A 72089-nucleotide genomic window follows, 5' to 3' on the forward strand; every position below is an offset into this window, starting at 1 on the left:
CTCACTTTTATTAGTTGAAAAAAAAATTCAATTTTAATATATTTCTCGTTATTATATATTTTTCTCTAATCATATATCCACTGTTTTTTTTTTTTCTTTGTTTCGGCCAGAAATTCTTTCAAAATCACAATTTTTGTAGGAGTAAATCATATAATATTGTGAAAAGATTATATCTATTAGTCAAATTTTAACAAAATTTCAAATTAAATACTAACAAATTCACATATCCAAAAATATTTAATAATAAAAAATTAATTAAAAATAATTAAAATTTATTTTATTTTATATTTATTTAAGTGAATTTTATAGTGTAAAAAAAAAATCTTCTATATTTATATATATTTGTTGTCAATAAAAAAAGCTACTAAGTGTCCAGAGAAAGAGAAAAAACTTAAAGACAATATCTACCATTGTTTTGATAAATTGCAGAATTCTTTCCGTTTTTTTGCTCCTTGATGCACGTAAAGGAATTTAGTAATTAAATGTAGTAAATATTTATTTAATTAGTGATTATGAAAATGATGTTGAACTTTTATTTGATTTTTTTTGTTTTTGTAAATTTTATTTATTTTGGGTCAAACTACATTTATAAATAAAAATTAAAAAAAGAGACCTAAATTTTTTAAATTACAAGACTTATAGAAAAAAGTCATTAACTTTTTATATGTATTAAGTATGGTGCAGTAGAAAAAAAATCTTCGTCTAAGATGTTCACAAAAAATACATAAAAAATTTCATGGTAATTAGACATGTTTTTTGGAATAATAATTAACAAATTTATATTAAAATACTAATTAAATTAAATAATTATTTAAAATAATTAAATAACTGTCAAAATTTATTAGAAATACCAAAAGTTTAATAATTTGGTTAAAAATCTGAGAAAGTAATATATATTTAAAAAAAAATGATTACGGTTTAAAAGGTTAAAAAATTTTCATAAATAATAATTATAGTAAACAATATAAAATTTGCAATATACGTAAATACAATTTTTAACTAATATGTGTGATTTGAATACCAATTTAAATTTAAATTTAAATTTATCTATTTTATAATATTAAACAGTATTTTATACCGTATTTTTATTTTTAAGTTGATAGATGAATAATTAATTGTTTTTAGTTTATCATGTACTAATTTTTAATTGTGAGATAAATTTGATTATTTTACATATTAAGTATTAAATCTGATCAGATTTTAATACAAACAATATCAAATTTCAAAGTCACAATACACTTTTTTCTTTCTTAGTAGTGAACCTTACACCATTTATCTATTAATAATATATTAAAAGAGAGCTAAATATAGCTTTTTAGGAGGCTAAGAATGAATATGAAAGTTATCTTTAACTCTCTTTTAATAAATTATTAATAGATAGATAGTGCAAGTTATTTTCTCCTGATTGAGTTTACTATTCTTTGACGGAGTAAGACAAAAGAAAGTGTATTGTGGCATTGAGATTTGTATTGTCCGTATTAAGGTTTAATATTTGATGTGTGAAATAATCAAATTCATCTCACAATTAAAAATTCAGTCATACTACACATCTATGTAATTTTGTATCCAAGTTCATCAAAGTTGGCCCAATACCAAAAAATTCAATACCATTAAATGAAACGTGAAAGACACGCGCCCAACACACATGAAATCGCTCTTGCCCAATACTCACTACAAGAAAATGGAACATTTGTAACAAAAATTTTGTATCAAATTAAAAATTGTTACAAAAAACCCTTTTTTTGTATTAATAGTTGCTGATTGTTACAAAAAAAGTATGTTTTGTAACAACATTACAAGTTGTTACAAAACATCCAGATATTTTGTAACAATATATTTTATTTTGTTACAAATGATGGTAGTTTTTGTAACGCGCCGGTGTTTTGTTACAAAATATTGAAATGTTTTGTAACAAAACATAAAGTAGTTGCAAAAATTTGTAGTATTTTGTAACAAAATAGTTTTTTTGTTTCAAAAAATCAAATGTTTTGTAACAAAATATTTTTTGTCTAAAAAACTTAAATTAATTTGTAACAAAAAATTAATTTGTCACGAAATTTAATATTGTTTGTAACAAGTTTTATTTTGTGTCACAAAATATGTGTATAATTTATACATTTTTTTTTCAAAATGTTAAAAACTTTAAGAATCAAAAAAATTGTCTTTATATTTTTTTAAAATAATTTTATTTTGTTTCAGAAATAAAAATTTTTTTTATATAATTCTTTTAAAATATATTGCATAGATTATTTTTTACATATTCATTAATTTTTAAATGATGTAAATATTAATTTATATTCCTTTAGAAAATTAGTATATAATTTATAATAATCAGAATTTTAAGATAACTTAAAACTAATTTGTAAAATTTAAATTTTTTTATTAATTTATAAATATAAATAACAAAGAGTTAAAATTATTCCAAGAAAATGTAAAAAACTAAATGCAATGTTAAAAAAACCAAGGGCTAATAGCTAGTGAATGTAAAATGGTAAAAAAACCCTAAGGTTTCCCCATTTCCCCACCTCACTTGAAGCCTCACACTCAGTAACTCTCAACCCATGGCGCCGTCAACAAACCCTATCTGCGAGGAAAAAAGGAGCTGCTTGCGGGAGAAAGAGTCACCGGCGTAGCCCCTCGGAGACGTCTCTGGCTGCGTCGTGGTCCTCAAGTCGCTGGTCGAATCTGGTTCGTGGGTGCCACTCCTCACCTCCGTCTCTGTCGGCGTGGCCGTCTTGGCTCCGCTGCCTTCCGCCTTCTCTGCCTCTGCGTCTAGCCTCTTCTGTTTCTGCTACCACCGTATCTGTGGTCGTCTTGGTGGGTGAGTCCTCTGCTGGATGTGCGCTGTTCCTGCCGAAGCTTTGCTCGTGCCGAAGCTCTGATCGTGCGGTCACATCTCCTCGCCGGTGGCCTGCGTCTTCGACGGTGGAACGGCCCCAACCCGTCGCTGAGAACTGAACTTGGATCTGCTTCTGCCATTCTTCAGTCTAGAGGTGATGATTTTTTCTAATATGTAGTTGTTGTAAATTAATTTTGTGGACGTAATTCTTGCTGTTTTATTGTAGGTTTAGAAGAGAAAAATTGATGCTAATTATGTAAAAATAAATGATTTAATATGTTGTTCTATTTGTTCTTTTTTCTTTCTTGAGGGTTGTATACTAAAGTTGGAAAACCTGAGTTACATAATAAAGCAGAAGAAACCTCTATTAGCACTAAAAAGTTTGTCTTCTAGCTTGATAGTGAAATGATGAATTTTTAAAAAAGGGTCTTCTTCTGGTGTTGTGTTGCAGTCTTCAATTTCTTCTGGTTCAGCCGTGTTTCGTTGGTCTGCTGGCGGTCTGCTCTGCTCGTCTCCTCTGCTGAAGGTAAGTCCAGTTAAAAGTAGTATTGAACCTTGATTCTGCTGATGTTGTGACTGAAAATATTAGTTTTTATATCTGTTTGACTATATTAGTGTTATTAGCTTATGCTTTCTTTTTATTCTGTTCCAATATTTTTTTTATACTTTTGTGTTTGTGAATTGAGTAAAGTAGGTAACTATTTGATCCTTAGTAACATAGAGATATTGTTTAAATTCTGTTAATAATTTTGTGTATTTTACATTGCATTAATCTAGGATAGTTTATGCTGCTCTGCTCATCCGGCGTTGTCCTTTGCCTCTGCTGGTCTGATTCGGTTGTCCTTCTTCTCCTGCTGGTCGGGTCTGGTCCTATTACGTTTCTGCTAAAGGTAACTTCAGTTTATTTGAGTATTGTTAAATATGCTGTTAGTTGATAATCTTAGCTGAAATATTGATAGTGATTGACTTCTTAGTATTTTTATTTTGGGGAATACAAGATATTTGCAATTGCTAAATTATCCATTTTTTGTATAGGATTGTGAATATACTTTATCCACCTTTTGTATAGGAATGGTGATTGCCTTTAAAGTAGTTAAACTTTATGAATTACATCATATTTGCATTTGCTAAGTTCTTCAATCTTTATTCCACTTGTTTAAATTTTTTGAAAACTATAATATATTTTGAATCAAGTACCAACTTTTATTGATGTGCTTTCCTTTGTGTAATTGTATATTAAACGATGTTGCTATTTTTTTATTTTATTTTTCTAATTTTATCTCTGTTAACTTTATTGTAGATTGCGTAACATAATGGCTACACGGAGATTGACAAGGGCTGCTGCATCTGGTTATACACCACGAGCACCTGCCACGGCTCCTGCAGCGCGTGCCCCTGCCCCCGCCCCAGCCCCGGCAGCCCCTGCAGCACCTATCCCAGCCCCTGCAGCCCCTGTCCCAGCCTCGGCAGCCCCTGCAGCACCTATCCCAGCTCCTGCAGCCCCGGCAGCATCTGTCCCAGCCCCTGCAGCCCCGGCAGACCCTGCCCCAGCCCTGGCAGCCCATGCAGCCCCAGCCCCAGCCCCAGTAGCATCTGTCCCAGCCCCGGCAGACACTACTTCAGCACCACCCACTGCCCCTGTTGATAGGCGTATTGGTAAAAGGGGACCTTCGCGTGGGATTGCAACAAATAGGGTTATCAAAACAAAGACAAATGGGAAATTGGAATTGCCGATCTCTTTGGAGAACTTAGCTCCTAATGGCATCCATGCTGATCTGTTTGCATCTGAAGTGGGTATCGTTAGAAGACAAAATGCTCCTTTGGATGTAGAGAAATGGAGCCAAGTTGGAGATGATGTCAAGCAAAAAATATGCGACATCGTTTTGGTAATAGATATTTATATTTTCTGTTATTCAGTTTATTATAGAAGTTATTTCTGCTAACTAACTTTGACAAATCATTTGTAGGAAAAGTTTGATATAGCTGATACGCAAGTAATGCGCAATATGATTTTAGCTAAGGCTAACATATGTTATCGAAGTTGGCGCTCAAGATTGCGTGAGCACTATGAGTTGTATCAAACTGATGAGGAGCGCCTTCAAAATCCACCAAACAATGTTCTACCGGAGACATGGGAGACTTTGGTGTCCTACTTTGGAAGTCCTTCTTTTCAGGTTTAAAATTTTCATTGTGACAACCATTGAGGTTTTTTTTTATGTTGTTTTGCTATTTTAGGTCAATGCAAATTATTATAGCTGACCTCCTTTTGTCTTTTGTGAGTTTGGTCTTCTATAGGAAAAAAGTTTAAGAAACAAAGATAATAGAAAGCATCATGTTGTACCCCATATTGTTGGTCGAAAGACATTTCAAGTTGTTAGATGTGATCGGGTAAATAGTCTTAAAGTTTTAATTTGGTCTTCTATTTTTTGCTATATCATGTTTGCACTTAACTACATGCTATATTTTACACTTCCAAAAAATTTGCAGCGCCATCCTAGAACCGGTGTCGAGCCTGACATTCAAGAATTATGGCAAATTACTCATCAAAAGAGTAATGGAGAATGGGTGAATGAAAAAGCTAAACAAATTGATGTAACATTCTTAAGCTTTTCCTCTTTTTGTTGCATGGAAGTTAAATAGTATCTCAATTTTCAAATTACAAATTGGATTGTGTAGGATGACATTAGCACTATGCTTGATGACTCCTATGATTTGAAAAATTCTCTCACTCCAAATGAAGCTTTTCTAATTGTGAGAGGTGACAAAAGTGGTGCAAGTTATGGCATAAAGGCTTCAAAGTCTAAGTTAAGGATTCAAGCACAACTTCAAGAGGCAATACAAGACCGTGAGGAGCTAACAAAGGAAATAGATGTGCTCAAAGAAAAACTTGAAGAGCAATGAACACGGCAAGAGGAAGAATTAGCTCAAATGAAAGCTCAATTGGAAGCTCAACAAGCTGTTGTCAACTCTCTCATAGCGCGCTTTGACAATGAAACAAACTAGACCCTAAAGGTACTCCTAAAGTTGCTTATGTTTTTAATATATTTTTGTAAATGATTCTCATTTTATATTAGTATACTTTAATTTGTATATGGATCTCTTTATCACATTTTACTTGTGTCATGGTTGAAAAATGACAAATGTCCTATTGATTGCTTTGATAAATTTGGTTGGGTATGGCTGAGACATAAGTTGCATATTGGTTGTGTTTGTTGGAACCGTGAACGGTGAAAATATCCAATTTTTAGGGGAGGTTCTGCCGAATTTTTTATAAACAGTTTGGATAAAACTTAGTGGAAAAATTATAGATAGTGTTATATCTTGTTTCTAACTTTTTGGTTTCGGTTTTTCTTATTTACAGGAGTGCTGAAAGGGTGACCATATGCAACCTTGAGGGCTCAAGAATGTTTTGATGCATAGAGACACTAATCTATGTTAGAACTTTTATGTTTTGGTTGAACTTTTATGTTAGAACTTTTATGTTTTGGTTGAACTAATCTATGTACTCACTAGCTAATGTTATTTTGTTTCAAGACAATTTTAGCTAGAAAGATCTTGTTTGACTTATGTATGTTTTTGCATATTAAATAGATGTAAACTAGCTTATTAAAAGCGTTATTATATTAGTTAATTTAAAAACTAATTTACTAAATTATGCACGTAATTTGTAATAAAAATAAAGTTGTTACAAAATAACTTATTCGCTTTCGTAACTGAAGAAAAAAAATGTTACCAAATCATGTTACATTTTGTAACAAATTTTTTTGATAGGAAAAAAATTTACTGTCACGAAAAATACCTTCAAGATCAAAATTTGTTACCAGTTTTGTAATGGCTTCTGGTTTTTTGTATCAAAAAAAATTGTTACAAAATATGGTATTGAATTGTAACAGTTCCATTTTTCGTTACAAAAACTTTTTGTAACGGGACTTACTGCAATGGACCCTTTTTTCGTTACAAAAAACTTTTGTGTCAAAATATCGACGTTTTGTAACAATATTTTTTTGTTACAAATACGCCTTTTTCTTGTAGTGACTTTTTCTTTTCTCACGCTCGTTTACGCACGGTGCGTCTTCTTCTTCTTCGCGTTCCTCCTCCTCCTCATTCTCCTTTTTCTTTTTCGCGTTCTTTCTTCTTCACTTATTTTCTCCTTATCGTCATTCTTTCGTTGTTGTTGCTGCTATATTTTTTTGTCTTTTCCTCATTCTCTCTGGTGAAAAAGCAGTAGAAGGTGAGGAGGAAGAGTTTTGAATTGTGCAGAATAGAAATGAACCGAACATATTATTATGGTGAAACAATTGTGTAATGCTAAATGAATGGAATATTATCCATTATATAAATTCAAATTCGAACATCTTTCTGCATAATGAACCGAACACGTACTCATGGTGAAGCAATCGTATAATACTGAGTGAACGAAACATAATCCATTATATAAAATAAAATTCGAACAGCTTTCTGTATAATGAACCGAACACAGTACTCATGGTGAAACAATTGTATAGCACTGAGTGAACGAAACATAATCCATTATATAAAATCAAATTCGAACAGCTTTCTGCATAATGAACCGAATACGTACTCATGGTGAAACAATTATATAGTATTGAGTGAACGAAACATAATCCATTATATAAAATCAAATTCAAACAGCTTTCTGTATAATGAACCAAACACAATACTCATGGTGAAACAATTGTATAGTATTGAGTGAATGGAAAATAATCTATTATATAAAATCAAATTCAAACAGCTCTGCCTACAATTTATAGATTATCAATTCAATTCAATTCAATTTAGTACACCTCTGTCCATTTAATTCAATTCAAATTAGCAATTGCATTCAATTCAATTCGATTCAAAATTGAATACTCCAAACTTCGTCAGTTTGATTCGTTTCAGAAGAATAATCCAAATCACTCTCATTCAATTGATTTGAAGTTGAGTCATTCATTATTTCGATTCAGAAGTGCAGATCAAAGAAGAAAACGAAGAAGAATAGAAAGAAGATAAATGCAACGTAACCAAATCGAAAGAAGAAAACGAGAAGATGAACGCGACCAGAGGAGAACAATGAAAGCAATGAAGATCAATAAGAAAGAACGCGAGAAGAGAAGAAGGTTTACGTTGAGCAAAGCTTTAGGTTGCAGCACTTTATATGTAGCGCATGTATGACAAATGAGTGAGGGGGGAGGAAAGCGCGTCTGACTAATATTGTTTGAATAACTTGGATGCATTTTTTATATGAATGTAGAGCATTATTGTTAAAATTAGCACATAATATACTAAAAATAATTGATTATTTATCTATAAATTTAAAAATCAAAATATAGTATAAAATATTATTTAATATTGTAAAATAGATAAATTTAAATTAGTATTCAAATAACACATTTTAATTAAAAATTATATTTACGTATATTGCAAATTTTATATTATTTACTATAATTATTATTTATGAAAATTTTGTAACCATTTAAACCGTAATCATTATTTTTTTTAAATATATATTACTTTCTCAAAATTTTAACCTAATTATTACGCTTTTGCTATTTCTAATAAATTTTGACAGTTATTTTGAATAATTATTTAATTTAATTAGTATTTTAATATAAATTTTGTTAATTATATTCCAAAAAACGTGTGTAATTATCATGAAATTTTTTTTTATATTTCTTGTGAACATCTTAGAATTGAAGGAGATTTTTTTTGGTCCGCTGCACCATACTTAATACATGCTTTATACATATAAAAAGTTAATGACTTTTTTCCATAAGTCTTGTAATTTATAAAATTTAGATATGTATTTTTAATTTTTATTTATAAATGTCGTCTGACCCAAAATAAATAGAATTTACAAAAACAAAAAAAAATAAAATAAAAATCTAACATCATTTTTATAATCGCTAATTAAATAAATATTTATTACATTTAATTACTAAATTCTTTCACGTGCATCAAGAAATAGAAAAAATAAAAAAATTCTGTAATTTATCAAAACAATGACCGATATTATCTTTAAGTTTTTTTTTTTAGACATTTGATAATTTTTCTATTGACAACAAATATATATAGGTGTAGAAGATTTTCTCCTTCTACACTATAGAATCCACCATTTATTAATTGTTGGCATTATCGAGATTGATCGAACCTAACAAAAATTTTCAATCAAAATCTAATAAACACGTGAATTAAATCCCAAATTTTTTTTAACAAAATCTTCTAAATCAAACCCTAACAAAATTTAATAAATTCCATAAACTTTCATAGTGATGACAGGTGCGAGAAAGGGCGGGAAAAGTGGGATAAGAGGCACACTACCAGAAATATGCTTTTTATCGTCAAAATTATCTGAGGATAATTACTGTTGAATTTATTGTAAGAATTTTTACCTGTAACATATAAAATTTGAATTTAGGGTTTTATTAGTGTCAAACACAAAAATATGATGGTAAATTCCATGCAAAATATGGTGCCAAGTGAAGATTTAATTGGCGCGAATATTACCGATAAAAAAATCGATGGTAAGACATGTAATTAAAATGCATCATTTTAACTAGATGAATTTTTTATTATTCTCAAAAAAATTTGATGGTATATCTGACGAAAAGATAAAGATAAATTTGAAATGAGTGTGTATTCTAAGAATATTTATGGGTCGGGTTGGTTCGACTTAGAAAAAAATGAGAACCAAATCGATTAAATTTTAATCGGTTTGGATTAGTTCAAATTTGTAATTTTAGTGAGTGGACTCGAATCAATCCGAACCAACTAAACCCAGACTGCATTAGTCTGGGTAATTGGATATTCGATTGAAAATGAAATTCAAAAAATTTAAAAGAAAAAATTATAAAAAATAAAAAATAATTTAAATACTATAAATATGCAATAATAATATTAAAAAATATTTATCATTGATTCCAACTTAAAAAATTATCATAATTTGAAAGACTTTAGGATTAAGATCGGAGATAAATTTGTATAATATTAGATTTTATTTAGGGTAAACAACCAAAAATAAATGCACATGAATAATTTTATTATTGACAAAAATGCACTCAAATTTTATTATCGAAAAAATACTCTCAAATAATTTTAAAATGCGACAAAAATATTCAAAAAGAATATTATTTTTTTGTAAGTGGCAAACGATTTTTATTTTTGACAAACCGCTTATATAACACCCTAACTTTTAGCACCTCATGATCGTACTAAAAGTCCTGGTGTTACCTACCTCTACTCCTTTAATTTCATACTATAATTAGTTTATATTGAGTCTTCGCAAATATAAACCGAGTTTTTAATTATGAAAACGAAAAGACTTTTATTTAAACCACATAGTCACATAATTATATCTACATAATAATAAATACATAGACTTATTCAATTTTTTCTCAAATATAAGTCCTGCCCATCTAAAGATCTCAAAGATGACAAACGACGAGGGTAAAATCTCAACTAAACTAACAAATAGAAAATACAACATATATATATATATATATATATATATATATATATATATATATATATATATATATATATAAAGCTTTGTAGATCGGTCGCAGATCTGCGCCAAAGCTTTCTGAACCTATCACTGAAAAAGAAAAATATCTGTAGGGGGTGAGAACATCGTCTTCACAGATTCTCAATAGGGAAGGGAATACCATCAAAGCAAAGAGATACTTGCAAATAGAATCAATTTTATTATAAAACAGTCTATCTTTAAAATAACCTTTTGAAAAAGTTTTATGGAAAACTTACTTTGAAAAGTCGTAAAAAAAACTCCTTTAGTTTACGAATCAGTAAGGTGAATAATTTAAAGAAAAGAAAAGAACCAAGGACATGCCTAAGGGCTTCCTACCCCGCTTACCTCGCTCATTCCTATCCAACCAATACATAAATTAGAGTAACAAAGCAACCCCTAGTCCATCCTGCCTCAACCTCCATCACAACATATCAGAAAGAACCCTCAGTGTTACCACCATCAGCATGAGGGATCTCTTAGTTGTCAAATACAGATAAAATAATACAAAGCATACACAAATAGAGAGTATAGATAGAGCAATTAGATCAAATAGCAGATAGATACAATTACTCAATTAGGCAAACCAAGAACAAGATTCACACCCAAACAAAACACACAAATGCAAATGATGCATGCCTGCCCTATGGCTAATGAGCTCATCTGTCGGTTATACAGCCAAACCCGACATGTCCGGTAGCTAATCCTGGACAGTCCCTTCGTGCGCACATTCCTAAGAGTCTATGCATATAATTCTCAATCATTCAATTTTCATCTCATTGGGAAAATTTCTGGGGAGTTAAAGTGCCTGGTCACATCTTGTGACTTAGGGTCAACAGAATCTCAAATCTCAACCTGGAGCAAGTGGAGCCGACCCACTGTATCTACCTAGGAAAATTCAGGAATCAGATAAAGTTTTAAATCACATATCATTCTCAACCGGGAGTAAGTGGGGGTGAACCACTGCATCTACCCCAGGAGACTCAAACCGAACCCGGATCAAGTGAATCATCGCCACTGCCTCTACCCAGACAGGTATGTATATCAATCAGAATCATTTTCAATATCAATTTCACTATCACTTTTCATTATCCATCTCATTATCAATCTCATTCGCAATCTCATTATCAATCCCATTCTTAATCTCACTATCAATCTCATTCATACATTACTTCACATTTTGTTCGTCTTCCTCTAATTCACTAACCCAACTCTTTAGGTTTCGTTCTTAACTTCTCTATCCTTAATTTCACCGACTCTAGACTCGTACCAGAGTTTATAAAGATTTAGAAGGCTCGAAGAATGGTTAAAAACTTTAAAAATTCACTTTTCTAAAAAACAGGGTGGTCGCGTACACATGCACATGCTCGTGTACGCGTGAATGCAAATTTAACAGAATCGCGTACGCAGACCACCTTCGCGTACGCGGAAGGTTTAGGCATTGGGATTCGCTCGCGTACGCATGAGTGTTGGCAGTGGCCAACTTTCGCGTACGTACGATGAGTTCCACGTACGCATGGCATATCAGAATGTGAAAAAGTTGATCTGCTGTAAAAACCAATTTTTAAACCCAAATTTCAAATCTTTACAACTTTTTCCACAAATTCATTTTTCATCCATTCTTGAACCATTGAAAAGATCGATAAAAAAAATTTCATAGAAATCTAGTTTTGAAAAAATTTTCAACTCCGAGGACCGAGTTACGGCCCGCCGAAGTTGGCCAAAAATAAGTTTTTAACCAAAAACAGAAAATTTTATAGAAATGTTTAGATAAATTTTTAAAAAATACACACAAAAAATGGGATAAAAATTTGATCTCTATATTTTATTTTACTTTTTAAAATTATTATTAGTTGTTGACAAAAAATATATACTTAGCAAAAAATCTCCTAATTTTAAGGATAAAAATATCTTATTTTTCTAACCAAGCTTGCAAAAAAACACATCAAGATTTAATTTCTAAAGTATTTTTTGAGAGTAAATATTTATTAGGTTTAATTACTTTGTTGGTCCCTATAGTTTCATGAAATTTTCAATTAGGTCTCTATACTTTTTTTCCTTTTAATTGGGTCCCTATACGTTAATTTTTTTTTCAATTAAGTACTTGCCATAAGTATAACGTTTAAGATAATGAAATATTCTATTTAAAAAACGAATATTCTTATGAATTAATTAAAATAGCTAGTTGAACATACATTTATTTTTTTAAAATACCAAAAGAACCCCTGATATTTTATCCCCAAGAGGAAAACCCCTATCCAGCCCTTTTCGACCATCATCGCCAGTCATCACCAGCACCCAGACGATGCCCTTTTCAACCCTGCCGCCTCTCCGATGGCGCTTGACGACGATCTCAAGAGCGACGACCAGAATGCGCGCGGCGCCGTAGCTGCAAATCTGTCCCGCAAGAAAGCCACCCCTCCTCAACCCGCCAAGAAGCTCCTCATCAAGCTCCGCACAGGTTCCATACTCCTCAATTTTTGTCCTTTTTCCTTTTGAGGATTTTGTATAATTCGGGGGTGACGAATGGGTTGTTTTATTTGTGTTAAGGGCCTCACTTTAGTGAATTTCTTAGCTGCTTAGTTAACACTAGGGGTTTGAGTTATGTTAATGGCTTGTTCTTAATACAATTTTTGGGTTAGAAATTGAATCGAAGTTTGTTAATTGGTAATCATCTTATGGAGCAGATATATAAGATTTTGTTCATTGGTTACATTGATAATAAATAAACTTTGAGAAGCAAAACTGGAAGCCAGAGAACTCTTATTCATTTTCAGCATTGCAGCAATAAGCACAAGTTATAAGCTGAAAGCAAGATGTGTCCATCTGTCTATGCAGGAAAAAACTTTTCATTGCTTGCACGTACTCTATAATGTGTGCTAGCTTTCTCTGTAGTTTTATTGACATTTGCTGTTAACGAACCAAATGCCTCTTTCCTATGGCATGTTATATTCAATTTTGATGTAATACTTTTCAAAACACTGTTTGATAGTTCTACTTCTACTCACTGATTCTTTCGATCCTCATGATAATGATGATAAATCTTGTACAGGGTGTTTTGATTTAGGAAGAATACCAATAAGTTAGCTGTTACTAACCTCTATTGTTCTCTGCAATATATCCCCACTATGGGCCCATGTGTTGTTGTTGCCATATGGCAGAAACTATGACAGATTATATAAGGAAATTCTTAGTTAACCCACTGAATCTTCTTCTTTGATATAGATATCTGTATAATAGCAATATTAAGGGAGACTTGCATACAGAAATTAGTATAAAATCTTGCAAATGTAAAATAAAAAAGATATATGACTGGCCTGACAATTCAACAGGCATGGTCTCACCATTTGCTGACACAATAATAATTTGTTCAACCTGGTTTTTGTAGGTTCAGATCCAATTAAATCTAGTTTTTATGTAAAAGATACTAATATGATGTATCTATCAAGTATTAACCACTTCCATCCAGTTCTGTGCCTTGGCCTTCCATCCAATAAATTCTGGCTAACTAATAATATTTGTTTGTAGGCTGTGAGTGATATATGTTTTCTTAATCAACTGGAAAACATATCATTGATATGCTATGTCCACTCTGCAATTATAGGAATATTTTTCATGTCTTAGAATCATTGAATAGGGATTATAGGAATATCTTTCATTGAATATTTATAGTTTCACCGAATTTTCAAGTAAGTCTCTATATTTTTTTCTTTTCAATTAGGTCCCTAAGGGTATAAAAGTAATTTCACAATTTACTAACATTTTTTGATGTTTAACGTTAATAGGGACTAAATTGAAAAAAAATTAACGTATAGGGACCCAATTAAAAGAAAAAAAAGTATAGGGACCTAATTGAAAATTTCGCGAAACTATAGGGACCAACAGAGTAATTAAACCTATTTATTATTGGGAATTTTGGTCGCATTTTTAAATTATTTAAGGGTATTTTTGTCCATAATAAAAGTCGAGTGCATTTTGTCAATGACAAAATTATTTGGGTACATTTTTGGTGATTTTAATTTTTTAACTAATATTAAACTAATCGAGTTGGTTCGAATTCTGCGATCCTAGAACTAATATCCGAACCAATTAACGTTGGGTTTGATCGGATCTGACCCAATTGTACCCAATTACTTATCGAGTCCAAAACCAATATAATCAAATCAGATCGATTTTAGATGAGTAATTGGATTACTTGTACCCATAAACACCTTTAGTATATTCCCTTTACTAGAGACTCTAGCTTTCCCTATTCTCTCGCAACCCTAGCCACCCCCTCTCCTTCCGTCACCCTTCCAACCAATGATAGCTTTACTGACAGTTTTACCGACGCTATAAACATTAGTAAAACCATTGGTAAAATATGTTATTCTTGTAGTGCTTTCTTTGATCGTCAGAATTGAATGCCTCAATCTTAATTTTTTTTTTATTTAAAATTAGGGTTAATGATAACATGTATAACTTAATCTTTTAGTATCTAACACAAGTTTCATGCCATATATTTTTTTGTTATATATTTATAATATAGGTTGAGCATTCCATTAATGTTGGTTGTGGCAACATTGTTAAATAAAATTTTGTTGCTTAATTGGATACAAATTTTAAGATTGTGCTTATTTCTTTTGGATCTATTGAGAAGTTTCGTTCGGGGTATTTATGAAGCTGCCTTATTGATGTTTGGGATTGAGGTTGGTTCTTTTAACTATATTTTAAATTTTTTGAGTCATTTTGTATTTTATGTTTGATTTAATTTTTCTATAACAGATTTGTAGGATAGAAGTGGAAGAATGATATTTAGTAACTCCTTCTCAATTTTTTGTTCGCTAAAATTTTTACAATAATAAAGAGATAACACACTAGAATATATGATTGAGATTGGATATTGAATGTTTGCACGAAATTGTTATTTAAATTGATAATTTATTGATATTATTGATATTTTAATTTATTGATCTAATAAAAAATACTATTTGTAACATCCTACCACACAGAACCTTACGCTTAAGCTGTAAAGCAGAGGTGGCCAGGTATTACGACCTCCAAAAATAAAATATACATATATAATATACTAGAAATGATGTAATATTCGAGGAGTCTTGAAAGATGGTTAAATCAAAATCGTGAAAATTAAAAGCGCAACGTTCAAGAATAACGTTTACTAGCATAAGAAGGGCGAAGAAATACATATATATACATATAAGAGTAGAGGGCCAATAAATACAAAATATTCAAGCTCTGAGCTCAACCTGCGAAACTAAGGCTGGTCGGAGAATATATATATATATATAACAAACAAAACAGACAAAGGTAAACACAAAACAGACAAAGGTAAACACAAATAGAGTACAGTTATTGCAAGTAACAAGTATAGCAATTAGGCATACTAAATCACAAACACACCCAATTAATGCACAAGCAAGCAAATCAATCATATGCATATGTGTAACATCCTAACTTTTAACACCTCATGGGTGTTACATTATGGTATCAGAGCAGTTCGTTCCTGTTAGAGTCTTGGGAATGGACTGACTATGCTTCACTGCTATGCATACTTTGAGTGACTGTCATGCAATAGGATTTGTCCTAATGACAAGAGTTTGAATTTTAGATGCATGACTGTCTATTAATCAATGCTGTTAGTCAGCCGTTGCATTTCTCATGGTATTAGGTCTGGCCAACTTAATACTAATGACTTATATATATGGAAATACTAATGGGTTGTCATGGACGAAATAGAAGTAATAGGTAATGCAAATTACGGGGTTTGGGAACATTAGAGATTACGGAGTTAGCTCAATTTCGACGTATACTCTTTATTCGTGCTACACGAACTCGTGCCATCTCTTTTTTCATTATCTTCATTGGAATTCTTGTCTTAGATTTTCTCAGAATGTGATTTGATTATTTTTCGACCGAACCTTATTATCCTCATGTACCTTTGTTTGCCTGCAAACTTAATTGCCTACCTGGCATCTTTCAAATATTATCTTTGATATTCTTGTACTTCTCTTTGTGGACCTTTCTTTAGTTTGAGTTTAAACTTGTTCTAATATAACAATTTTTGAGGACGAAAATTTTTATAAGGTGAGTGGAATATAACACCGCGAGTTTTTGAAAAATTAAATAATGAGTTATTTATGATTTATTATTTTATTTAAAAAAAAGTTATTTTTCTAAAAGTAATTAAATTAAATTTTATGATATTTGAGTTTAAAATTTATTAAAAATTTTAAATAATTCTATTATAATGAGATAGTTCAAAAAATAAAAGAATTATTATTATTATTATTATTATTATTATTATTATTATTATTATTATTATTATTATTATTATTATTATTATTATTATTATTATTGACCGAAAGCTTTTAAGGGAATGAAAGAACAACAAAATGGAATGTGTATTACTAAGACTTTATATGCATATATATATATATATATATAAGAGTAAAGGACATTTTTGTCTTTGACCTTTTTTTTCGCCGACATTTTCGTCCCTGACAATTGAAAAATACTTTTAAGTCCCTGACGTCCTTAAAAACTGGATGGATCAGTCCCTCCGTCCAAATGCCTTCGTTAGACCCAACGGAAAATGCTTGTCACGCGTACGCGTGGGTCACGCGTACGTGTCGTCATGAATTCTGCACTTCACTATGAATTTTCCACTTTGCATACTTTTAATTTATTATTCTTTTACATCGTACTCTTATTCTAGTACTCTCAATAATCTTATTTTTAATATTATTTTGGAATCCAAAGTTTATGATTATATTATTACCTATGATTAATTTTTTATTTAATTTATCTTTTTTAATGAGATCATAATTTATATTATAAAAAAATTATACTAAAATATAGTACATGAAAATTACAATTACAAAGAGAGTACTAAAAATAATAAAAATGAAATATTTATCTTGACAATGATAAAAATAAATCTAAAATTTTTTTATGATATTTTTATATAGATATTTTTAGTACTTTTAGTACTTTTTTTAGTACGCTATAATTTTACTATTATTATTTTATACAAAAAAATAATAGGTAAAAAATGTATATAAACAAAAAAAATAAGAATCCCATAAAGAATAATAATATCCATGAGAGAGTACTAGAGAACAAATATTATAAAAAAAAGTAACAAAATTAATCATATGAACAATGAAGGACAAAATTAGAAAATAGAAAATAAATTTCAATCTAACGTGAAAATGTAAATGCAAAAGCTATCATTTTTAATTTTGACTAAACTTGGGTTGAAGAACAGAATCACGTTTACGTTCATAAGAAGAAAAAATAACCAAACTAAAAAGTGAAACTTCCAAAACAACTCAACCTACGTTTGATGCTTCAAATGCTAAGCCAAATACACTCTAAATTGCTAAATTTAATTTACTTTTCTCCCATTCGATGCCTTGATATATTTGTTTGAGTGATTTAAAGTTTTGAAGGTAAGAATGGTTTAAAAGAAATGGGAAAAAAGCATGCAAAGTCGATAATTTATGGTGAAGTGGAGAATTCATGGCGACGCGTACGCGTGGTTCACGCGTACGCGTGAGTGGGAAGTTTGTCATACGACGCGTACGCGTGACAAGTATTACGGGAGCCACGTCAGCTTTTTTCCATTGGGTCTAACGGAGGCATTTGGACGGAGGGACTGATCCGTCCAGTTTTTAAGGACGTCAGGGACTTAAAAGTATTTTTCAATGGTTAGGGACGAAAATGTCCGCAAAAAAAAGGTCAGGGACGAAAATATTCTTTACTCTCTATATATAAAATCGACGACGACACATAAGTTCCTCATGTGTCATTTAGATAATAATTCATTATCACTAATCACCAAAACAGCCATGCAAATGTTCAGTAGAGGTGAGAAAAAGAAAGAAAGCCATGAGTGAGAGAAGAAAGAAACCGTGGCACCGTTGAGCTTTTGGTTTCGATTTTTGTGATCCATAATTTCAATCAAAAATCTAATTCAATAAAAATATTCGTATCTTTCTCCTCTACGTGTTGGTATTATTTTTGTTCGGTGGAAGTTAACGGTGACGTAACTCCCATTCCTCTTGAGTTCGGCCAATTGGAGTTCTAAGAAGTATAGACGATTTCTGACATTTTCTTCTTCAGCAGCTCGGTTGAAAAGTTTCTTCGCAGCTTCCGTTATTTTGATTTCATACGGAGGTAGGGTTTGGTAATTTTATAATAATTAAATGTGAATTTGATAAGTAAATGTTGATTTGGTTGATTATTGTTTGAGTTTGAATGAGTTTACGTTGAATTAATGTTGTTGCTTGTGATTTGTTAGTTCGGCTAAGAGGAACAGCTCAGCTGTGGTTGTTTTAATTATTTTGAGGGCTATTATTAAGCTTGAATATTGAGAAATTGATGAGATTTGGTGGTTGAAAAATTAAATTAAAAACTGTGAAAAATCGGTAACCGAAAAATTCGAAAACGGATTAAACTACAAATAATATTTTGAAAGAAAAGGGCTAAGGGTTTCGGTTTTGGTACAAGAGGAAGATTAGTATTTAAGCTTTATCTTTGAAGGGTAACATTGTATTTGTGTATAAAAATGGAAGTACAATTTGTAATTATATAAGTTTTCGGGTATTATTAGTAGTAAGTAAAGTTCAAGGGTAAAATGGGTATTTTATGAAAATTTAGGGTTATTTTTATAAATATGAAAATAAGCGAGGGTTCAAATATAATTTTATAAAAATATTAAGGTTAAAAATAGAATCTTAAAATTTTCGTGGTTTAGAAAGTAATTAATATAAGTTTAAAAATAAAGTTTTATAAACTGAGTTTTAAGAAAAGATATATATATTATTTATTTACTATTTAAAATATCTTATTTATATTATTGTTATTATTATTTTATTAAAAATATTATCTAGTAAAGATATTATTAATATTATTATAAGTCAGAGAAGAGCAAACAGAGTGATCTTAAAAGCTTTAGAGAATGCAGATTTAATTAAAGTACTTTATAATTCTTTTCCATAAAACACTTAGGGAAAGACGAGGGAATAATGTGAAGATAAATTATATTATGGAATGTTAGGAAAGAAAAGAAGAAAAAAGAAAAGAAAAGGAAAGAAAAATATTAAAGGGACCTCTACTACAGAAGAGCAGAGAGCAAATATTAAAACAATCTAATGAATCTTTGTCACAGGAGAGCAGAGAACATAAGAGAAAGGAATGTATTAATTAAAGGAATCTCTGCCACAGGAGAGTAGAGAACAAAGATTAAAAGAATCTAACGAATCTCTATCACAGGAGAGCAGAGCACAGAAAAGAAAAGAATGTATTAACTAAAGGGATATCTGCCACAGGAGAGCAGATCTCTGCCACAAGAGAGCAGAGGGCAAAGATAAAGCTTTAAAAGACTATTTGCCACAGGAGAGCAGATGCAACCTTGTTTGGGTCTTAGCGCCAAATGTATAGTGGGGACGCCCACACACAGAGAACTATTTTCCAGATGTAAGCACATTGAAAGTCACACTGTATGCGGCCTAGCCGTAAGACTTATAAACACATAGTATGCATCTGGAAAGCCATATCTGTGACTCGTGCCCGGTAATGTCAGGAGCGGGTAGGCAACCGACACATGAGCTCATGGCCTGCGATAGGAATAGACATGCATCATACTTGTTTACGCATATTTGTTTATGATTGTGTTTTCTATGATTGTGTGTGCTTGTGATTGGATTCTATTTTCTGTAATTGCTGAGTTGAACTATACTTTGTTGATTGTTGTTGTTGACTGGGAACATAATGGAACGAACTTAACTAACTACTCTGACCCTAATAAGAACTCCCCAATTCTTACCCTGTCTCCACCCTTTCAGCTATGGGTGCGAAGGTTTAGTGTGGAGCTACAGGAGCATAGAAGATTATTTTCACAAGTTTAGTTGTTAGAATTTATTTTCCCCTCATCGTTTATTATTTTGGTATTTAGAGGGGTAGGACTTGTAATTGAGACTCTTTGAGATAAGTCTATGTATATAAAATTATGTGGATATATATACTTTTGTGATTAAGTCGTTAAAAATAAAGTCTCCTTTCGTTTTCCTAATAAGTTTCTGTTCGTATTCACGAAGGTTCAATATTAAATAAATATAGTATATAATTAAAGGAATAGAGGTAAGTAACGCTCAAACTTTTAGTACGATCATGAGGTGCTAAAAGTTAAGGTGTTAAAATATGCATATGATGTATGCCTATCCTATGGCTGATGAGTCTCATTTGTTGGTTATAAAGTCGAACCCGACATGTCCGGTAGCTAACCCTGGACAGAACACCACAACATAGAATAGGTATTACTCATCTACTCAGGTAGGTGCCTCAAACCATAACCCAGGTAAGAATTACCCGTCTATCCACAGGTCATGACTCGGATAGGAATTTACTCGTGTATCCTTGGATAGGAATTACTTGTCTACCTATAAAATCGCATCTCGGATAGGAATTACTCGTCAATCCTCAATGTCTCATCTCTAATAGGAATTGCTCGTCTACCCCCACAGTCATGGCTCGACATCTCAAAATAATCCATAATTAAACTCAGTTCTTATCATTAATCATATCTCAATATCCCCAAACTCCAAATCATAGCTTGGATAGGAATTACTCGTCCATCCTCACAATCACAACTCATAAGTATCACTTTTAATTATTATCAATATAGCCTTCGTTTATAATAATCTCAACACTCCACACTTCTCATTCATAATCATCACATCTCAAGCTCTCTTCATTCCTAAGTTACCAACCCTTCATAGCTTGACCCCTCCACTATGTTTACAACTAAGGTTTAAGGTCTAAAAGAGTTAAAATAGAGGTTTAGAAGTTCAAAATTATGTTTTAAATCACAAACTCATTTTTGCTGAGTCCAGGGGTTCCGCGTACGCATGGACGATCTCGCGTATGCGGGGGTGCTTTTTCCCCTGCTCGCGTACGCACACAACCTCTCACGTACGCGGGACATCCAACCCAAACAGAATACCCACGGTGCGTGTGAGGCTCGCATACGCGAGTTATGCAGAGTTGGCAAAAAATTGTGAGTGCTGCAGAATTTCAGCTTTACACACCAAACTTCCGACGCGCATAACTTTTTTATTTGAAATCATTTTTCCTCTGCTCTTCAAACGGTGTAAACTTCACGGACCCAATTTTCATATGAAATAAATTTGGAAAAGTTAGGGGGTTTGGAAGTTGAGTTATGGCTCACCGAAGTTCGGCCAAAATTTAATTTTTATTAAAAACATCGACCTCTATGTTTACCAAGTTTTCCAACTCAAAACCAACAATCCAAGTTTTTAACCAACCCAAAATAAGCTAAATTCAACCTCAGCCCTTCTCATATATTTCAGAATCCACTAATATACTTACTCATCAATTTCAACCCCAAGAACTCATAATCAAATATAATTCCATACTCAAACATTAAAATAGCATCATTATTCATTCAATACATCATCTCATCAACCTTCCACCACACTCATATCATTAACTAACACAATAATAATCCATATTCAACCAACACAACATAACTCATAATCAATCTTCAACATTCACATTCTCAATCCCAACAATCCCAAATCACACAATACATTTTAATTCACTCATCAATCATCAACATGTCAACAACCATTATTATTCGATACTCATCAAACACATAATCTATCACATACTAACTCAATCACCCTTCATACCCAATTCATATACCACTTACGCATTTCAACAATAATCCATTTTGTTTGACTTACCCGGTCACGGTCTCCGGTCCAATTTCCTCGTCAATCATCTTTCATAACTCTACCATATTCACATACATATATCAATTCTCGAATTCATTGTACATATATACATATTAGTTTTCTAATCACCTCAACAACCAAACATTCAATCCAAACTTATCCTATGATCATCTAGCCTCAAGAGTCCACAGTCCCAAAGCCTCTCCGAACAGAATTCGACAACATAACACTATAATCAAGCTCCAACAATCAATATACTCCAATTCAATATTATTCAATCTAATTCCACAACATAACACTATAATCAACATTCAAGCTTTCTAATTCACTAATCAACAAGAGGTTTGGGATCCTTACCTTACTCATGCCTCAACTGAATAAAATCCGCTAATTTTCGCGAGCTAATTCGAACCTAAAACACAAAAATCATATAAATTCTCAATTCCAACATCCCTCAAATTCAAAACTGAGAAGGGAAGATTTGGGTAAGAAAAAATGAATTCCTTACCAAATTATTCTATGGAGAAAAGGATAAATAAGTCTTTGATTTTTGGCCCGCGAACATTTAAATCTTTAATGATTTGAAAATACATTTAAGTTCCTGACCTTCTCAAAACCTGGACACATCGATCCCTCTCTTCACTTGGGTCTAGCAAACCCAACAAAAAAATCAAGCATGACTTCCGTTGTACTGTCCTAGCCGATATATGGATGCACACGTGGGAGAGTTTTTAAAATAGGACAGATTAGACCCAGGGATCGATATGTCCAGATTTTGAGAAAGTCAGAGACTTAAATGTATTTTCAAATCCTCAAGGATATAAATGTCCGCGGACCAAAAGGTCATGGACCTATTTGTCTTTTTCTCTATTCTATGAGTTTTGTAGAGAGTTCTGAGATGAACACGTGGCCGCTGACGGCTCGTCAATCGAAGCTCCGGATTAAAAGGTATGGCAACTTGAAATTTGAGTGAGGGTTTTGTGTTCTTGATTTTGCTCCCCTACCCCAATTCAGCGTGCTCTCTTAATGATGAAGAGAGGTGTGGCTGAAACCAAGTAAGTGAGGCTGAATGGGTTGGCCCTTGGGTCTGTTATGGATCTGGTTTGCTCAGTTTGGCCCAATTTTGTGCCAAATTCTTTAAAATTAGTGTCGAAATTCATATTTTAATTTTTTCTATCTCATTAAACTATAAAATTTAAGTTTTTATTTTTTAAATAATAATTAATTTATTGACTAATTATCCATTAATTTTGCGGGTTTTACACGATTAATTTTCTATTTTGTTTAATACTAATTTAATATAAATTTTGATATCAAAATAATAAAAATTTAATATAATTAATTAAATAATAATAATTTTAAAAGTATTTATATGGTACAGTTAGATTTATTATGGGATCAATCTGATGATAAAATTTATTTATTTTTCAATAATTCTCTATTATCGTCAAATTTAAATCTAATATTAACGCCAATCCAATTCGTCAATCCTTAAAATGCGACAAAAATATTCAAAAAGAATATTCTTTTTTTGTAAGTGACAAATGACTTTTGTATTTAACAAACTGTTTATGCATTTGATTCAAAATTTTATAGAAATGTTTAGATAACTGTTTAAAAAATACACACAAAATATGGAATAAAAATTTGATCTCTATATTTTATTTTATGTTTTAAAACTATTATTAGTTGTTGACAAAAAATATATACTTAACGAAAAATTACCAAATTTTAAGGATAAAAATATCTCATTTTTCTAATCAAACATGCAAAAAAAAAAAAACGCATCAAAATTTAATTTCTAAAGTATTTTTGAGAGTAATATTTATTGTTGGGAATTTTGGTCACATTTTTAAATTATTTAAGGGTATTTTTGTCGATAACAAAATTCAAGTGCATTTTTGTCAATGACAAAATTATTCGAGTACGTTTTTGGTGATTTTTATTTTTTAACTAATATTAAACTAATCGGATTGGTTCAAATTCTGCGATCCTATAACAATATCTGAACCAATTAAGGTTGGGTTTGATCGGATCTAACCCGATTTTACCCGATTACCTATCGAGTCCAAAATTAATATAATCGAATTGGATCGGTTTTAGATGGGTAATTGAATTACCTGTACTTGTGAACACCCTTAGCATATTCCCTTTACTAGAGACTAGCTTCCTCTCTTCTCTCTCAACCCTAGCCACCCCCTCTCCTTCGGTCACCTCTCTAACCAATGATAGTTTTATCGAGAGTCTAACCGACGCTATAAACATTGATAAAACCATTGGTAAATATGCTATTCTTGTAGTGCTTTCTTTGATCATCATAATTGAATGCCGCAATCTTGAATTTTTTTACTTAACAAAATTAGGGTTAATGATAACATGTATAACTTAATCTTTTTGTGTCTAACACAAGTTTCATGCCATATATTTTTTTGTTACATATTTATAATAGAGGTTGAGCATTCTATTAATGTTGGTTGTTGCAACATTGTTAAATAAATTTTTGTTGCTTAATTGATACAAATTTAAGATTGTGCTTATTATTTCTTTTGGATCAATGGAGAAGTTTCGTTCGAATACTTATGGAGCTGCCTTATTTGATGTTTGGGATTGAGATTAGTTTTTTTAACTATATTTTAAATTTTTTGAGTTGTTTTGTATTTTATGTTTGATTTAATTTTTCTATAATAGATTTGTAGGATAGAAGTGGGAGAATGATATCTAGTAACTCTTTCTCGATTTTTTATTCGGTAAAATTTTCAAAATAATAAGAAGATAACACATTAGAATATATGATTGAGATTGGATGTTTAATTGAATGTTTGCATGAAATTGTTATTTAAATTGATAATTTATTGATATTATTAATATTTTAATTTATTGATCTAATAAAAATACTATTAATTTTCTATTTTGTTTAATACTAATTTAATATAAATTTTGATATCAAGATAATAAAAATTTAATATAATTAATTAAAAAATAATAATTTTAAAAGTGCATATATGGTACAGTTAGATTTAGTGTGGTATCAATTCGATGATAAAATTTATTTACTTTTTCAATAATTCTCTATTATCGTCAGATTTAAATCTAATACTAACGTCAATCCAATTTGTCAATCCTAGAGTTTTTTAGCACCAATTATTTAATTCAATAGTAATAGTTAATCCAACGGTAACAAACGAGTTTCTTGTAGTAACACATATGAAGTGAGAGGGGTCTTTGAATAATAATAATAATAATAATAATAATAATAATAATAATAATAATAATAATAATAATAATAATAAAAAGGTGTATAGTTTTAAGGGATCAAGCCAAAATAAGAAACGAAGAATGAGAGATATATGCCATCTTTGTGAAAAGGGAAAGTACGAAGAGCTAATGGAATATTTGTACAATGTGTACAATGGGAATTTAGGGAGTATTAGAGATATAACCATTAGTGTTACCTTTTTCTATCAGCTGAAATTTTTGGGATGATTGGTATTATGATATGGTATTAGAGCGTTAGATCCGAAAGGTCAAGAGTTCGATTTTTGGTGAATTCCAAAATTAATTTAAGCTTTTGAAAAGATATTTATTATCCCTAGTACTCAGATGGTTATTCTAGATAGTGGGACTCGAAAGAAAAAATATACCTACATTTCTTTGGGGGTCTGTCTTTAGTAAGCTCAAGCCTTTTGAGCTTTTCTAATAAGCACAAAATATAAATTAGAAATATACCCCACATAGGGATTTAATAGTAATAATAATTTTTTTATGTTTTAATTAACAAAACCCTTAATCCAAATTCAGCCCCACCCCAAACTCACCATACGGTACCCTAATCCCCAATTCCTTTCCTCCCTGTTTACTCACCCGTCGCCGCCATCTACTCTACTCTCCGCTGGTCTCAGCATTCGCCGTTGCCCTTCAGCCGAGCCGTCGCCATTGCCGTCCAATCCATCTTCCAGCGTCGTTTGTAGGCCCTCCCTCCCCGTCTCCTCTTCTCTCTTCTCTCGTCGAGTGGTTGTCAGCGGTGTGGTGCTCTATCCCCCCCTGCATCCTCCACTTCCAGAGTAACAATGGAGCCTCAGACTCAGGTATGAAGTTACTTCATTGATTTAATTTTCTTTTTGTTCCTTTTATCTTCTTGTTGTATTCCTCCACTCCCTTGTATGAATCTGTTGTATTGCTTCCTTTCGTTGATTTCATTCAATTTTTTTGTTCTATTTATTTGTTCTGATTCAGGGATTGTAGGCTATATTTGTTCTGTTTTGTGCTACAAGTATGTTGGTGTAGCTAAGATTCATGCCAATTTAGTAATCATATGTAGCAATTGTAATTCTCTATTATTATTCTATTGGTATCTAACATAGTGAGGCATGAGGCTTCATGGATTTTACAAACAATGGTATGGGAATGGATGTGGATGCGTAAGAAGTAAATTTCTCGGTTCTTACTTTTAAGTGATGTAACAAACTCTGATGTTCTGATTTTTAGTTAACCTGTTCTTATATTCTGTCTTTGAGTAACCAATGTTTAGTTAGTTATGCAATTTGCATTAAAAGAAGAATGCCAAACTATTTATAGATGATTCTTTTTTAATGAAATGAGTAAAAGAAAATAGTTAATCTAGATCATGATTTTTTTTATGCCAAACTATTTATAGAAGTATTGAACAAGTTATGAGTTCTAGCTATTTGATGTTGTGTTTTTCTTTCATTACTTTTGGAGGCTACAACAGCGGAGTTGTTGAGTTTAGATTGAAAATTGCTCTACTGTTTGTTTACATTTATGGTTCTATTATGAGTTTAACAACTGACTCAAGGAAACCTTTGAATGCTTGTTGACTAGTGTTACATTATGTTTGAGAACATGTGCGGTAGTGAAATGAAATGACTATGTCACTGTGAAATAAGAAAAATTACCTAAATTCTGATACATGATTATATATCATATTTATTAGGCACATGCATATATATGCCCTTGGCTTTTAATTTGGATTTCAGTGGTATCATTTTGCTTAAAGCTTATTATGAACTGTTGCATTTTATTGGTTGACTAAGCAAGTGCCTGTAAAGTGAGTGTTTTAGATTTGAGTAATGTTAGAAAATCAACTAATTTTTTTAAAATTATTTTAAATTTTAAAGAAACAGCTTCTTTCACAGCAGTGCAAAATTAAGCAAATTACTTATTACAAATTAATTTTCCTACACTTTTTAGCAGTTTCTGAAGAGTATTACATCCGTTAAGATTTGAAGTTTGCCAATTAAGCAAATTAGTTATTGCAAAAGGCAACTTCTTTAGCTCATGATTGAAAGACAGGTTAAGGTACCTTAGATGTAGCAATTCAGCTGCTTTCAATGGAAGCTCTTTTATTGCGCAAGAGCTTAAGTGTTGTTTGGATTGATACCCTTTCAAGAAGGCAACTTCTTTAGCTCTTTCAATTAAGCAAATTAGTTATTGCTATCAATGCACTTTTCGTGACAGGTTAAGGTACCTTATTTGATAAGTGTTGTTTGGATTGATACCCTTTCATGTTTGTTTTAAGATTAGCCATGAATATTTATGCTAAGGGAGGGAGATAGATAATGTACTTTAAATAGGTAGAGCTTCTAAGGTGTAATTTGAAAAATAATAAAGTTTGTTTTACACCCTTCTTAGGCAGTATACGATAAAATAATATTGTATGATATAGTGTCTGTAATTTAAGAAAATATAATATTTCTTATGATTAGTTGTATAATTCTTCTCCATCCATTCTATTAAACCAGAAGCAAAGTTGATATGAACCCTATTAATCAAATACTAGATATTTTCCCTATTAAGAGTGTGATTGGTTGTAGGGTCAAACCTACTGTAAAAAACCACCTAAGTATTAGGTAAATTCTTAATTTATGGTTAAAGAAAATCTCTGCTGCTTGGATTTGTAATTGTCATGTAGTTGTGTAATAATCTTTGCAACTTGCATGTACTTAAGTGCATGTTTTGTTGTCACAGGGAAGTGAATGCCACCTATTGCCAACTAAAAAAATTAATTAAATAAATAAAACTTGGTTAGAAATCATTATCTGTTGGGAGTTTCATTTTATGAATATTGATCTCTCACGCAATATGAGTTTTGTGGGTTAGGAAGTATAGTTATGTCAAATGTTCTAATAATCTTGATTCATTGTTCTCTTGCCTAACAAGATTAAATAACTAAAATAATTATTGGTTGTGTCTATCTCTTGTTTAACTTGAAATGATCATGTAAAAATGCTGTATCGTAATCTCTCTTGTTCACAGTATTGGTTTGGTTTCATAAACCATAAAACTGGTTCTGAAGTGGATCCAGTTTGGATTTATAAAAATCCAAACCATGCCCACCCCTATATGAATCTATATAATTGATCTTAATCACCAAAATATGAGACGAGATAGAGTTTAAGCTGCCATAAGAAAATTCAGAAATTAGTATTGTGATTCTTTTTGAAAATTCAATGGTTTTTGGTTAATTGTTTAAGCTGCCCACCCCTAATTTATGCTTTTTTTTGGGTAATTAACGTTAGTCACTATAAATTGCAGGAAGTATCAAATAGTCAAAGACACACAAGTGATCAAAATGTGCCTAATGTTAGTGATCAAGTGGATGAAGACGTAACTTCTGATGCGGTGGATATGGATCAATATCGCATAAACTCTTGGGAAGATATTGGTAAGATTAATTTTTCAAGTCTATCTATGAAAAATATTTGTCAATTGCACTTTGCTGATCTTGGCTTGGCATTCGAATTTTATAATTCATATGCCAAGACGAGGGGCTTCAGTGTGCGAAAGAGTAGGAGTAGAATAGTTGATGGAAAAGTTAGAGAAAAAGCATATGTTTGTTCCTGTGAAGGGTATAGATTAGAAAAATGGAACCATATGAAAAATCGAGTTAGGGAGCCAAAATCAGAGACAAGATGTGGTTGTATGAGTAAACTTCATGTTTTCTTCGATGCGGTAACTGAGAGTTGGGTAGTGAGAGATTTTTGTGATGAACACAACCATGATCTTGTTGTTCCAAAGTTAGCAAGAATGTTAAGATCTCACAAGAAAATGACTGAGCCTGACATTAGTCAAATGAACCATATGAAAGAGGTGGGGATCAGCATACCAAACATATTTGGGTCATTGGCTAGCCAGTGTGGTGGGTACGAAAACGTTAATTTTTCAATTAAGGATATGCACAATCAAGTTGCGAAGCAAAGAAGACAATTACCTGATGATTTAACATCTGCAATGGCTTACCTGGAAACGCTAGCAGCAAGGGATCGAAACTTGTTCTATAGTATTGAAAAGGGCAGAGAAGGAGTGTTTCGACAAATTTTTTGGTGTGATGGCCGGTGTCAGTTGGATTACGATCTGTTCGGGGATGTGCTAGCATTTGACGCCACATATAAGAAGAATAGATACAGATTGCCGGTGGTAATATTCTCGGGAATTAACCACCATAATCAAACCGTTGTATTTGGTGCTGCGATAGTTTCGAATGAGAGGAAAAAGCACTTATGTGTGGTTACTAAAACAGCTTCTCATAGCAATGAAGGGAAAGATACCGACTTCAGTAATTACGGATGGTCATCAATCGATGGCTATCGCTATTCAGGAGGTGTTTCCGAATGCACATCATAGGTTATGTGCATGGCACTTGATGCGTAATGCAACAAGCAATATAATTCACTTTGATGCTTAATTAAAGGCTTTTGCTGATACAATTCATAGGTTCATGCAGGAATAAGTGATCATGAAAACATGAGAATATGTTCCACATTGTAGCATTAAAAGTTGTCAGCTAAAGCTGTGAGACATCTTAGTAGGAAAACTTATTGCTTGAGATTAGTTTACTTGTCAAGCAGATCAAGTCCTGGTGCAGAAGTTAAAATTCATTTCACTTCCTGTAAAGTATATTAGATGTACCTCTCTACTGTTAAGGATGTACCTCTCTTTGTTTAGTTAATTTTATAGAAAGATGAAACTACAGAAAATTAAAAACTCTCAATTGGACATGCATGCTTCTTTAATAATATAATTACGAAAAATGAAATTATGCACATTGTAACGTGCATAAGAATTAAGACTAAGATGAGGTACTCATACATCTTGTGATATAATAAGTTCTTAGTCTATGAAATTAAGGAAGTGTACAACACATACTTTATATTTATCTATTTGGTCATGACTACTGCATGTGTGGAAGCTTCTCTTTTTTCCCATGGTCATAGTCAAAATAAGCAAAGCACTGGAAAACAGGGAACTAGTGAAGGAATAATACTATAATGGAGTGAATGGAAGCCAGAGGGCATTATAATGAAGAACATCATTTTCAAAATTTTTAGCTGTTATTGAATCAAAACCTATGATATTATGCAAATGGAGCATCTATTAATGACCACCAGCCTGTCTTGGTATAGTACAGTGCTGTCAACCGTGGGATTGGGATTTACCACAGCAATATGGTTATATATATGAATTAAGAACTTTAAGATCCTGAAATTTTTAAATGGTCATTGGTTACAAGGAAAGAAAATAAAACATGGTAATAAAATATGGCGTTCGATGTCAGCCTGAGAAACACTTCGCTGGACTTTCTTCAAAGCTTCCTCAAAGTCACACATAGCAACAAGATCCTTTGAAATCTCATCCTTGGGCATGTTCTTGATCTCATTGCGTGTTTTCCCACTATCTTACGCCTCATACCATTCAGGGAAGCATCACAACATACATTTGTCAAATCATCTCCACTATAGCCTTCTGTACGGCGAGTCACGTCATCTATATTGACATCAGGGGCCACCTGGTGCAAAGGTAAAACATGATAATCTTGTATTTGTTAGATGCTCAATAATGTCTTTCATTTGAATCCATCGAAGAAATCAATTAAAGGCAATACATAATAATAATATCTTTAAGACAGTGTCATAGGTAAATCACAACGTCCTAACTTGCCTCCACAGTCTTCAAATTGATACGGATCAACTCTTTACGACTCTCAAAATTCAGAAGAGGAATGTATATACGCTTTTCCAGTCTTCGCCTGATTTGATTTGCATCAACATCAAATTGTATCAGTACATGCACATTAAAAGAGGTTTCCGACAGATATAACTAATTCATCGCATACTTCTATCACTTGCAATGCACATTAAGAAGTATAAGAAAAGGATGCAGAAAAGCAAATACAAACCTCAGCGCCTCATCTATGTCCCAAGGGAAGTTTGTGGCTGCCAAAACCATTACTATTTTACGGGTACCATCTTCATTTGTGGAACTATTGTTTACACCATCAACCTGAACTAGAAGTTCAGACTTCACCCTTCTGGATGATTCATGTTCCCCAGAAGCCCTGATGAATTGAAAGGCAACTCGATCAGAAATCAAATAATCTCAACTGATACTACAAACTCAGGGTGAACCCAAGGGGTAGTTGACAACCATTATCTCCCAACGCAAATAAAAATATGGCATACATGATGCAAAACTCAAGATTTTTATGTAGGGAAAAGAACAGAAAAGACTTACCCCCTAGCATTGCACAGAGAATCAATTTCATCAATGAAAATTGTACTTGGTGCATATGCTCTTGCAAGATCAAACAAATACCACACCATGCGTTCACTCTCACCACGCCATTTGGAAGCTAAAGTTGCGGAAGAAACATTAAAGAAAGTGGTACCGCATTCAGTAGCAACTGCTTTAGCAAGAAGTGTCTTCCCAGTTTCGGGAGGCCCAAACATGAGAACACCTTTCCACGGTCTCCTAATCCCCTGTCAGAATCACATATAATGAATTGCACAGAAAAGGTCTTTCCATGACAACAACAATGGGATAGAAATACAACAACAGCCTGCTTAAGGCCATCAAAACTCAGCATAACAAGAGAATTTGTGTGCATGACTACACAAGCATGAGAGAATTCCAAGTAAAAAAAAGAAACAGTAGCATGCAAGATTAATTCAAATTTCAACATATAGCGATACAACTACCAAGAGAATAAAAAGCACCAGACATCTCAAAAGATCCGCATAAAATAATCTAAGCTCTATACATTTTACACGGTTCTTAGATACAAGAATCCTCCCTCTAAGTTTTTTATTGTTGGCTTAATTTTCAATTCTGATCTCCATCCTCGGCTTCTAAGGAAGCAAAATCCAACAATAAAAACTGAAGGGTATGCATAAAAAAGGTTAATTAGCAAGGTTTTGCTTTCCAAGAGAATCACGCCCTTCTGTTCTGCTTCTCACAATTCTATGGAATACTTCCCTGATCGAAAAAATTTAATCGGAAAATTCGGAAATTAGAAGTTCAATAATGCACAAAAAAAAATTAAAAAGAGAGAGAAGAGAAAGCTCACCGAGATAGATCTCTAAGGATCCGCTACCAATTTTCCGACCGATACAGAACTAATTTCCAACTCGAGGCTCCATTAAAGATCAACTTCTTTTAAGCAAAACCCTACAAAAGATTCAAAAATTTGAGAAGATAAACGAAAGCCGAGCAATAGAGTTTGACCAAAACCCTACCAATTTTCGTTGTGGAAGAAGGCTTAACCTAATAATCTTACTAATTTTGATATATGGGGTCTCCCATCGGTAAAAATGGGGAGCAAGGAGTTTAGAGTCCATCATAGCAACCCTATGATGAGGAAGACAGCCTTCTCTCCCCAGACCCTTGCTGCAACTGGTAGCATCTCCCCTCTTCATGAATCGCTGCAGGATTTGAGACCGCTACGAGTTGTTCATAGGTAGCAACTGAAATTCGCGCTCGGGTGTGAATTGGTAGCTCACAATCTCTGAATTCGCATCGCCAGAAGGCTTAGAAAGGATAGACAATTCTTCAGTGGACAGTGAGTAAAGGAAGAAGCGGAGGAAAGAGGGGCTAGAAGAAGAAATGGGGTTCATCGTTTGACGAAGAAGACAGAGGAAGTGGGTGGAGGGAAGAGGCAGGGGCGCATAGCTGCAGCAAGCAAGGGTTCAGTTCTGAATTTTTATATTGGGCAATATTAAAATATTAAAAGAGTTGTTATCTTTTAATGTAATTTTTAATAAATTAACAATGATTTAAATATAAACCATTAGATCATTTATCAATTTAATCTAACGCCTTTGAATCTAATGGTGCATCAGATAAGCTCATAAGAGGTGGGCTGATTTTAGACAGACCCATGTAGTTATGGCTAATAATATTTTTTGTTGTTAATAAATATACATTAATAACAAAGATAATTTAATACATATTTAAAAAGTTAAACTATCTAAATAAGTTTATGCATATTTGGAATGCACTGCATTTAAAATATGTTTAATTTAAAAAATAAATAGTTTTTAGATACATTTAAAATCAATGTATTTAGATCTGTTTCATATTTCGAATATAGTGTATCTAAAATATATAAATAATTCTTTTATACCTATTGTATTTAAGATGTGCTTCAAATTTTAAATAGATAAATATTTCAAAAATTATCCATATTAATAAAGAAAAGATTTATTTTTATATAAAAAAATCCTTATTAGAATAGGGAGTGATAATATATTCTTTTATTTGATTATTGAGGGGAAATAATAAATGCATACAGAAAGTTATTCTATCACTATTCATTACCTTTAATGTAAAATAGTAAAACGACAAGTAGCATTTAGCTTGAACAGAGACAACATATAGGAATAGGCCAGGCTAATTGCAACCCTGTAATCATGAAACGACGGTTTATGGTTCATTAAAAGTTTAAAACTGGTCATTTCTGTTTGGTACAAATAGGCTTATAGGCGGTTAGTTATCTAGAGAAAAAAAAAAAGGGAAAAGAGGGGGGGGGGAGATAGAGATAACAGAGTTGTGTCTACTAATAAAAATTTTTTAAATAGAGTCGCACATATATTATTTCTTTTTTTTTTTATTAAAAATAGGAGACTCGAATCCGCAACCTCTTAATTGAGTATGGAGAGATTATATCATTTGAATTATAACTCATTGGCTCACATATATTATTTCTTTCTCTATATTAATATTGATTATACATAATATAAAATAATAAGAAAAAGAAAGTCCAATTAAATATAATATACCATTAATTTAATTTTGTGGTTAAAAATCAAATTATGTATAGAATTTTTCTTTCACGGAGAATAAATAATAGAACTTCTCTCTACTAATTTGGTCTAGGCAATTTTTTTGGAATTTTGGGGAAATCATAAGTAATAGTAATAATAGACTAATAGATAAGTAGATAGCAGAGGCCACATGGGTTTTTACTCACAATAATAAAGGTCAAAGTAGGCCATGCAATTTTACAAGAACCTCTTATTTCACCCGCAAGGACGAGTGAAAGTTAGCATGCATTATTCTTTAACTAACTAGATTGGATTGCAATTTATAAAAAGGTGTACTTTAAATTAAAAATCTTTAAAAGTATTCACTTTTTTAATGATAGATTTGCCTTCTAAATCAATTCTTTTGTAGATTTGGAATGAATTTTGTTCTTTAATCATTTTATTTGCATATATTTTTTTGTGTTTATTTTAAATGTTTTATATATTAGAGTTCATCTGTTAAATTAATTATTATACATTCATATATATTTACACATTTTTTTATTAAAGTAACTAACTACTAAAATAATCATTTTTTTTCACATCATAATAATAAAATATTTTGTTTGTAAAAGAGTAATCTAACGTTTTACCTTCTACATGCTACATGCAAGAGATCTAACATATTTGTTAGTACATCTATATTTAAATTAGAATAAATAGTTATTTTTTATCATAAAAATCCGAACGCTAAAAAAATGACCGTGAAAATTTAAAATTAAAGTTATATCTATACAAGATAAATTTCATTCGATAAAAATAACCAATTATTAAATTTTTATTCATAATTCCATAAATATCTCTCTCATTTTTTCTTCCTTCTTCATCTTCTTTCCATAACCACCATCACTTATTCCCGCTGTAAAATCTATCATCTCACCAAATCTATTTCTCTACTCATATCTCTTTTCTAGATAGTTGTATCTTTTCACAACCACCACATCTACTCCCATCTTGCATGACTGTTAGCATAACTATAAAAGCATTATAAAATCTTTAACCTGTTTTTTGAACTCTTAATTATCGGAGCCTGATTCTTAGATTTCATTTTCACTTGTAACAAAACCAACTAACGATGCTCGTACACACTCTTCCAGCAACATAATTTCTTAAAGTAGTAGACAAAAACGAAAATGTTATTTCAATTTTCAATTAAGTACCTAAGGCAGCGTTTGGTTTATGTATTTTTTGAGACAGAGACACAAAAATATAGACATTAAAGATATGGACACAAATTATTAATGTCTATGTACTGTATTTGGTAAATATTGAACAAGACACAATAAAATTAAAAAAAATTCATATTATCCTTATAAAACAAAAAAAAATCAGCCACCATTGCTACCACTATCATCCACCATCTCTACCACTATAGATTCATCATCACATACAATTCACCACAAAACAATCAACAAAATTTTACAAGAATCAACAAGAATTTATATTTTCCAACAGAAAAACAAAAAAGGAGGAGAAGGTAATGAAAAGCAAACTGTGAAAAGAGAAGAACCAAGGTAGAGGAAGAGGTGGCAATGACAAACTCGAAGAGGAAGAGGGAGAGGCGGCCGTGGACATCGTGAAGAGGGAGGAAAGGCGACAGTCGCAAATCTGGACGAAGAAGGAGACGTAGCGGCAACTGCGGATCTAAACGAAGGAGGAGATGAGTGACGGCGTACGGATCTGGACGGAGGAGGAGACACAGCGGCAGCGCTCGGATCTGGACAAAGTGGGAGACACAGCGGCGGCGGCACGCGGATCTGGCAAAGGGGGAGATGCGGCGGCGGTAGTGGTGGATCTGGACGAAGAGATGCAACGCTGATGGTGAATCTGGACGACGGGATGCGACAGTGGAAGGAGGGAGGAGGCAGGAAGGAGAACGGTCATGGTGGATGGAGAAGGAGAAAAAAAAAAGAATTAGGATTAAGAAATTAATAAGGGGTAAATGAGTAAAAAATTGTGTCTAATTGATTGTGTCTCTGTGTCTCAATATTTTGGAAGTACACTAAATACATGTATTTTGTGTATACTTGTATACTAACGTGTCCATAAAAAATTTGTGTCTCAACAAACAAACATAAGACATGTTTTAACATATCCATGTCTCTGTGTCTGTGTCTTTAAAACCAAACGCTACCTAAAAGAGAAAAAATGAAAAATCTGAACTCAACTATCTACTATCATTGATAAAGCAAAACTCCTTGTTTGAATATGCAATGAATTCTAATCCAAATTGATCCCTTCTCTATTGTAATTCTATCATATAAAAGTAAAAAAAAAATATATTAAAAAATAAAAATAAAAGAAGCTAAACATAGCATCAAGAAACTAGTCACAGAAAAAAACAAAAAGAGAAAAGAAAGAGCACACACAATAAAAAGAGCAAAGTAGGTTTTGCATATCCACGTCATACACCACATGGTCTTCCGCTAAGCGCCTCCCTCTCGGCACCTTACTGCTCACCACGCGATTCAACACCGTTGCTGCAACGTTTGCGATAGATAACATTTCCATTGAGGAGATTGGGGCAGAAGCTGCTGCGAAAAGCAATTGAGAAGGTTGTTGAGGCAGTTGCGGTGGTGGTTGTGGTTGTTGTTGTTGGTCGTGGTTGGTGAGGAGAGCCATGAGGCGGGAAACGACATTGGCGGAGGAGGAGGTGGTTGGAGGGGTGGGAAGGAAATGGAGTAGTAGTGGTGTTGGAGTTGGTGATGGTCGAAGGAAAGAGAGGGTAAGGATGGTGGAGGGGATGGCGATGGTGAAAGGGGTTGTGGAGGCAGAGAATGGTGGATGGTAGGAGGAGGAGGGAGGGACAATTAAATTGTTAGGGTTAGAAATTGAGTTTGGAGGTTGAAGAATGAATGCATATCGAGGTGGTTATTGTTGTTGCTCCTGCTGTTGTTGGTGATTGTGTTGTTGTTGCCTAAACAATATTACCATGGTTGTGGCAAGATGCAGCTATCTAAGAGAGATGGGATGATGGATTTTGTAATGAAGGTAGTGGTGGTTATGGAAAGAAGACGAAGAAAGAAAAGAAAAAAAAAAGACGTATTTATGGAATTATAAAAAAAAATTAATAATTGATCATTTTTGTCGAACAAAACTTATCTTATATGAATATAACTTTAATTTTAATTTTTTATGGTCAATTTTATCATCTGTAACAGTTTAACTCACCTGGTTGCGGATAATTTCTATTTTACCTCTTCAAACCTCACAATTTTGTTTTTGATAAAGAAAAGAAAACTACTCAAATCATCAAAATGTATACACAAAAAAAAAATGTCCACACTCTTATAAAAAATACTTCGTTCCCCTCTCCAGTTAATGTATGTGGGACTTTAAATATCACTCCCTAATGGGATCAAATTTCCTCTTTGAAATATCTATTCTAGCATTAATTTTGATACAATATTTAATAGTCCAGTCTACTTGCTTAAGGATATTGTCTATTTTGATATTTCAACAGTCTTGCCACGAAAATATATTCAAACTCTTATAAAACATAATTCTTTCTTCTTTCAAATTAATATGGGACTTTACATTCTAGCATACACTTCTTGTAATAGATACACATCTTTTATGGGTTAAATAGACTATATCTTCTCCTCACATATCCCTTCCAAAGAAAGGGTCTGTCTAAAATCAGCCCACCTCTTATGAGCTTATCTGATGCACCATTAGATTCAAAGCGTTAGATTAAATTGATAAATGATCTAATGGTTTATATTTAAATCATTGTTAATTTATTAAAAATTACATTAAAAGATAACAACTCTTTTAATATTTTAATATTGCCCAATATAAAAATTCAGAACTGAACCCTTGCTTGCTGCAGCTATGCGCCCCTGCCTCTTCCCTCCACCCACTTCCTCTGTCTTCTTCGTCAAACGATGAACCCCGTTTCTTCTTCTAGCCCCTCTTTCCTCCGCTTCTTCCTTTACTCACTGTCCACTGAAGAATTGTCTATCCTTTCTAAGCCTTCTGGCGATGCGAATTCAGAGATTGTGAGCTACCAATTCACACCCGAGCGCGAATTTCAGTTGCTACCTATGAACAACTCGTAGCGGTCTCAAATCTTGCAGCGATTCATGAAGAGGGGAGATGCTACCAGTTGCAGCAAGGGTCTGGGGAGAGAAGGCTGTCTTCCTCATCATAGGGTTGCTATGATGGACTCTAAACTCCTTGCTCCCCATTTTTACCGATGGGAGACCCCATATATCAAAATTAATAAGATTATTAGGTTAAGCCTTCTTCCACAACGAAAATTGGTAGGGTTTTGGTCAAACTCTGTTGCTCAACTTTCGTTTATCTTCTCAAATTTTCGAATCTTTTGTAGGGTTTTGCTCAAAAGAAGTTGATCTTTAATGGAGCCTCGAGTTGGAAATTAGTTCTGTATCGGTCGGAAAATTGGTAGCGGATCCTTAGAGATCTATCTCGGTGAGCTTTCTCTCCTCTCTCTTTTTAATTTTTTTTGTGCATTATTGAACTTCTAATTTCCGAATTTTCCGATTAAATTTTTCCGATCAGGGAAGTATTCCATAGAATTGTGAGAAGCAGAACAGAAGGGCGTGATTCTCTTGGAAAGTAAAACCTTGCTAATTAACCATTTTTATGCATACCCTTCAGTTTTCATTGTTGGATTTTGCTTCCTTAGAAGCCGAGGATGGAGATCAGAATTGAAAATTAAGCCAACAATAAAAAACTTAGAGGGAGGATTCTTGTATCTAAGAACCGTGTAAAATGTATAGAGCTTAGATTATTTTATGCGGATCTTTTGAGATGTCTGGTGCTTTTTATTCTCTTAGTAGTTGTATCGCTATATGTTGAAAGTTGAATTAATCTTGCATGCTACTGTTTCTTTTTTTTACTTGGAATTCTCTCATGCTTGTGTAGTCATGCACACAAATTCTCTTGTTATGCTGAGTTTCGATGGCCTTAAGCAGGCTGTTGTTGTATTTCTATCCCATTGTTGTTGTCATGGAAAGACCTTTTCTGTGCAATTCATTATATGTGATTCTGACAGGGGATTAGGAGACCGTGGAAAGGTGTTCTCATGTTTGGGCCTCCCGAAACTGGGAAGACACTTCTTGCTAAAGCAGTTGCTACTGAATGCGGTACCACTTTCTTTAATGTTTCTTCCGCAACTTTAGCTTCCAAATGGCGTGGTGAGAGTGAACGCATGGTGCGGTATTTGTTTGATCTTGCAAGAGCATATGCACCAAGTACAATTTTCATTGATGAAATTGATTCTCTGTGCAATGCTAGGGGGTAAGTCTTTGCTGTTCTTTTCCCTACATAAAAATCTTGAGTTTTGCATCATGTATGCCATATTTTTATTTGCGTTGGGAGATAATGGTTGTCAACTACCCCTTGGGTTCACCCTGAGTTTGTAGTATCAGTTGAGATTATTTGATTTTTGATCGAGTTGCCTTTCAATTCATCAGGGCTTCTGGGGAACATGAATCATCCAGAAGGGTGAAGTCTGAACTTCTAGTTCAGGTTGATGGTGTAAACAATAGTTCCACAAATGAAGATGGTACCCGTAAAATAGTAATGGTTTTGGCAGCCACAAACTTCCCTTGGGACATAGATGAGGCGCTGAGGTTTGTATTTGCTTTTCTGCATCCTTTTCTTATACTTCTTAATGTGCATTGCAAGTGATAGAAGTATGCGATGAATTAGTTATATCTGTCGGAAACCTCTTTTAATGTGCATGTACTGATACAATTTGATGTTGATGCAAATCAAATCAGGCGAAGGCTGGAAAAGCGTATATACATTCCTCTTCTGAATTTTGAGAGTCGTAAAGAGTTGATCTGTATCAATTTGAAGACTGTGGAGGCAAGTTAGGACGTTGTGATTTACCTATGACACTGTCTTAAAGATATTATTATTATGTATTGTCTTTAATTGATTTCTTCTATGGATTCAAATGAAAGACATTGAGCATCTAACAAATACAAGATTATCATGTTTTACCTTTGCACCAGGTGGCCCCTGATGTCAATATAGATGACGTGGCTCGCCGTACAGAAGGCTATAGTGGAGATGATTTGACAAATGTATGTTGTGATGCTTCCCTGAATGGTATGAGGCGTAAGATAGTGGGAAAAAAATTTACTTTTTTTTAAGGATATTAGAATAACAACTTAAAAAAAATTTACTTTTTTAACCACCATAAAAAGATGCTTTTCCTCTCATTCGAAACTATCGCAGCACCAAATTCAACGGTTTGTAAGGATATTAGAATAACAACTTAAAAAATACATACAAAAATATCGTATAAAAATTTGATTTTTAGATTTTTTTTATTTATAAAATATCATATAAAAATTTGACAAAAAATTGCAACAAATATACTGATGGGAAACTTACCAAACTTAAGGATAAAAATGTATCGTTTTTTAATATATCTACAAAAAATTACATCAAAATCCAATCTCTAAAATATTTTTGAATAATTTTGCTATAAATTGTCTAGTTTAAAGCACATATTATGATATTTAAAGCACATATTATTATATTTATCAAGAACATATTATAATAAATTGTTGCAATAAGGTGATTTGCAATTGAATGCAAATACCAAGCTGCTTTACTCATAGGTTAAAATGACAAAATGTTGGCTCAACATTGGTAGAATTATTATTACAAAAAATATTGAATATCATCGAATTTATTGTTGGATTTAATATCGGACATTAGCGTCGGATTTATCAACGGATTTACCTGCGGATTTAGTAATAAATTCGTCGGATAAAAAAGTTACCGTCGGATTCGGTTTTTCGACGCTAAATCCGATGGTAATAATTAGAGGGTAAGAAAGAAAAATTGGTGCGATCATTACCGTTGGAATTACCGGCGGATACAGTTAATGGAACGCTACATTTTGGTCATGCGCAAAATATTATCATCAGATTTTCCGTCGATAAATCCGACGGTAATTTTGCCCTAAATTAGAATCGCGCACCCCCTCTTCTCTCATTTTGAAAGACCCACACTTTCTCTAAACTCTCTCTCTCTCTCTCTCTCTGCATCTCTCTCCTCCAAACCACACCTCCAGCAGCCCCCTCTGCTAGCGATGGCGCCACCAACAGCCTCCAAAGGATCTCCTTTTCAGTTTTATTCTTCACAATGCCGAAACAACCCCACTCCTACTCTCCCATCGCCAAATCTCCTCTCACTTTCTTAGCCTCTGACAACAACGAAGATCCTCCCTCTTCTCTGCCGTTGACGCTGCCCCACAGTATCCTTACTCGTGTCCCGCGGTAGCGCAACCCTTTCCTCTCCCTTCCCTATCCTCGAAGCATTTCTCTCTCCGTCCTCCTCCACGGCACCACACACCAGCAGCTGCCGTCGTCTTCCACGCACCAGGTGGTATCCAATTCAGGGGTTTTTAATTCTGTTACATGTTTTTTTTTAATTTAGGTTCTTTTATAATTCTGTTTTTTTTTTGTTGGATTGTTTGATTTAAGGGAAGTTGTTGGATTCTGAAGCTTTTACTATTTAAGCTTTCTTTATTTAAGCATTGATTTCTAGAAAAATGTGGTTGCAAGCACTCAAGTGGTGAATAATTTTAGAGAATTCTATCTAATTTGTATAAGCAAATATTATATAAATGATTGAGTTGTGTGAGGTTCTAGTCAAAACATGCTTTTATGCTAGTTTTTTTGTCCAAACTGCATGTTGTATTGTGGTAGGTTTGTACAATTTAATTTTGAACAATTTACTAATTTGGCTTGACAATTGTTTCTGGTTCTGCGGTGTGAAACTACATTGAGAGTTCATATTCATGGTACAACTTTATGATGTGTCTTTCATGGTCATGTATGAGACTTTAAACAGTCATCTAAGTTTAGTTTTAATTTTGGGATGAAATTAAAATCTTTTTTGCATTATAATATAATTTGAATGAAAAGTAAGTTGATATAGATGCTATGGCCTCACTACAAGAAAATAAACTTTCTACCACGCTTTTAAAGCATGCCGAAAAGTACTTAAAAGCGTGACGATAGCTTTTCGCCACGCTTTTTGAGCTATTGGAATGCTTTTGAAAGGGTCACATCCGCGAGCGTGCCGGTTGCTCTATCGCCACGCTTTTGTGGACCTATCGGCACGTTTTTTTGCTACGCTTTAAAAGCGTACCGAAAAGTGTACATATCACCACGCTTTTGAAGGGTGCTGATTAGGTTGGTTTTGGATACGCTTTGAAAGTGTACCGATAGAGCACATACAGTCACGCTTCAAAAGCATGGCTTGCCAGCTAAAATCTTTTACCACGCTTTCAAAGCGTGGCCTATTCCTTTGTCAAATTAAAAAAAGGGAGAAAATTAGAAGGTATAAAAAAATTGATTTTTTTATTGATTTACATGAATTATTTACATACTATAATTATAATTAAAAAATTACAATACTTTAATAAAACTAATAATTGAATTAAGACAAAATAAGTTCATAATTAGAACTTAGGAGATCATTAAAACTATTAAATTTGTGGCCAATTTGCAACCATCACAGTACAAATTTAATCAACTAAATCTTGATTGTGAAGTGGTGGTTCAGCAATGGTTACGTGCCTGAACTCTTCCTTCATAAGAAATCAAAGTACCACCCTTCACATCAGCCAATGTTTTGGGAGTCACCTATATAACAAGATCCAAAAAATATAAGTAAATTAATCAAAATCATGTGAGGTCTACAACTCAAAGGCAGTTGCTGATGATAATGATCGTTCTTCACCTCCATGCAATATTCATTCTTGTTTTGGATCAAATGATTTAAGATTACTAAATTAACCAGTCAAGGAAGCTGGATGATACTAAAGGTACCACCTTCATATAGAATTGAAAAGCAGTACAACCAAAAATGATAAAAGCGCAAAATATTAAATAAGGATACTCAAATCAACTATAGCACCCAAGTTATTTGAATTGGCAACAAACACGTACTCCTTACCTTGTAAGAGGGAAAAAATAGGGGAAAATAGTGATAGTTACGATTCTTAAAAAGAAAAGAAAGGGTGAAATATAAGATTTTGTCCATGACGGAGGAAAAATGTTGGTAAAGATTTTCACAAAAATTCGCGTTGTAAGTATAGTCTAAACCGACAATTAAACTTCAATCAATATTTAAATTGTTTGTCACTTAAGCAAATCCAATAAAATTAACCGAAGTATTTAAACCTCGGGTCGTCTCTCAAGGAATTGCAGGGAAGTGTAGTTATTATTGGTTATGGGAAAGTATATTTTTGGGATTTGAAATAAGGAACAAGTAATGTAAATAACAAGGAAATAAAATAACAACTAAGAAAAGTCCTAGCAAGGATTGAGAATTGGAATTCCTATCCTCATTATCATCATAAATTGTGATGGTAATTGCCTTTTACTTTCACTTAGTCAACCTCTAACAATGAAGGAAAGTCAAGTGAGCAAAATCAACTTAAGTTCACAAGTTCTAATCAAAGACTAGATTTAGTGAAGCCTAAGCCAACTAGCAAGTCTCAATCACTAATCAACAAAGGAATTTTGATAACTCAAGAGTCTCTAATTGATCAATCCAAGCTAAGAATATAAAAATCTAATTTAAAATCCAACAAAGCATTTTATCAAACACTTGGAAGGCATAACATATAACTATAGAAAAGTAACAAGGAATATTAAATTTAAACAACCAATTACAAGCATCAATAACACAAATTGAAGAAATCAATCATAAATATGGAAACATAAATTGCATTAATATGGATCCAAGAAAACATATATAAGAGTTCATAAACTAAATTGGCAACATAAAGGAATCAATGATAGAAGTAGACAAACCAAAGTACTGGAACAAATAAAAGTAGAAGAGAAATTAAATTAAAGTAAAGTAGAAATCTGAATTTGAGAAAAGTTAAACCTAAAAACCCTAAAACCTAGAGAGAGGAGAGAGCCTCTCTCTCTAGAAAACTACATCTAAACCTAATAATTGTATATGAATGTTGTGAATGAATAATTCCCCCTTCCAGCTCCACTCTACAGCCTTTAATCAGTATTTTCGGGCCTAAAACTGGGTCCAAAACAGCCCAAAAATTGCCCCCAGCATTTTCTGTTTAATGCAGCACGTGACGCTCTGTCACACGTACGCATCGGCCACGCGTACTCGTCGCTTGAATGGATTCCTGGTCACGCGTACGCGTCATCCACGCATGCGCGTCGTATGTTTGCTGCACTGGTCACGCGTTCGCGTCACTCATGCGTGCGCGTCACTACCAGCTTCTGAAATTTCCATTTGCTTGTGTTCCTTCCACTTTTGCATGCTTCCTTTCCATCCTCTAAGCCATTCCTGCCCTATAAACCCTGAAACACTTAACAAACATATCACGACATCGAATGGTAATAAGAGAGAATTAAAATTAGCAAATTTAAGGCCAGAGAAGCATGTTTTCAATCATAGCACAAAATTAGGAAGGAAAATGTAAAACATGCGATTTATATGAATAAGTGTGAGAATAATTGATAAAATCCACTCAATTCAGCCTAAAATGTACCACGAAATAGTGGTGCATCAAATCTTCCCACAGCTAAACATTAGCATGTCCTCATGCTAAGCTCAAGAGAACCAAAAGAGTGAAGAGGGATGGTAAGACTTATTAATTGCAACCTATCTATATGAATGCAACTAAATGCAAAATACTTTTAACTACTTGGTTAAAAGTAAATCAAATTCTCCAAGAACAAATATGAACTGGATTCCACTAATTCAAATCATAAAATGAAATACACATAGACTTGCAAGAAGAAAGCTTGTGAAAGCCGGGAAGAAAGAATCGAGCATCGAATCCTCACTGGAAGTGTCTACACTCTAATCACTCAAGTGTTTAAGGTTCGATTCTCTCAATTCTCTACTAACCTTGCTTTCTAAGACTTGCTCTTCTTTTACCAATCAACAAAAATTTAATGCACAAATACACATATCAAGAGGTCTTTTAAGGGTTGTAATGGGGTTAGGGTCAAGGTAGGATTGTATTTGGTCAAGTGGACTAAAATCTGAATCCTTGATTAACCTAAACTCTCCACCTAACGTAAGACAATCCATGTAATCAACATACAAAATCTAACTTCCCATTAACTATGTTTACCACATATTCATGCATTCCAATTTGAGTACAGTACATATGCATTGCTATCACCATTTACTTTGGAGCATTTTGTCCCCTTTTTATTTTAGTTTTTTTCTTTTCTCTTTCTTTTTTTCTTTTTTTTTTCATTTTTCATTTTTTCTTCTTAATTTTTTTTCTTTTATTTTTCTCAATGCATATGATTAAGGTATTGAATGCATGAACATGTCCTCAACATTTTCACCAAAAATATACAATACCTAATTCTCAAACCAAATATTGGCAAACCCAACTTTTTCACACTTAAATCATGAACACTTTCACTAGTCTAAGCTAACCAAGGATTTAAATTAAGGTAATTATTTTTTTTCTCTTAGAGTTAATGATGTGCTAGAATAAAGAATAAATGGGGTTAAAAAGGCTCAACATTGGTTTGCAAAGGATAATGAAAAGGATAAGGCCATATGGGTATGTGAGCTATAGTGAAACAAGGCCTCAATCACATAAGTGCATGCATATATCAAACAATGGAAATATAGAACCAAGCAAGACAAAGATCACAATTTCAAAGAGAACAATACACATCAAAACAGAATATTGGTTGATAAAATGCAACCAATCAAATAGGTTCAAAATCTCACTGGATTTTGTGTGTTCGATCTCTAAACCATGTTCCAAATTAAATTCTTCAAACAAGTTCAAAAAAGTTTTAATTCAAATTAGTGAAATACTATCAAATAGTTTCTTGGAAAAGAATATATTACTTCGACCAAGTAGTGGTAGAATATGCACAAAATCTAACAAAAATGCAATCAATCATGCAAATGCAAGAAATCAGTAACAAATAAAACTAAACTTTGGTGTTGAAAAGAAAGTAACTAACCCACAGAAGTCGGTATCGACCTCCCCACACTTAAAGATTGCACCGTCCTCGGTGCATGCAAAGATGTGCACGTGGACGGGTGGCTCCAACTGATGAGTTTCTTCAATTGATTGTGCAGATGGACTTATCTGTTGCCTCATTTAGAAGCTTTTTGTTTCCTTTCTTGGTGGCCAGCCTGAAAGAAGAGAAAAAAGAACAAGAATAACTCACAACAAAGAGATAAAAACAAATAAAATACGGGTGGGCTAATGCCCAATAAGAATGAGGTTCTCAACTACATGGTAGCTACAACATGCAAGTGAGAAAATAGTAGAAGCGAAAGGCATGTAAAGTAAATAGTAGACAAGTCAGGAAGCAGCCAAAACAATGCAAGAAATATGCAACAGTTAAGTAAGAAAAGTTAACACTAATAGAAAAATAGCAAATTTAGAAAAAGATATGAAAACAAGTACAAAATTAAAATGCAATGAATAAAAGTATGCGAATGCAACAAACAAAAGAGAATAAAAGAGAATAAGGATGAGAAGTTAAAGAAATGAAGAAGAAGAAAGTAAGAAGGGAAGAAGAAAAGGAAGAAGAAAGGAAAGAGGAAAGAATAAGAAAGGAGAGAAGAAAGAGGAGGAATGGAAAACAGGACTTGACGCGTACGCGTGAAAGTGAATCATGCTCCACGCGCAGCACTTGCACAGTGGCAGCCCAATTCTCTGTTTGTAGTCCTGGCCAATCGAAATTTTGAGTCGACGCGTATGCGTCGCCCACGCCTACGCGTGGGTGGGAAAAACTCAAATGACGCGTACGCGTCAGTGACGCGCACGCGTGGGTTGAGTTGTGCGCCTAGCACTGCACCAGTGCGGTCCTGGCACAACTCTCTGTCCAGGCCGCGCGCTCGCATCGTCCGAGCACCGTTTTCGCATGGTTCATTTTAGGGCATCGACGCGTACGCGTCGGTGACGCGCACGCGTGACAGCCTCTTTTTTTATTTTTATTTTAAATAAGAAACTAACAAGCTACCAGAGTAATGCCAGACATTATTAAACAAGTAAAACCATAACTTAAACTAAATAAACTTAACTAAAAATAAAAATACAACTTATTACCACTATAAATAAAAGAGAAAATAGAAAGAATTTACCATGGTGGGGTGTCTCCCACCTAGCACTTTTAGTTAAAGTCCTTAAGTTGGACATTTGGTGAGCTCCTTGTCATGGTGGCTTGTGCTTGAACTCATCTTGAAACTTCCACCAATGCTTGGACTTCCAATAAGCTCCAACATTTCCAAGTGAATTCACCAAGCCTTGATGAAGTTCTTCACAAGCTTTGAGCTCCAAAAGTTGATCCTCTTATATGCCGAGATCCCAAATCTTGTTTCTACACCCGTCTTTAAGTGGATCATCATTATTCCAACCAGGTGGCAAGCATTCTGAATTCTCAATGAAATACCAAACTCTTCTCTTAGACCCATTCAAATGAGCACTAAACTAATCCTTGCATCTAGTTCTTGAAATATAAACCTTGATGAGTCGTGATTTGCAACTCCAACCACTAAACATCCTTCTCTTACGCTTCATTCCACAGAGCCTCCTAAGTTGACCATCCGTTTCAAGAATACCATAATCAAGTGAGACAGTAAAGCTAATAGAGATAAGTTTTACCCATTCAAATGAAGGAGTAGACAGCAACCTAAGTAGAGAAGTTTCCAATGATCTTGACAAAGCATATTCAACTCTCGTCCAACCTTGCCGAAGGACTTCCACCTTTTGAAAAGATTCTTCACTTTCAAGCTCTTCTTCACCGGATTCATCCAACTCTTCTCCGTCACTCAAATCATAAATATGAGGTTGAGAGAAGTCTACCTCAATGTTGCTTTGAATTTTATCGAGAGAAGGTTCTTCAAACTCAAGGGGTTCACTTGTGGGTGCAAATTCGTTACTAGGATGGCTTGATTCATGATCATCATCCTCAAGGGAACTTCTTTCTTGATCTATTCCGTCCAATTTTTCATAGGGAATATGCCTTGGAGGTTGTGCACTACCCTCCTCAACATCAAATGCAAGCTTCTTGGAGGAATACTCTACAACTCTAGATTCCCATGGAGGTTCAGCATCTCCTAAGTCTTCAACCACTTCTTCTTCTTTGACAATTACGGCTTCCTCCAATTGTTCTAGTACAAAATCACATTCCTCACTTTCCACCGGCGTTCCTAGTCTCTCCTTCATGCTACGTTCTTCATTAGATTCTCCATATGTAGCCATAGAAGTTCCTTGAGTGTCCAAACGTTGGGAAGCTAATTGACTTACTACCTCAGTCAAGGCAGCTGTGAATTCTAGTACCTCCCTTTGCATCTCTCTTTGCTCTTGAAGAAGAACACCAAGGGTGTCATCCATTGGAGATTGGAGTGGATATGAGGGTTCATGATACGAGGGTGGTTCATCATGATAGGGATGTGGCTGTTCAACACTCTCCATCTTTTTCACTTGTTGTACAATACACTTCAGTCCCTGGTTCTCAAGTTGAGATTTGTTAGCCATGAGAGCTTCGTGTGCTTTCCAGCTTTCCTCTCACTCCATTTGATGGATGGTTGCTTGAAGTTGATCCATTGCTTCCTTAAAATGATCCTGTGGCTCTTGTTCCGCTTGGCTATCATAATTAGGATCATACTGCTCTTGGATTGATGGATATGGACATGGTGTATATGGAGGTGGTAGTTCTTGGGAGTAATTGTGTTGGTATTGGGGAGGTTCTATGTATGGTTCATACGGCTCATAAGGTGGTTGGTATGGTGGATATGGGTTAGGATCATAGGAAGGTGTTTGGTAAAAGGGGACTTGTGAGTATGGTGGTTGAGGGCTATGTTGAGGAGGCGGTTCATAGGTATATGGTGGGGTTGTTGGTAACTACAAGGGGGTCCACCATATCCATTGTCTTGGTACGCACCTTGGAATGGCTCTTGCTCATAGTAAGTTGGTGGAGGCTGTTGCCAAGAGGGTTGTCCATAAGCTTGAGGCTCCTCCCACTTTTGATTATCCCATCCTTGATGCATGTTCTCATTGTAGTTTCCTCTTCCTACAACATAATTGTAACCACACTCATAGCCAAAGGGGTAAGAATTCATAGTAACGAATAAAAATAAAAACCAATGAAAATAAGCAACAAAGTCCTAAAACTAACGAAAACTAACAAACAAGCAAAAGGTAAATATATATAATAACCAATAATAATGCACACGTTTGCAATTCCCCGGCAACAGCGCCGAAAACTTGACGGAGGAAAAATGTCGGTAAAAATTTTCACAAAGATTTGCGTTGCAAGTATAGTCTAAACCGACAATTAAACCTCAATCAATATTTAAATTATTTGTCACTTAAGCAAACCCAATAAAATTAATCGAAGTATTTAAACCTCGGGTCGTCTCTCAAGGAATTGCAGGGAAGTGTAGTTATTATTGATTATGGGAAAGTATATTTTTGGGTTTTGAAATAAGGAACAAGTAATGTAAATAACAAGGAAATAAAATAACAACTAAGAAAAGTCCTAGCAAGGATTGAGAATTGGAATTCCTATTCTCATTATCATCATCAATTGTGATGGTAATTGCCTTTTGCTTTCACTTAGTCAACCTCTAACAATGAAGGAAAGTCAAGTGAGCAAAATCAACTTAAGTTCACAAGTCCTAATCAAAGACTAGATTTAGTGAAGCCTAAGCCAACTAGCAAGTCTCAATCACCAATCAACAAAGGAATTTTGATAACTCAAGAGTCTCTAATTGATCAATCCAAGCTAAGAATATAAAAATCTAATTTAAAATCTAACAAAGCATTTTATCAAATACTTGGAAGGCATAACATAAAAATATAGAAAAGTAACAAGGAATATTAAATTTAAACAACCAATTGCAAGCATCAATAACACAAATTAAAGAAAGTAAGCATAAATATGGAAACATAAATTGCATTAATATGGATCAAATGAAACATAAGAGTTCATAAACTAAATTGGCAACATAAAGGAATCAATGATAAAAGTAGACAAATCAAAGTACTAGAACAAATAAAAGTAGAAGAGAAATTAAATTAAAGTAAAGTAGAAATCTGAATTTGAGAAAAGTTAAACCTAAAAACCCTAAAACCTAGAGCCTCTCTCTCTCTAGAAAACTACATCTAAACCTAATAATTGTGTATGAATGTTGTGAATGAATAATTCCCCCTTCCAGCTCCACTCTACAGCCTCTAATAAGTATTTTGGGGCCTGAAACTGGGTTCAAAGCAGCCCAGAAATCGCCCCCAACATTTTCTGTTTAATGCAGCACGTGACGCTATGTCATGCGTACGCGTACGTCGGCCACGCGTACGCGTCGCTTGAACAGATTCCTGGTCACGCGTCATATGTTTGCTGCACTGGTCACGCGTACGCGTCGCTCATGCGTGCGCGTCGCTACCAGCTTCTGAAATTTCCATTTTCTTGTGTTCCTTCCACTTTTTCATGCTTCCTTTCCATCTTCTAAGCCATTTCTGCCCTATAAACCCTGAAAATACTTAACAAACATATCACGGCATCAAATGGTAATAAGAGAGAATTAAAATTATCAAATTTAAGGCCAAAGAAGCATGTTTTCAATCACAGCACAAAATTAGGAAGGAAAATGTAAAACATGCAATTTATATGAATAAGTGTGAGAATAATGGATAAAATCCACTCAATTCAGCCTAAAATGTACCACGAAATAGTGGTGCATCAGTCCATCTACAAATAAATATAAATTGAGTTCTAGTGTAAACCTGTGACATTAGTGCATCAAGTGTTCCGCTATTCAGTAATGATGGGAAGACATCTCCGTGGCCAGGAGGGTACCTATGCATGAAGAAATTACTCATAAACGAAGCTTAGGAAGCTATGAGCAAAGACATGCTCATAGGCCAAAGTTATGGCGACTGATTAATGAACACACGATACATTCCACAACAACAACAACAACAACAACAACAACAACAAATACACGTGTTTAAGATGTACTTGGAATATGATATTACTTAAATTTGATAGATATTTTATGTCAAAGTTTGTGCCTAATTGTGTCACATCATATACAACTCGGGATACACTAATAACAATCCTGAAACAATGATGACTGCCAAAACAAAATAGACTATATAAACTACAAATATTTGTTCCCAAGCTTGAAAAGTCAATTTAATTCAGATTGTTATCTCTAGGATTGCTGAAATATGACATCGAAATGCAGGAGACAAATCTTATACCAAAAACAATAAAAGTTGTTCAACTGAGCTCCGAAGTGTAATTAATTGGCCATAGATTCATATCCTTCTGAATCTGAATAGCCATCTAAATGGCAGTTTAAAGGATAGCTATGCCATGTAAGTATCTAAATCAACCTCCGATTCATCAGTAAGCTATATTTATAGCAGTCTTGGACTCACCATAATTACTTATGACCACACTTAAGAGTGTTAACATCACCTAATCTGCAAAAGAGAGAGAAGGTATAAATGTTGCAGTTATTAGAAAAACTTAGAACAGAATTAACTCATTGCAAAGAATTGAATAATGTTGAAACTTCAATTGGCCAAACTATAAGCCTACCCCAATAGCAGTGGTGGAAACTTTCTATTTTCATCTACATTTAAAAGCACAAAAGATCAACAATTTATGCATACAAATTTTTTCTGTAGAAAATCAATCACAAAATACTTGACAATTCTTTTAAGACAAAGTTTATCTTAATTGAAAGATTTGCATGTCATTTCTATATAAAGAAAAAATGAATACACCAAGTATATGCGTTTTATTCTTATTATTTGAATACACCAAGTTGCAAAGTGATTTTATCGAAACATTCAGAGCCCTGGATGTGGGCATGTACTTGTGATAGATGATAGTAAGTAATGTATACAATATTCCCTAATATCTCATAGGAGCTATAATCTTTCCGATTGAGACTCGCTGTTATCATTGAGTACTAGAAGCAAGTGTTGTATGCAGTCTTTTCTCCATCATATACAAGGGAATGACTTGCAATGAAATGGTATGAGGAGGCAAGGAATTAAGTAGAATAAAACATGATAACCCAGTATTTTATGTGTAGGATTCATGTTACTCTTTCTTTATTATATCTGATAGCATTATTAGAAAGTCTAATTTTTAAGACAAACTCAAACATGTCTTGAAGCACCTTTCTATAGAACAATGTACTTAATTTACAGCAGTGTAAATCTTCATCAACAATAAAGATTCTAACATAAGAAGATGATTAGAAAGAGAAATGTTACCAGATGGTGCTTAGAACCATGCTAAAGACATATAGCGAATAAAACCAAAGCAGCTGCAGGGAAGAATCATAAAATATGAGATATAGAGCAAGCATATTATAGGATATGAAGATTCTACACAAGGTAATTAAAAACGGATGAAATTTCTATAAGAAAACCAGAAAATAAAAATTCAAAAATACACTTTGGAATTTTTCATGCTAGGCTAGATTCCACATTAACAAAAGCAAAATAAACAACAAATTAGTAAATCCAGAGCATAAATTCACCAAAACAAATGTCAAATCAAATAGGAATTCTTTTAAAATTTTTCATTGAACAAAACTTAAGACTCTCTCAATCACTTTAAAGGCCAGCAACAATAACATGCATTTATCATGATGTAACTAAATTCACCAAATAATCAATAGAATCGCATGTTCAAATGCATTATTCTAAACCTATTAAATGTGATTTCAACTCTATGCAACTAAATCATTAGTCCAAATAGCAACAAGATGTAAAAATAATTAAATTACCGAAGTTAGATTTCCTTAAAGATCATCGAAAAGGACACGTTTTTCAGCATCTTGAGCTTCTTCTTGGCGCTCAACATAGCGGTTCCCTTCTCCTTCTTCTTCTCGTCCCCGTAATACTGCACATGCCCCGAATATCACTGAACCCGCAGCAACAACACACCACCGCCTTTTCTCTCATCCTCATCGGCACCGTAACACAACCACCACGACGACGACGGAAACTCACGTGCATAGAAAAGGAAGGGCACGTTACATTCCTTAGAACGGCGCCTGAAACCTCCATCGTTGACGGTGAGAATTAATTAGGAACCAAATTCTCCTTTTCTCTCTTCTGTGGTTTCCTATTTGATTATGCTAATTAGGTTTAACAAACAGCAAATTCAGAATTTCATGATGAAAATAGTAGATACAAAAATTGAAAAAATAAATATAATCAGAGAGAGACAGAGAGGAACTTACAAGAAGCTGCGACAGCGATGTGCTATGGCGACGGGCTTTTTTAGGAGTTGGAGAAGAAGAAGCTCTGCTCTCTGCCTCTCTCCGTGACCGTGACTCTGTTCTAGTCTCTACTCTCGGGCGTTGGAGGAGAAGAATAAGCATCACTCAAGACTCTGATTCTCTGAAGATTTGGGATTAAATTTTGGGAAAATGAGTGAAACGAGTACGGATGCGGGAAGCAAACGCGGGAGCAGTTTTTAGTTGATAAAAATCAACGGCTATTTTGTCGATTTTATTTAAAATAAAAATCAACACTCTATTCGTCTATTTTATATAATAAATTTATACCGTTCATTCAATTTAGAAAAGAGATTTCTATCGTCTAAATGTATCGACGACAGAAAGTGTCGATATTTTAATTATTAAAATAGACAACTAGTCTGTCGATTTTAAAGAAAAAAAATTTCGACCCCTATTTCGTCGGTAATGTGACGATAGTGATAATATGTTAAAAAATTGTCAAAATAATAGACGTCATTGTCGTCGATTTTAATATTTTTTTAATCATCTTTTTTTTTTATTTTATCGACGACAAACCGTCGAAAAATATTGACGGAAAACTTAGCCGTCGATTTTTAGCGTCAATAATTACACTGTTTCTTATAGTGTAACACTATACAATATTACGGAGTCTAGAGTGTTCTCTCTCTTCTTATTAGTAATTTTTTTATGAATAAGTCTTTTTTAACCTAAGTTCCAGACTAGAGAACTTTTAAATGGTCAGAATCAGAGTGTCGCATGTATATAAGAGTTTATATTAAATATTTTATGTAATGTGATATATGTTAAAGGAGTATGAGTCTGCTTCTTATGTGCATACGACTAATGCTAATTTTACAATTTTGCAGTATTAATCTAATGCCACGTGTGGAAGCTAACACTTATCGAACAAATGCAACTGTATATGTCAAGCAACTAACCATCATAACGAAAATATAAACCATATATATGACACTAATAATCAGCAGTGGCATGCATCATTAACCCAATGTCTCTAAGCAAAGACAGATAGACGTGCTGCATTAGCAAAAATCTGTGATTCGAATTGAATGCAATGCATGGTACAGTCAAAACCACCAATTAAATATTCCCTGCATCACCCTAGCTGCTAGCTTCTCCCAACAGTGTCAGCTTTTCATGTAATGTATGGTCCTCTAAGCCAACACCACGTGGTTAATGAAGCTTTTGATTCAGAACCCAACCCACCAAAGAGGGTTTTCAGATTTATAATTGGAAGGGGTCCTGCTTCCTAGTCTCTTTATGCTCAGCTATATATGCTGTGAGCAAAGCCCTAAGCATCGGAACACAGTGTTACTATGCACTTTGGGCCTCCGTGTTTTTGCACTCTCCAATTATGTTCAAATTCCATTCGGTTTGGATTATTAGTAATTATTTTTATGCTTGTCCAGGTGTTCAGACTTCAGATCATATTACTAAAACTTTGACTATACCAAGTCTAATCCATCAACAAAGATTTTATGAAAAAAAAATTTAGAAACTTTTAGTTGAGGTTGAGGGAACAAATTATTTATAATAATAACCAATCTTACGTTGGTTAATTAAGTTAATGAATTTATTTTACAATGTAGTATTAATGTATTATGGTTGCATTGATGCGAAGATATTTTATATGGTTATTTAGTTGTATGGTCGTATCATCATATTAATAAAAAAAATGTTTAAAAAGGCCCTAAATATATTCTTTTGAGGAGTTAAAAGTAGTGGAACGTTTTCTCTATAAAGATAGGAATAATAACTAGCCAAAGAATTTTAAGTAGGTAAGGTAATTTAGTTGTATTCATTGTTTCTTCTTTCTGTTTTTAACTCTTTATTAGCGTTTTGTACGAATAATGATATATGTGAAAGCAAAAATATTCTTTGTACTCCCTAGTCAAAATTTTTGAATTGGACATTTTAATACTCCACAAATTTTGTTAATCTTCAAAATTTTTCGAGACAAATTGATATCTTTTTAAGAGCGAGTAAATTACCTTATAATGATATTTTTTAGGATTTAATTATCTTATTATAATAAAATTCGTTAGAGATTTATTTGTTGTATATATTAAAATTTTAATTTTAAACATGACAAAGTAGCTGCTCAAACAAGCGAGAGTTATTGTTTAGGACTTCTAGTGTAATAAAAATGTATTTGAAAGTAAAGTATTTGATAAATTATTTGGAGATGAAATTATAAGTTGTAAATCTTTTATGTTGATGAAGTTGAATTGATGCGAATTAATGAGGTTTGGTGAAATTTCTGACTGAAGAGATGTGATGTATCAACGTTTCTTACTGCATATCCGAGGTACCATAGTTAATGTCTCCATTCCCATAACCATAACCCTCTCTTATGCTCCCCACTACCCATATCACTTTCACTAATATTATCATCACCAATTCCTTTTGCTTCTCCTCTCTTCTCTCTCTCTCTCTCTAATATCTTCTCTGGTCCCTTTTCTCCAATAATCTCTTGTGGGTCTTTCATTCTATTTCAATTTCATAATTAAGTCCACATATAGTTTTCTAGAATTGTTCTTGTTTCTTGAAGTGTTATCCAATGAGATTGCCCAAGCTAATAATAGTTCTTATGTGCCTTTTGTTATTCATGGCTTGCATTGGGTCTAACATTACTACTATGGCAAGGAAAACTTTTCTTGGCAATAAAAACGTGCTTCATCATGGTTCAAAGAAGAAGAAGACAATTATAATTAGTGAGTGCAACGCCAAGAAGAAGGGACATCATCATCGATTGTCTAATTGTTCAGAGAAGAACACAACAACAACCTTAGATGGCAAAAGAGTTGTTCCCACAGGTCCAAATCCATTGCACAACAGGTAGTTATTAGAAGAAGTGTGTGTATGTGCAGAGGATTCATACTCTCCCTTTGTTATATAACAACGAGTAGTGTTTCTTCGCTTTGTTTTTTAGATACAATCTAAATGGATGTATATAAAAAATAGTGAATAAACACTTACTATGAAACACATGGATTATGTCTTGCACAACGAAGCAAAAACTAATTAAGAAGACGCACATAATGTATGTAATTTATGTCTGTGTTTTAATGTATTTTTTGGAAGTTGTACAATTTTCTTCTAAATTACTTCCTCAGTTCAAATTTTGTTCCTTAGTTCCCTTAATTAGTCTTTTTTTTTTTCTTTTCTAATTTTTCCTCCTTCATGCTTATTATATATGTATTATCTTGTACATGAGATTGTCATTAAACGAAAGTAGCTTCTTCCAATCCAAGGCATTGTTGGTACTGGCATTTTACGATATTACCTTAATAAAACAACATATATAGATTAGTTTTAAGTGTTTTGCTAATTAGTATAAGAAAGCAATCTTATATGGCCAATAAAATTTATTATTTTAGTTAATACTTGACTAATAAAAATATTTTTATATTAAATTTTAAATTTTAAACTATAATTTTTAAATTCTAATAGTATAAAAATAAATTATTGATCTAAAATATTAGTCTCTCAAGTCTCAACATTTCTCTTAGTATAATAAGGATACTTATTAATATAAGTAAGGTTAATAAACTGATAATTTTTTTATAGAAGAAAATTTCTTTTTAATTAAAGTTATTCAAGAATTGAAAATATTCAATGAAAATTTTTAATAAGTTTTTCTTTAGAAGATATACTCGTTAACAAATTTCCACTTCTAATTAATAATTATAACACAAGATAGTTTGTATAGCATATCAAGTAATTATATTATATATAAATTATACATATCGTTAGTTTGAGATAATTATTAATCAAATATTTCTAATAACATCATTACATTACATGAATAATTATATTAATAATATTGTAAAAAGAATATATATTGATGTTATTTTGACAAGGGAGATATATAAAGTCTTATCATATTTTATTAAGATATTTTGAAAAAAAAAAAATAGGAGGCTAAGGTTTGTAGACGAAAATGAAAGGAGGACATAAATTTATCAGTTTGACAAAATATATTTAGTGTAAAATTTTATGAAAAATAAAAGTAAATAAATACTAAAAATGCTACAATTAATTATAAGTTAATGTTTATATATAAACCTTCCCTTCTGTTTGTTCCTCCCAAATACTCTATCACGGAATGTCTTAAAATTAAAGTAATGTGTGGGAACTATTTCTATATATATATATTTTGTATTTGGTCTGGTGAGATAAAAAATAACTTTAGATTTAGACTATTTTAAACGTTTAAATTCTTTAATATAAATATTTTTATTTTCAAATGTATTTAATATCTTTAATTTCACTTGATTATTTATTTATTTTTAATTTTTTTAAATTGTTAAACATTTTAACAAAGTTTAGGTTAGACTAGATTTAACAACAAATCAAACTTAGTACTCAATAAATAATCTATACTAGGTTACATACCAGACTTAGATTAGTAAACTTTATTGCAGAGTTGGATTGTTATATAGGTAAAACATGACCTAATCTAAGCTGTTTTCATCTTTAACTATGGATAAGACTTGAAGTTGACTTTGGCCTAGATCAATCAAAATGTTGGTTTTATTTATTTATTTATTTATTTCTTCTTAATGGAGCAAAGAAAACTTATTATTTTTAATTTTTCAAAAGAAATGGGTAGACAAAAATAAAAGATAAATTAAATAAAGAGCATAAAATAAAAAATAAAACTAATAAACTAGGAGCATGAAATTGTTTTAACATTATAAATAAAATTCAATTTATAATATTACAAAAAGACTAAACTAAATAAAAAAATATTAAATTAATTTATGAAGTTACATTTTAAAAGACGAAATTGAAGAGTTTGGTAATGAGTATATTAAGCTATAGAGAAGGCAATAATGATGTTAGTAACATTTTGGTACATGTTTGGGGGGTGGATTGATTTGGTTAAAAAGAGAAAGAAAGTGGTTGTGATCCGAATCCACGACCTGTGTATCGGCAATGAATTAACGGCATTAAATGTGTGTGTCGGGGAAAAATTGAATGTGATGCCTGTGGCATATCTGCCATGCAGTATTAAATTCGAAAGCCAAGGGTTAAAACTCTACTCCTCTTCTCTTTTTGCTTTTTTGTGTTTTGTATCCCTCCAAAACCTACTTTTTTTCACTTAACCAATCGCGCTTTTCCATTCTTGTTTCTAGTCTCCTTCTAACAGTAACACCAGTAGTGTACATCTCGAGGTTAAGTCAACATACATGCATACATACATACATACCTCATGCCATGCCATGTATCTGTCTGTCATGTTTTGTATGCTCCCACTTATCTTCGGTTTTGTTTGGGAGTTTAAATTTGGAGGGAAAAAGAAATGGAGGGAGATAGAGGCTAATAAAATAAGAGTTGTTGACTAGTATATACAGCAGAGACTAGTAATTAGCCAGGTTATCAACTTGAACGGATAGAATTAAAAATTCAAAAGTATAAAAATTTAATAAAAATTATATATATATATATATATATATATATATATATATATATATTATATAATTAGATATAATAAAATAATATATTTATATATTTTATTATTTTAAATTAGTTAATTACTAAAACTTCAGACTAATTAATCAATTATTTAATTAGTTTTTTTGGCTGTTTGACTAGTTTACTATTTACTAAATTTTATTCTAAATCGAACCAGTTAATAAAAATTCTTGATTAATTCGGTCGAATTAACTAATTTAATTTGATAAAAAATGATAATTAGAACATATTCCAAAGGACTTAAATACGAATTATTCTATTATTATTGGCTCTTTTAATAAATGATCTCGGTAAATCTATAAATATTTGTTGAGTTTAAAAATATGTTCTTATTTTAGTAGAATGATTCATATTGAATTTACCTAAATTTTTCTATACAAAGAAATAAATAAAATAAAAAGAAAAAAAAGAAAAATACTTTGAGAGATGATATTTTGTTTAGCATATTAGGGTAAAATATCATTTATGTTCTAAATGTTTGACGCAAGTACAATGTTGTCCCTAATATTTTTTTTTAATCTTATTTGTGATCCAAATATTTTAAAAATAATTCAGTGTTATCGCCCTGTTAATTAAAAATTACTAATGAAGTTGGTGACATATATAATAAAGATTAAAGAGTAATTATCTAAATTATTTTTAAAGGTTTAAAATTGGACACTTTAATTTTTTAAAATTTAAAATATAGTCTCTTTTTGTTAGTATGTTTTTGTTGAATTTGGATTCTCAAAATTTTAAATTTGTACTTTAGAGGGTAAAATGTGATCTTCTACCTTTGAATGGTTTCTCTCTCATATTTATTCTTGGTCCCACCTATAAAATAAATGGTGAGAGATCACATTTTACTCTCTAAAGTGCAATTCAAACTTTAGAGAATCCAAAACTGTTTCTGTTAGTCCCAATATTAAGTTACACATGTGGTCGTTAAATATTTACGTGTGCAATTTGAACAAATCAATCCTTAAAGTGAAGTATAAAATAGTTTTTGAATAGTCTAAAAAATCTCAAAATAGTCTATAAAAAATTTAATCTTTTCGAATTAGTTATATATAATTATTTTTAAATTAATAAATTTTAATTGCTAAAATTTTTGGTCTATTTATTTTAAATTTGATTATTTATATAAAAATATTTCTATGTATTTTCAAAATAAATTATAAATTAATTTTGAAAAGACACCATTTTTGAAAAAAATTAAAATAAATGGACTCATACTTATTTTTTATCATACAAGATATTAATTTAATTTAATTCAATTTATAGGTGTCATATCCTATGGTCATTTTTTAGTGATGAAAAAGAGAAAAAAATAGTGTTATTTGAAAAGATAGGAGAACTTTCATTCAACATAAAATTTTTCATATAAGCAATTGAAAATATTTGTACAAATACTTATAAAAGTAACATTTTGAAACTGACATGCAATGAGAACCAATATAAACGAATTACAAAATTTTAATATAAAGCTCCTAATATATACTTTGCAACACTTGAAGAAATGTCTTGACAAGTTTAAGTATTTTATTGATATTCTTAAAAAATTTTGAAATTTATTAATTGTAATGTTGTATAAAATAGGCTTATAGTTAAAGCTATTTATACCATCACAGCTAGCAATTATGTCAAAAAAATATATTTTTTCACTTAAAAATATTTTTTTTTAAATTTATTTGGTGTCATTATCTTGAAATTACTACGTATATAAATAATAACCTTTATAATGCAATGACTTCTTAGATTTAGTTGTTATTATTATGATTAATAAATAAAATTATTTTTTAGTATATATTTTATTATTTTTATATTCTTTATTTATTATATTTTTTATTAATATTTTATTATCTTGATTAATAAAAAATATTATAAGTGAACTTTTGAAAAATATTAAAAACGAAGAAATTATTTTTGGAATTTTAAATTTTTTTCAGGACCGTTTTAAAATTTTTAAATTTTTTGGGACTGTTATATACTTAAAATTGATTTGTCTAGCTCGTGCATGTGGATATATAACGACTATGTGTGTGATATTTTACATCAACCGTTAACGTTATTGACTAATAAAAAAAAATTATATTGTCTAACAAAAATAAATATTAAAAATTATTTTATATATTTTAAAATATGAGAAACTAAAATATTCAATTTTAAAAATTTCAAAAGACTAATTTAAATAATTATCCTACATTAAATGTTGGATGTTTCGTGTGACAAAGTTCTATATATTACTATAATATATACCATTAAAAAAATAATATAATTAAAAATAGAAAAATAAATAAATTAACTTATAAAAGATTTATAATATGATAATACTTTTTTTACTCACATCATGTTTCTATATCTGTATAAAACCATATTTTTCTCTATTAAATTGCAAAAATTTTAGAAAGGATGAAATTGAGTCACTTTTAAAATATTAGGAATACAAAAAATATAATCAATGATCATACTATGATAAAGAATGCTTTTCGATGAAGAGTTAAGAATTCTTTTTATAATAAAAAAATAAAAAAACATCTGCAATGTATATTTTTTTAAAAATATTTAATTATAATCATCACCTTTCATCTCATTTTATTTTTCATCTAACTTCATTTTTTACTAAAAAAATTTTAATAGGAATAAACTATTTAGATATAAAAAAATACCATTTATATATAAAAATTAATTATCAAAATTAATTATTATATATTTATATATAAATATATATATTATTTAATTTTTTAATATGTATTTTATATTCTAATATATATTTTATAATAATAACTGATTTTAGACTCATTTTAGTATATACCGGATACGATTGTTCTGATACATCCCCAAACTCATTTAGAATCGCCTTATGTTATTTAGTAACAAAGGATAGGATTAGAAAATGCTTTACCTTTCAAACCCTTTTGTAAACCTAATTATTTCAGTTGCCCGAACTGATTTTTATACTTCCAAACAATCAAACCTGAGGAAAGAAACTCATTTCTTCCCTCTATATCTTTCTTTCTCCTAAGTACCTTCTTTTTTTTTTCTCCATCCAACCTTACAAAGAAAGCATTCGGTAATTCACTTCACAATAATACATGTTATCACTTATTATAACATAGGGTCTAGTCAAAGCGGCTGATAATCTAGTTCATTAACAGCTTGAGAGGGGAGGGTGATTTTGTTAAGAGAAAAGAAGAATGTTCAAAAATACATATTATTCTAGTACTAAACAATGAAGTGTAAAAATATAAATACTGGATAATTCTATGATAAAAAAAAAAAATTGTGTAAAGAAAGAAAATAAAAAAAAATGTATAACTTTATTTTAAAAAATTAATAAAAATAAAATAGTGCATTCACCTAGACAAAAATTTAACTATCTAAGAGTAAATTTTTATTTCTTTATCATTTTTTCTCTTCACCATAATATGTACCGTAAATACTAACTTCAATTAATCTACGGTGTAAAAGTTAGAGTGTTAGAGATAAAATTACACTAAACTTATGAACAGTAATGGAGGAGTAAATGTAACCTGAGTATCGAGTGATGGATCGATCTGGGAACAATTAATTGAGCTATCAGTTAGATTAGTTGTAAAGTTAGTTAGTTAGTTGATTTGACTAATAAGCAAGTTAGTTAGAAAAACAGAAATAGAAAGCTGGCAGATAGAGGCGGTTAGCAAGTTTGTTATTCAATTTGCTTAGTTCAGCGAGATTGTATATATAGTTAACAAGTGAGCTTAGTCCATTGAATAGTTCATTGATCAATGAGAAACCAATATTCATTTCTCAACCATTTCCCTCTCTGTTCTTTCCTTTCACCTTGAGTTTTCTCTCTTCTATCTCCTTAGAGCTTACGACCCTTCAGTAATGTACCAATTAGTTTGAGATTTTGGATTTAGTAAAATCTTTTTCCATTCATATTGAAACCCAATTAGGAAGAAACAATCACCATTAGCAGTTTGACACATTTTCGTAGTGATTTTTCATTTCTCAAGCCTATATATAGAAAAGGAATTACTTATCACCAACATACTGCCATTACTTAATAGGCTGTGTCTCTGGTGATCTCGTCTGTGGTACGGTGGCTGGCGGTGACTATGGGTTGACTGTCCAATGAGATGCTCACAAATGGCTTTCTCATTAGTAGCATTGACCTCTCCTTAAGATATTAAACACAGTTAATTTTTGTTCTTTTACCTCCACCGAAGGAGTTGCTGGCCAGTGCTGAAAAGGGGCGAATTGTGCAGACGATGTCATTGGAGCAAATCTACTCAAAGTGGGTTGGTTATGTGTCGATTGTTGTCAGCTGATTTCGGTATCTATGGCCGAAGGTGGAAGCTGATTGTGAGGTCAATGGGATGGTTATTGGTGAAGTAAGGGAAGACGGTGACATTTGTGCATGTGTGAAGGGTGATGCACAGCATCATGTGTTGTAGGACTGGGATGTTGGAGTTATTCCGGTTTGTTCGAGAATCCGAAGCAGAAGGATGTGTTCTTTTCAAGATTTGGATTTTCAGGATTTATCCTTTGTAGATTTCAGCTATGCTTGTCTAAAAAAATGTGTTCTTTCAAGAGCAAACCTTCAGTGTGCAAAGTTTCGGGTAAGTATGATTCTGACTGGACTTATAATACTTGCATGTCAATTCAACAAGTCTGGCAAAATTACACAAGATTGGGATGAATTTAGTATGGGTTGTTTCTTTAATTTGTGTATATTTTAAAATCCAACTTTATGATCATCTAAAAAATATACATCTTTTTAGTGTAATTTATTTGCAAATGATCAATGTTACTTATTAATGCAGACTTTGCTAATATGAAAAGAACACATTTTCCAAGATTATGTTTCAGAATTTGTCAAGTTTTATGCTTGTGAGCTTGTCTTGTATTAGTTAGGTGCGGCGTGCGGGATTGTAAAATTGGCTGGTACTAACCACATTGTGCATGTTATCTTGATACTTATCTATTATTCAATGTAATAGGATGTTTATGCCGAGTCTTCCATCTTTCACATACAATGCAACTTTGCGGGAGTAAATCATTGAGGAATTTTGTTTGTTTATATATTGTATGCATTTTTCAGCCTCTTAGTTATTTAATCTTGCTTAGGGAAGATGTGAATTGACTGGGGCAAATCTTCGCGGTGCTTTATTGGCTGGTGCATGCCTTCTGGGTGCAAATTTACAAGGTTTGTTATTATATTTATGTGCTTTTTGTCCGTTTTGAATTTTTGATACAGCGGATCTATATCTTTTACAGCTAAATGCTGGAGTATCACTTGATAGTTCCATCATGTGTGTATTTTTGCCTCAACATTGTTCTAAAAATTTATTGTTCTTCGAGAATTGATATTTTAAAAGTTTATGTAGGTGTTTTGTTTTATCTTTTTCTTTAGGTTTGAAGTGGATTGTGTAGCTTCTATTTTATTTTTAAGTTTTGTAATTGTGTGAGGGTGTCAGAACATGAAGAAATAATTAAGAAAATGAAAGACGATTGTGAATATATTTGGAAATTTTTTTTCTTTGCCTGTTCTTTGTATACAGTCATTAGTGATAAAATCATCAATATACATTTAGATTTTTTGGATCGTAAATCTGATATATTTATGAATTTTCTCTCTTTTAATTTTTATATTTCGATATAAATATTCTGAATATTTTTGTATTTATTTAAAAAATTAATCTATGTTTGATTATTTATATATTTTATTGAAATATAATTATTTATGAAATCAAATTTTAATAGTGATATATATGAAATTAGTAAATATCTATAATTAAGAAATAAGTAACAGCAACCGATTATGTGACCGATTTTAGATTTTCAGATTAGGCATCAGCGACCGATTTAGCGACCAATTTCATCAACGACTGATTTTAGCGACCAAAAGGTGGATCGCTATTTAGCGACTGATTACCTCAGTGACCAATTTAGCGACCAAAATATTGGTCGCTATTTAGCGACCGATATTGTTTGGTGAGGGTTTGGTGGCCTTGGTTAAAAATCGGTCGCTAAAATCAGTCGTTGTTTCAAATTTAGAGACCAAGGTTTTAGCGACTACCAAAATCGGTCGCTAAATTGGTCACTATACTGATAATTTCTTGTAGTGACATGTGCATCTAAGAAGAGTTCTACAGACATATTTGTTGAATTGAAGGTAAAAAAATAAATATCTATAGAAAGTTCAACATAAGAAAATAGTGTGTTTTACAGAAAAGACCATGAACTATGTTTTTATTATGTAGACGCGCTTTACAAACAAACATGCTGTTGAGTTGGATATTGCATCAAAGGAGAAAATGAAGTTTATAGAATTGTACATTACAGAACTTCTTGCTAAGAAATCTGTCCAAACTCCTAACAAGGGATATGGTAATTGTTGTTTATTTTTATTTAGTTTTAAAATTATCTTAGCATATTAATGTACCTTTTTTTCTCTAAATTACTATCTAATGATTTGGGAGTTCTCAGTTTCTTCTGAATAGACTTAGATTGTTGTATGCATGTTAATATTTTCAGTGTTAGTTGAATATTCAGACGAAATAGTTAATGACAGTCTAGATAGGGTAGAGACTGATTCAAAAGACAATTTAGATGATATATCATTTGTTAGAATTGACATCTCCATATAATTTGATCTCAATAAGGTTCCAGAAAACAATAAAACTTTAAATGGCCAACAAAGACAAGATGATGTGCATGTTACAAATAGGGACTTCAATTTAAACAAAATGCAATAGTTTAGAGATAACATATAGATCTTCTATCATGTGAAGCCAGTAAATTCTTGACAGAGTATTTTTGGTTAGGCCAATACGATTTTGAAAAAAAATTTGGACCTTTTATTTTAAGACTTAGGTTGATTCCCTTAATTTAATAGCTTGGGTCACAGTATTACATATTTGTCTACTTTAAAAATTTCCTAATATAAGTTTAGTAAGGTATAACTTCAAAAAAGTTTAAATTTAATTTATGCTCGATGAAAATTTGTTTTAATTTTATGAACTCAGACTTATTATTATCTTTTAGATTTATTCTAAAGATCTTATAGTAAATGAGGAAATCTAATTAGTAAATTTGTTCACATGATTAAACAAATATAACTTTTAATTGATTATTTTTTTTTGCGTAAAATAAATCCAAAAATAGTGTCACAGTTTAAGTAAAAGTGATTCAAATATATTTCTCAAAATTTTTTTTAGAATATATAAAAAATTAAATATGGGCAAACTCAATTTATTTACTAATAAAAACTTCTAAGTTTACGAAAGGCAACATTTTCTTATTACAATATTGAAGAAAGTAGTGAGAACTTAAGTAGATTATATCCCTGTTGATTTTTTAAAAAGAGACAATATCCAAATATGTATGTGAGGATTTAAATTCATTTTGCAGCAGTTAGGATGAAATTGCCGCTAATAGTAAAACATAACACGACTTCTACTTTTTCCGTCCCACTAACCGCCGCAATATATCAATTTTGTGGAAGTTACACCATGCCAAACTAATTGTAGAACCGCTCCTTTTCACTGCATCAACTGCTACCATTATTTATTTTGCGGCTAATTTTTTAACCATCACTATCTACTGAATTTGTTGTAGTGTATATAAATATAGGGTAAAATATATTTTTTATCTTTGAAGTTTGTTAAAAGTTTTAAAAATATCCTTAAGTTTTATTTTGTTTCAATTTTATCTTAAAAATTTTTTATTTTTCTCAAATTTATCCCTAATGGCTAATTTTTCAAAAAAATTATGACCAATTCAACAATAATTTTACAAGAATAACTTTCAACGCAAACAAATCAAATATAGTTATCATGCATTATTATTGGATTTGTTTTAAACTTTTTGAAAATTTAGTTGTTAGGAGTATATTTGATTCAAATCAAAATTTTATAGAACAAAATTAAAACAAAATAAAACTTAAGGATATTTTTAAAATTTTTGATAAATTTTAGAAAAAAAAAATATACTTTACTCATAAATATATTTATACATATATTATTGTTTAATTTATTTTTAATATATTTTTTATTTTAATATTTATTTTATACAAATAATTATTTTGGTCACTGAGATTTTGTATACACGTAATTGTACACAATATTCAACAGAAAGTTGAATTAATTCACTATATATATTATATACACCAAATGAAGCAAATGTAATCCATATAGTGTAAGTATTATAGTACCCTAAACTAAAACTCCTGCGGTCCTTCCCCCTTAAATTCCTTCTTCAAGACCATGTCCTCTTATATGAGTTTAAATTGAACATAGTCATTATCTCCGACATGTCTCAATAGTGAGAGGAATTGTATGTTTATTAAATATATTGGTTGTTATAGTGTCTAAAATATAGTGTTTAACTTATTAAAAGAAATTAAAAATTAATATTTAATTTAAAAATATAAATTAAATAATATTTAAATATTTAAAATTTGTAATAAAAAAAAAAGTTAAAAAAACTAGACAATAAATAATAGACACTGTAGAATTAGTTAAATATATTTAACAAATATTCTAACTAGGGGTGTGCATGGCCCGGTCCGGTCCGAAGACCCGGCCCGGTTCCGAACACTTTAGGGACTAATTTGGTGTGATTTCATCGGGTCTAGGGCCGGGTATGGGTCTCAAAAATAGACCCGGTCATAATTTCGGGTCGAGTCCGGGCCATAGCTCGGGTCACCCGAAATCGGCCCGGTGGCCCGGTCATCATATATAATTAATATTTTGTGTTATTAGTGATGGATGATGGCTATTATTATGTGAAATTTAAGTGTTGTAAACCTTAATATTTTGTGTTATTAGTCATTATATATAAGACTATAAGTTAATATTTTATGTTTAAAATGCATAAGACTTTAGACTAATGCATAATCTTGTGTTATTTATATTGATTTAAATATTTAGTGTTATTAGGCAATATTAGTATTGATTATGGTTATGCTTTAATTTTAGAGAAGAGTTGGTTCTTAGTATATATTTCTAAGTGAATTTTACCATGTCAAATAATGATTGGAGTCTTGGAAATTTAGATATTTTTACATGCTAACTTACAAGAAAGTATCAAGGTAATATAATGTTAACGGCCCGGTTTTCACCCGGTTTTTACCCGGTATAATCGTGGCCCGAAAGTGTATAGGTTTCATCGGGTCTAGGGTCGGGTTCGGATCTAAAAAATAGGCCCGGTATATATTTCGGGTCGGGTCTGGGTCACACCAAACCCGGTTTCACCCGACCCATGCACACCCCTAATTCTAACCATAACTATATCCATCATAAGACTACTCATAAGTGATATTGATTGTTTTTAATACATGTATTATTTATGAATATACAAGAATTTGTTCTGAATATAGATCCGTTTAAGCAATCCTTCTGGTTACTACATAAGACTACTCATGGGAGATGTGAAAGCATGGATATTACTTCTGGGGAAGGGGTTTGAAAATCAGTTTTGCGCCTTCGATCAAGAAACGCAGGCCTCATTGGTGTTGTGACCATGTCAATTTTGAATGTCAAGAGTGCCACGATCTCTGACATCGGAGGTCTTAGATTTGCAAGTGGCTGGAGGCAGAGGAATGCCACGTGGAATGCTTGCATAACATCTTTCTCCACGAACCCCTCTTCTTTCAGCTTTGGATCTACAAGCTCCATAATCTTTGAGTTCTCATAAAGTTTCCATGCCTATTTCATCAACATAAAAAAGATGAGTCTAGTTCATTAAATAAGAATCTAACTAGCTTATGTTTCTCTAAATTATTGAGATTTAATAGAGAGTTGAGAAACTTTACATATTCAGGGAGGTACTGCATTTCCAATGACAAAGTGAGATCTGTGTTTTTTCTACAACAAATAATTTCGAGCAACAGAACTCCAAAACTATAGATATCCGCCTTTTCTGATAATTCTCCTCTTAAAGCGTATTCAGGTGCTGTATAACCCCTTTTTCAAGAAATTAAAAGAACATACAGGAAATTATGCTATTTGAAACACTGTATACTTAGGTTCATTTACTTCTTAAAATGAATAATTGCATACTAACTTACCAACTTGGAGACATTTCTAACTAAGGCTAACTAACTTTAGCAATAGTGTGGTTACTTGGGATATGTAATAAATGACGATAAGTAACATAAACTGCACCCAAGACCTTAGTCTAATGGTGAAAATCTTTGCTTTACAATATGTGTTGCGTACTCAGGTTTGAGACTTGATTAGGGTCAATAGTGGATGAGAACTCTTAATATTTTGTGTATAATTGTGTGTGTGTAGTATAGATGTGTGTTGTAATATTATAATACCCAAAATTAGAGGCTATCCAATTTATGACCCCAAAAGAAACATGAATAGAAAACTTAAATATAACACGAGTAACATGGTGAATATGCAGCTAGCATACATAGTAATTTAAAATATTTAATAATTGGACTTACAATGTTCCAGCGAATTGTGTGCTAAGATAAGCTTGGTCTTCAGGGAAGAATCTGGCAAGGCCAAAGTCTCCAATCTTGGGATGAAACTTATCATCAAGAAGAATGTTGCTTGCTTTGATGTCTCGGTGAACAATTCTTAGATGTGAATCCTCATGAAGGTACTGCAATCCCCTTGCCACGCCTAGAACAATTTGGAACCTAGTGCTCCAATTCAGGAATCGATCAGCATTGTTCCCTGCATCAGGGGAATTTTCAAAGTTTCAATTTGCTCTGTTTAACCAGTTCTAAGCTCTTGTGGGAATTATAAAAAGAAGGGATACCATATATGAAGAAGTCCAAACTTCTGTTCTTCATGTATTCATAGACAAGTATCCTTTGTGGTCCATCTATGCAACATCCAAGAAGGCGAACGAGATTTTTGTGTTGGATACTTGTGATCAACCTCACCTCTGCCAGAAACTCTCTTTCTCCCTGCTGGGATTTGTTCAAAGATAGTTTCTTAAGAGCAATTAGTCTTCCATCCATCAACTTTCCCTACCAAAACCAAAAATGCACTTCAGGATCAGCCATACATACGTTTTGTATTAGCCTCAACTTTGTAATCATACCCGATAGACAGGCCCAAATCCACCACTTCCAAGAAGATTAGTAGGAGAAAAATTCTTGGTTGCTCTTCTTAATATCTGGTAGTCAAAGTAACTAATTGTCCTAAGGTTCCCACTCAACAACTCCATGGATCCTGGGTACACACAACAATTTTAATTTTGTCCTCCATTATAAGTACTAGTATTTTTAATAGCGTTTAAGAAAATAATTAGCTATATCTAACATTTTTTCCTCTTAATAGCGTTTAATCATATATTGTTGGGTACACACACCAATATATGATTAATAACAAATGTGAAATTAATTAAAAACGTATTAATACATACTGTGCCACGTTTCAAATTCAGTTACCTTGCTGTTGTTTAGATGAAAACATCATATCCATAACTTCTGCTGTTTCAGTAAGTTTCCCTAATTAAGAAGCCAACCCCCACAAATTAATATAAACAAATATCTTTAACATAGATTCTGTTCTCAAATTAAAACTACCTTGTTTGCCTTTAGTAGTTTTAGGAGGTGTTGTATTTTTGCTCCCTTTGATACGCTTCCAAAATACAACCAAAATTATCAACAATACGATGAACATCACTATCCCTCCAAGGAAGAACAAAGTTGTATCAGTTTTCTTAGGGGATGGCTCTTCATTAGATGCTGGAGGTGGTGGATCCACTGCGATGAAACAAATTAAAACTATCAAATTCATAGAACTTTTCATTCATTCCTGTTCAAAGCTTTGACAAAAGAATACTAACCTAAGCCGGGAAAATCATAGAAAATGTCATTTCTAGGCATATGTAGAAATTTTGAACAAGATCATCTAATGTTACTGTATAAAATGAATGTGATTTCCAAATTCCTGGATTGAGGAAAAAGAATAAAAGAAATGAAAAAATGTATAAAATGAAGAGATCAAACTAATAACCAATTTGGGATGGTCAAGTTGCTCACTCGTCCACTTAAGTAAGTGTCGAGAGATTTGAATCCGGTCTTGTACATACAATAACTCATTGACTAGCGATAAATCCTTAAATGAAGTTCAGATCTATGATAGATTAGTCTTTAGTTTACCGAGCCAAAAAATACCATGGAAAAACAAAAACTAATTGATATTGCATGTTATTATAGCCAAATTTGTGTCTTTCTTTGTAAGATGATTTTCAACCTAAAACAGTATCCTAATTCTCCTATAATCCTATCCTAAGATATTAATAATGATTATAGTTTGATAATTGAAATCAAGAGCCAATAATTAATATTCAAAACTACTCAAAAAGGAATTATGAGCATAATGCATGAATTATTTCCTATGATTCAAAACCAAATCTAAATAAAAGGAAGAAAAAACGAAACCTTCTAGTACTCCACGGGGCATTATTGTTGTTCTTGGGAAAGAATAACCAACTCTGATCTAAGTTGTTCAGCCACAATAATTCATTCAGTAAGAACTGGCAACAGCTATAGCTGGATAATAAAATTAAATTAACTAAATTATTTTATGCTTTTAATTAATTAATATCTCTGTTTGTATTCAGAAAAGAGATTGAAAATTGCAGAAATAGAGAGAGGGATCATTGTGGGAAGTGGAGAACAGGGGAGAAGTATTCAAAGGTTGTGTTCCATATAGGATTCATCGAAAACAAGGTAATGTAATGTTGGCTAGTATTGTTGGAAAACATATCTTGTTGAATACAAACTTCCAATGCAGTATCTTTCTCTTATTCTTGCTTCATTATAATATTAGTTAAGTAATTATTAATTAAGGGGGGAATAATTAGACCATCAACTAGCTACTATGTGCTATGCAGTGCTTGCATGCAGAGAGATCAGAGTTCCCAATTCTGAGATATGAATTTATTTAACTGTGGATTAAAGTTTGTGGCTGTCAACGAACATAATGATGATTCGCAATTTCAAAATTTAAAATGAAAAGTATTTAGGTAATTGCAAAAAAAAAAAGTTAATTACATATAGAAGAGAGATATTTTAGACAATTTGCGGGTCTTTTATGAATAAGTGTTCTAATATAATAAACGTTAAATAGTTAATTTTTTTTTAAATTATTTTATTTATCTTAAATTATAAATCT

General features: G+C 32.1%; 2 protein-coding genes, 1 long non-coding RNA gene and 1 pseudogene across 3 annotated transcripts; 2 read left to right on the top strand and 2 right to left on the bottom strand.

Annotated features, from left to right (window-relative positions):
• Positions 1 to 12584: 12584 nt before the first annotated feature.
• Positions 12585 to 13368, top strand: LOC107634407 (uncharacterized). The gene is made up of 2 exons (XR_001618886.3): positions 12585 to 12822; positions 13049 to 13368. It is a non-coding gene; the product is annotated as an uncharacterized LOC107634407 (long non-coding RNA).
• Positions 13369 to 30633: 17265 nt separating this feature from the next.
• Positions 30634 to 32021, bottom strand: LOC107633020 (katanin p60 ATPase-containing subunit A1-like; annotated as a pseudogene).
• A 4814-nt stretch (positions 32022 to 36835) lies between these two features.
• Positions 36836 to 40343, top strand: LOC107633021 (katanin p60 ATPase-containing subunit A1-like). The gene is made up of 6 exons (XM_016336654.3): positions 36836 to 37002; positions 38048 to 38216; positions 39236 to 39480; positions 39657 to 39815; positions 39966 to 40053; positions 40203 to 40343. Exons 1-6 carry the CDS (start codon positions 36836 to 36838, stop codon positions 40341 to 40343), a joined length of 969 nt encoding a protein of 322 aa, XP_016192140.3.
• Positions 40344 to 68215: 27872 nt separating this feature from the next.
• Positions 68216 to 70846, bottom strand: LOC107633022 (cysteine-rich receptor-like protein kinase 44). Its single transcript, XM_088509691.1, has 8 exons — positions 70756 to 70846; positions 70493 to 70672; positions 70355 to 70414; positions 70006 to 70136; positions 69718 to 69931; positions 69398 to 69632; positions 68756 to 68906; positions 68216 to 68648 (listed from the first exon to the last, which is right to left on the bottom strand). Exons 1-8 carry the CDS (start codon positions 70793 to 70795, stop codon positions 68361 to 68363), a joined length of 1299 nt encoding a protein of 432 aa, XP_088365817.1. The 5' UTR covers positions 70796 to 70846; the 3' UTR covers positions 68216 to 68360.
• Between the last annotated feature and the right edge of the window lie 1243 nt (positions 70847 to 72089).

This window comes from Arachis ipaensis, chromosome B3 (genome assembly GCF_059453495.1).
Source record: "Arachis ipaensis isolate K30076 ecotype BB chromosome B3, ASM5945349v1, whole genome shotgun sequence".
Taxonomy (NCBI): Eukaryota; Viridiplantae; Streptophyta; class Magnoliopsida; order Fabales; family Fabaceae; genus Arachis; species Arachis ipaensis.

Coding starts and splice junctions, on each gene's coding strand:
- LOC107633022 (XM_088509691.1), bottom strand. CDS start 70,795: ATGCCTAGAAATGACATTTTCTATGATTTTCCCGGCTTAG. Junction 70,137..70,354: donor TTCATCTAAACAACAGCAAG/GTAACTGAATTT, acceptor GTGTGTACCCAG/GATCCATGGAGTTGTTGAGT. Junction 68,649..68,755: donor TGCAGTACCTCCCTGAATAT/GTAAAGTTTCTC, acceptor TTGATGAAATAG/GCATGGAAACTTTATGAGAA.
- LOC107633021 (XM_016336654.3), top strand. CDS start 36,836: ATGAGGCGGGAAACGACATTGGCGGAGGAGGAGGTGGTTGGAGGGGTG. Junction 38,217..39,235: donor GCGATGCGAATTCAGAGATT/GTGAGCTACCAA, acceptor TGATTCTGACAG/GGGATTAGGAGACCGTGGAA. Junction 39,481..39,656: donor TCTCTGTGCAATGCTAGGGG/GTAAGTCTTTGC, acceptor TCAATTCATCAG/GGCTTCTGGGGAACATGAAT.